This window comes from Crotalus tigris, unplaced genomic scaffold, assembly GCF_016545835.1.
Source record: "Crotalus tigris isolate CLP2741 ecotype Arizona unplaced genomic scaffold, ASM1654583v1 scf7180000017952.28453644438:3035480, whole genome shotgun sequence".
NCBI lineage: Eukaryota > Metazoa > Chordata > Lepidosauria > Squamata > Viperidae > Crotalus > Crotalus tigris.
In genome coordinates this window covers 890216-962304 of record NW_024096741.1, presented here as the reverse complement: position 1 = coordinate 962304, position 72089 = coordinate 890216, and the positions used below count along the sequence as shown (strand labels likewise).

At 35.2% G+C, this 72089-nt stretch overlaps 1 protein-coding gene across 1 annotated transcript; it reads left to right on the top strand.

Moving 5' to 3' along the window:
- The first annotated feature begins 17850 nt into the window (after window positions 1-17850).
- On the top strand, window positions 17851-57203 carry TRPA1 (transient receptor potential cation channel subfamily A member 1). Its single transcript, XM_039345439.1, has 28 exons — window positions 17851-17964; window positions 22335-22497; window positions 24260-24422; window positions 26817-26992; window positions 28746-28853; window positions 30019-30127; window positions 31394-31539; window positions 32107-32243; window positions 33151-33199; window positions 33831-33930; window positions 34032-34132; window positions 35287-35456; window positions 35539-35703; window positions 36905-37019; window positions 39128-39294; window positions 41011-41104; window positions 41818-41877; window positions 42652-42750; window positions 43475-43545; window positions 43880-44021; window positions 46932-47021; window positions 47432-47601; window positions 48420-48549; window positions 49596-49778; window positions 50876-50944; window positions 53543-53653; window positions 54757-54854; window positions 56156-57203. The coding sequence occupies exons 1-28, from the start codon at window positions 17927-17929 to the stop codon at window positions 56343-56345; spliced, it is 3414 nt and encodes a 1137-aa protein (XP_039201373.1). The 5' UTR covers window positions 17851-17926; the 3' UTR covers window positions 56346-57203.
- The last annotated feature ends 14886 nt before the right edge of the window (window positions 57204-72089 follow it).

Genomic DNA, 72089 nt, shown 5'->3' with positions numbered 1-72089 from the left:
TGAGGCCTTGGGAATCCAAGTTACAGGGCTACACAATTTGCAAACGTTAGGCCTAGCAGAGGTCTGCAAAAAGTTTGCAGATGTATTCAGTCCACAGCTGGGATCTTACAAGGGGCCTCCAGTTTCTTTGAAACTTGATCCTACTGTCACTCCTATTAGGGTGAAAGCAAGGAGAGTACCCTTTGCTCTTAAGGGGAAAATTGATGCTGAACTAGACAAATTGATCCAGCAAGGTATTTTAGAACCTGTTGATTCAAGCCCTTGGGAAACCCCCATAGTCACGCCACTCAAGGCTAATGGGGATATTCGCATCTGTGCAGACTACAAATGCACATTAAACAAGGCATTGCAACAGCATGCATATCCTGTACCTGTAGTCAGCCATATTTTGGCTTCCCTCAAAGGGGGGCGTGTTTTTGAAAAGTTAGATCTACCTGTTGATGAAGCTGCTGCTGAAGCACAAACTATTGTAACCCATAGAGGGACATTCAAAGTCAAGAGACTACAATTTGGAGTAAATGTAGCTCCTGGAATATTCCAAAGTGTTATGGAAAACACGCTAAGAGGTATCCCTGGGGTTTGCCCCTATATTGATGATGTCCTTATTGCTGGAGAATCCACTCAGAATTTAGTTGAGAAATTACGGGCTGTTTTACTTCGCTTTAGAAAAACAGGCCTAAAACTTAAAAAAGATAAATGCAAGATAGGAGTTACTTCTACAGATTTCCTGGGATTCAGAATAGATGCTAGGGGTATTCACCCTGCTGATTCTAAATTAAAAGCCATACAGCAGGCTCCTAGGCCTAAGTCTAAAGCTGAATTACAAGCTTTCCTAGGTCTCTTGAATTTTTACAACGCTTTCCTACCTAACAAGGCTAATGTAGCAGAATCACTTCACAGGCTTTTAGATAAGCAGGCAGTTTGGCAATGGTCTCAAGTACATGAAAACAGCTTCAATGAGGTCAAGGCCTTGCTTACATCAAATAATGTGCTTGCACATTTCAATGAAAACCTACCTGCCTGCATCGCTTGTGATGCTTCCCCTTATGGGTGGGGGCTGTACTTAGCCACTTAAGGGCTGATGGAACTCAGGTTCCTGTTGCATATTACTCCAGAACTTTATCCTCTGCTGAGCAAAATTATGCTCAGATAGACAGAGAAGCCTTGGCCATTGTTGCTGGAATTAAAAAATTCCATGATTTTTTTATATGGCAGACATTTCACATTCTATACTGACCATAAGCCTTTGTTGGGGTTGTTTACCACTAACAAGCAAACTCCCCATATTATCTCTCCCAGAATGCTGAGATGGTCTATTTTTTGTCAGCCTATGATTTTTCACTGATTCACAAACTGGGCAAGGAAATGGGCCATGCTGATGGCCTAAATAGATTACCTCTGCAGCTGGTAGAAGCTGACCCTGCTCCTGCCATCAATATTCTCTCCATTCAGGCATTGCCTGAGTCTCCCCTAAATGCCAGGGATGTGGCTGCTGAATCAGCCACAGATCTAACGCTCACTCATGTGATGTCATGGGTTTTGTCTGGGTGGCCTGAGAGTTGTCCAGGTACTGAGTTTCAAAGCTTCTAGCTCAAGAAGCATGAGTTATCCACTTTTCAGGGTTGCCTGTTGTGGGGCAGCAGAGTTGTTATTCCTACCTCATTGAGACCTAGAGTCTTGGTCTCTCTCTATGAGGGTCATCCTGGCATTGTCAGGATGAAAGTGCTTGCGCGCAGCCATTTATGGTGGCCAGGATTAGATAAGGACATAGAGGCCCAAGTGCATGGTTGACACTTGTGCCAGCGTTCATGCCCAGAAATGCCTCAGGCCCCTGTGCATAGATGGGAAGAGACACAGTCACCTTGGTCTATGGTGCATGTGGACTACGCTGGGCCCTTTCAGGGACAATTCTTCTTGGTCCTTGTTGACAGCCATTCAAAGTGGCTTGAGGTTGTTCCTGTCTCTTCCACTACTGCTGCCAAGACCATTGAAGTACTGAGAGGGATTTTTGCTGCACATGGCCTTCCAGATGTTCTGGTTTCAGACAATGGTCCTCAATTCACTTCTTCCAAGTTTCAGGCTTTCTTGCAGGCCAATATGATTCGTCATACGACGTTAACACCATTCCATCCTTCCACCAACGGTATGGCTGAATGGATGGTTCGCATCACCAAGGATGCTCTCAAGAAACTGACTCATGGTGACTGGCATCACAGGTTGGCAGATTTTCTTCTTGCTTACCGCACCACACCTTCCACTTCCACTGGGAAGAGCCCAGCAGAACTTCGCTGGGGGCGCAGACTGATCACCAAACTTGACAGGCTGCATCCGGACAGGGTGGCTCCTCGGGTCTCCCTACCAAGGGCACCAAGGTGTCTGCAAGTGGGTGCCCGGTATGGACCTGGAACTATGGGCCCTGTCACTTGTGGCTCCCGGCTGTAGTCTGCAAGGTCACCGGTCCCTTGTCCTACGAGGTTTCCCTCGATCAGCTGCGTACGAGACTGGACTCTCCCTCTGCAACCCCTGGGTTTTCTCCAGGGAGGAGGGAGGGGGACCATTGTGTGCAAATGGAAGGGTGTTGGCAGCAATCAGGGGCAAGTGGAGAGGCGGAGAAAGCCTCTCCCAAGGTTCCGCAAGTGTCCCAAACAGGAACTCAGGGGAACAAGGAACAATACAGGCACCAGTACTTACTCCAGCCAGGGAGTCACCCAGGGGGCATACTCATTATTCACAACCCCAATACAGCACTCCAAGCAGGGAGACTAACCGGGAGCATCCAAACAACCCAACTAACACAAGAGAACTGGCACCCAAACAAACAAGCTGGCCCAATGCTGCAATTGCTCCCAAAAGGAAGTCTGCATACAGGGAGGTAGGCAGAGAGGAAAATCCTGATTCTGGTACCTCCAGCATGGACTGGGGGGCAAAAGAGTATTGGGGCACTGCAGAGACCCTAGACAACCCAGTTACAGGGCTTGGGAGTGAAGGAATGCGTTCCCTTGATAGGTCCATTGTGGACTTGGAGAATACCACAGATTCGCCAAATTCTGGAGGGAACATAGAAAGGCCTGATAGCCTACAATTAGGCAGATCAACCAGGTATAGCCTGGAGCAAAGCCCTGGTCTGATGAGCCCGGTGGGCAAGCCAGCAGACCAGGCAACAAAACCCAGGTCAAGGGGCACCACCAGGGCTTAAAAGAGGGGGCAACTCCACTACAATAACTACACAGGATGGTCAAGGGTGTTCTCAAAATCTGAGGAGGTCACAGAGGGTTAAAAGACCTCCCAAACACCTGGAAGATTTTGTGACATTGCTGTCAAAGCAAGGGAGGTGAAGAGGGTGCCTGCTGTTGGGGAACTTGGAAGTGAAGGTATTGGACACTTAATTCCAAAATAATAGCATGGTACCATGCTATAAGGGAGCTAGTAAGTAGCTGCAACAGTTGTGCGGTTCCATAAGGATAGCACACCACATTCATGTTGAGGTCACGTATACCTATCTATATAGGTTAATTAAGTTTCATCTGGGGGGAAGGGGTGTTGTGTCCTGAGCCTGCAAAAGCAGGCTCGGGATGTTGCAATGGTCCCGGGCTGTTGGAAGCTGCCCAGGACCAGATTGAGTGGCGCCAGCCTGTACGCATGCACAAGGCGCGAAAGCGCGCCATTCTTTGTTACCTTTTTGCCCAGAGATTCTACTTAAAAGGCAGAGAGGCCTGTGAGCCTCTGAGTTGTGTCAGAGAGAGCTGAAGAGAATAAAAGCTGTTAGAACCATCAGAATGTGTGCTCTTCTTTCGCCGTTGACTCGAGGACTCAACAGAACTGAACCCAGAAGCAAAATGGCAATCAATAGAGTCAAGCTACATATAACAAAATGTGTCCTAGTTCCCACCAGTAGCTTGTTCATTTTGAACCATTTACAACTATTGGAAATTTTTTAAAGGCAGCTCCAAATATAGAGTATTGCATGATCTTGAAGTATTTACACAAAAACTCTTACAAGATGTGCTTTTGTAGTGGAGACCTTACCAAAGCTAAAACACACTCTTCTCATTAGTGCTGCTTGCTTATGTAGCAATAACAATCTTGCTACATGATCAAAACAATATTTGACAAAGAATACAAGACTGTCAAAATTTGTTTCTATATATTCCCATCAAGTCATTCACCTTCCAGTGAATCTTGTGATTTGTAGTTTTTCAGAGAGCAGGCAGATAGGAATTTAGCATTTTTCTCACGTTTCTAGGTTCAAATAAAAATTAAAGATATAGGCATACATGTTTACATATTGAAGACTTTATAACTTAAATTCTCAGATGACCTCACCCACTGAATTCATGGAAACCTTAAATGATGTCAGGATGGATTCCTGCAGAATTTTGTAGGTAAATGGTGAAAAGAAAGCAAGATCTAGTTCCTTTGTCTTTGTCAAGAAAACATGGAACTAAAATATGGTAGTAGTTGTAGCATGATGGTATTCTTAAGGTTACCTTAAAACTGAAAGAAGCTACTGTATTTCAGGAATTTTACTTCTGTCACTTTATTGGTGGGCTTTGCAATAAGGTGTTCATTTATCAAAGAATTTCAGAGGAAACAAAAGCAATATAGAAGCAAGGATTAAGAGTACCAAGTGAATTTATTCAAAATCTTGGTGTATTGTTTAAACCAAGCTTTAAAATATGCTTGATATGTAAAGCTCAGTGTTACAAATGTTTGCAACACAAAGAAACCATGGATTACAGTTTTTATTGCATGTTTATTGCAGGTCTATTGATGCAAAAATACAGGTACATGAATCGAGCAACTCAGATTTTCAGGCTATGTCAAAATAATGATAAATATATTACAGATAGAAAAAATGGCTATAAAATAATGATTTGTACTTGTACAAGAATTTGTAATTCTTATCTCATTATCTTTGTCTAATAAAGTGCTATATAATTAGCAGAATAATTTTTAGATATAGATATAGGTACAACCATTTTCAAATTAATATGTAATGCAGGTCTAATTATCAGACTTGGATATGAGGGGGGAAATCTAAGCTTTGGAGGAATGCAATTCATTAGAATTTTTTATATATCATTACATAGTCATTAGACTATGATCCCCAAGTTATGTCTCTGAGTTTCTTTCTGTTTGCCTTTTGGCATTTGCATTTAATTTTGAAAGCTAAAAAGAATGTTTAAATATTATTCAGAGACACGCGTTAACAACTTTGGGAGGGTTACATATATGTTTTCAGAATTTATTGCAAAGTATGAATGGAAGTGATCAATAGATAAAACAGAAACATTAAAAAACATTTTTCTTAACCCTGCCTTAGCCCATTTTTGTGAGGTTGCTACATTTGGCAATTGTAAGGTATGTGTGAAGAGAGTGAACTGTATCCCAATCTTTTCCATTTTTTAAATCCCACCTTTTTTTTCATACACAGCTTAAGGCAATGAACATACCTGATACTCCCTCTTCCTCATATTTTCCTCATTACAACAATTCTGTAATGTGAATTGGGCTGAGACAGATTGACAGGCCCGAAGTCCCTCAGTCAGTTTTTTCCCTTTTCCTTTCTAAAATAAACCTTTCTTACTTAAATATGGCAATTGAAAATAAAACTGGTACTAAAACATCTGCCTTGTAAATACTAGGATTTTCTTTTCTGTCCTGATATTTATATATTATAAGGTGACCAACTTTTTTACAATGAAAAGGAGGACACAAATAAATTGAAAAAAAAATATCGTAAATAAAAGAAACACTTTATTCATTGCAACAATAATACAGACAACTTGCATGTGCAAAGTCTGCCAGCCGGGTGTTTTGGCGCGCTCAGCAGCAATTCCTATTGGCTTTCGAAAGCCAATAGCGGGAATAGCACAGCTCATGCAAAAGTTGAAAAAAAAAAACCCATCAAAAAAAGGTGCCGGAATGCCATTCTGAGCATTCTATGAGGGGAAAAAAAAAAAAGCCCTGCAGATTAGTTTTCAAATATCAAAAAGGAGGACATGAAGGAGGACACTTTTTGAGGGAGGACAGAACTTAAAAAAGGAAGACTGTCCTCCCTAAAGGAGGACGGTTGGTCACCTTATATATTAGCTACTACCACTATTACAATAAGGCTTATTCCAGGAGAATAGTGTCCTCAAGGCTATTTCTATCCTTTAAAAAACTTTGGGATGGCTCACAACTAAATTGCTACTGAATTGTAATCCTTGTTGTGGTAGAAAGAAAACAATTATTGATTACATTTGGAGAAATAATATAAAATGTCCAATTTATTTTAATTTTCTTTAAAATCAATTATTTTTTGATATTGGTCCTAGACTGAATGACAGTCAGTGATTTACAGTTGTTTCTATACAGGTAGTCCTCAACCTACAACAGTTCGTTTAGCGACTGTTCAAAGTTACAATGCCTCTGAAAAAGTGATTTATGACCATTTTTCACACTTATGATCATGCAGCATCCCCATAGTCATGTGATCAAAATTCAGAAGCTTGGCAACTGACTCATATTTATGACAGTTGCAGTGTCCTGGGGTCAAGCAATCCCTTTTGCAAACTTCTAACAATTGGGAAGCCAGATTCACTTAACAATCATGTTATTAACTTAACCACTGCAGTGATTCACTTAACAACTCTGGCAAGAAAAATCATAAAATGGGGCAAAACTCACTTAAAAATGTCTCACATAGCAACAGAAATTTTGGGCTCTGTTATGGTCATAAGTCCAGGACTATCTGTATACCATATATTGGCAAAAAGAATTCCCCAAGAAAAGTGAGCTTGTTAGTACTATTTTTTTTTTAAAAAAACAACAACATTCTGAGTTGTACATTTTAACACTGCTAATTCAAACAATGGCATCACTTTTCCTGACATTAAACACTACTTCTTGAAAATTAGTATGATTTTTTAAAAACAGAAGTAGCAATTTATAAAAGTAAATTTGGCCACATATAACATGGATTTTGGACAGCCAATCTGGTGTAGTGGTTAAAACACCAGGCTAGAAACTGGGAGATCATGGGTTCTAGTCCTTCCTTAGGCACAAAGCCAGCTGGATGAATTTGGCTCAGTCACTTTTTCTCAGCCCTAGGAAGGAGGTAAGAGCAAACCATTTCTGAAAAGCCTTGCCAAGAAAACTACAGGTAGTCCTCGACTTACAACAGTTCATTTAGTGACTGTTCAATTGCAATGGCACTAAAAAAGTGACATTTTTCACAGTTATGACTTTTGCAGCATCCCCATGATCATATGATCAAAATCCAGATTTCTGGCAACTGGTTCATACTTATGACTGTTGCTGTGTCCCAGGGTCATATGATTCCCTTTTGCAACCTTCTGACAAGCAAAGTCAGTAGGGAAGCCAGATTCACTTAATAACCATGTTACTAACTTACCAACTGCAGTGATTCACTTAACAACTGTGGCAAGTAAGGTCGTAAAATGAGGCCAAACTCACTTAACTGTCTTGCTTAACAACAGAAATGTTGGGCTCCATTGTGGTCATAAGTCAAGGACTACCTTTACAGGGTCTGGTCTAGTTAGACTCTGAGAACTGAACATAATTGCATGAAAGAAAAAAATCAAATGGACGTGTCCAGCCCGAATGAAGTTGTGGCAAGCAGGTTTAAGACAGATGGTTCACCATAACTTGACAGCATAGATGCTGACAGTAGCTTTTAATGTTAATTCTCACATCTTCTACAAGATAATTTAGAGGCCTTCAAGACCATAGCAAACCTGCCAACTGCACCATATTGTAAGGATAGGCATGGTTGAGAGAGGAAGTCATCCTGAAGGAATAATGTGCCCAGGAACATTCTGGATACTCTGAAGTTCACAATTCAGCTTTTCTCTGCTCTCTATTAAGTCCTAGCAGAACATGATTAGCATGAGAATGGAATGTGTTTATCACCTGTGCTGCAAAAGTTAGAACAGCAGTCACATTATTTTTCTAAAAAAAATCTGAGGTGGACAGCAGGTGTGGCGGTATACTCATACAAAAGCAGTTTTAGTGCTTTAAACTTAGGGGCTCCGTTTTTCCAAATTTATTGAGAATTGTGGGTCAGGATATGTGAAGTGGAAGGAACCTGGGAGGAAAAGGCAATCTGATGCTAAGACAGTGTTTCTCAATTCCAAATATAGCCCATAACTGGTTGTGGGATTCTGAAAGTTGAAATCCATACATTTTCAAGTTACTAAGGATGAGAAGCACTGTGATAAGGAATCTTTGGTGAGAAATCAAATCCCAGAACAGTCAGGAGAATGGGAAAAGTGCTTGGAGAAGTGGACTTTTAAGTGCTCATTAATGTAACCTGCTAAAATCTGTAATTTCCCATTTAAAAAGCATTTTTCAGAAGCAAAGGCATGAACAGTAAGATATGGTTTGCTTTATAATCTTCTAGCAATAAAAGCTTTAAAATTGCATGCCAATATTAAGAGCTAAAAGGAACTGGTGTCTCTATGGTTGCCATCAGGTGGAATAAATGTTTGAAAATGGAACTGTTCAGATGGTTTAGACCTAATTAGCAGTGACTTCCTTAACCTTTCTTCCCACTATATTAGGAAAGGATTGACTTCATTGGATGGAGAATGGAATCAGAGAAAAATCCCAATTGGCTATTAGGTGATGACTAAATAGACAGAAAATGTAGAATTTGAGCATGGACTTTTGTCTCTCTTTCCCAAAGTGCAAGACAGCTGAAAGGGAGAAATATAACCAGGGGATATTGACAGGGGATTTGATATTTAGTTTCTTCTAAAGTACTTCCTTCCCACCCCCAAACCTTCACATTTTATTATAAACATTTTATTATACACATTTTATTATAATCATTATAACGTAGACTTTCTATCATTCTTTTATCAGAAGAGAAGTGTAATTCTAGGAGAAATACTTAGGACTGCCTGAAAAAAATACTGGTTAACCTTGTGAAAAAAAACAAACTCAGAGTTTACAATCCATGTTAATAAAGTTTGAGTTAGTTATATTTAGCTTGTTTTTCTGAGAAAAAAAATGATAAACAGAATATAATAAATGTTCATGCCTAAGACACTATGTTACCAAAAGAAGAATTTGCTTCACACCAGCCATGGCTGTCAATCTTGATCCGCTAGATTCCCAACCCCTTATTCTGGACCAGGATTTTCTGTGGGGAAAATCTTGTCTTTTTCAATCCCCTTGGAAGACATTCTTTAACTGGAAATAGTTCATACAGCATGATTAATATCCATAGGTACTTTGCCTTCTATAATTCTCTGAAGTCGAAGCCAATATATGGGACTATTTGTCTATTTATTTATCTATTTATCTATCTATATATAATATAGCTGCCCATACCACTTTTGTAATTCTGGATGGCTTGCAAAGTTGATAATCCAAAAAGCAAAAAACACAACCAAAAATATCTGCAAAAGCCATTAAAACATAAACAATAAAAATGATTAAAACTTTAAAATCAAGCATTATCTCTAGAAAAGTACTATTCATTTTCCTATGTTCTAGAATTTAAATTCTAGACCTTTTCTAGAAAGCCTGCAGTAAAGAATTTAATGACCCTTTATTTTTTTCCACTCTTTTTAAAATAACTACAAATCAGGGAGAAACTATCATTCCTCACAACAGAAAAAAAATCATTTAATGACATGCCTGTTTTTCATTCTTGGCAAATCACATCATCTCATGCCATGTCATACATTACTATACACAATGTAAGAGAGTTGATCCGCTGTAGTAGATGGCTTCCTAGTCTGACATTTTCTATAGATAGTTTTATTGTTTATTTAAATGTTTGATCCATTTTCCATCAAAAGTAATTCCAATTTTGGGAACAAGCTCCTAGAATTCTTACTAATTATGAATTTTGAGATGTTTTAAAACATTTAAAAAATCATAGAATTAGAATTTGAATTAGAATTTTTTATTAGCAAAGTGTGATTGGGTACACAAGGAATTTGTCTCCAGTGCATAAGTTCTCAGTGTACATACAAGCAACAAGTGATAAATCATGACCATAATCATCATAAAATACATTCATCATAAATCATAAAATACAACTCTCAGTGGTAGTCATAGGATACTAAATAAGCAATCAATATAAATCATACTAGGATACTAAATAAAACAATATAAATTGTAAGATGCAAGCAACAAAGTTATAGTCATAAGAAGATAAGGAACTAGGTAATAGGAAACATGAGAAGGATAATAGTAAGGGTCCCTACCAGTTAGTTTGACAGTGTTGTGGGAATTAGTAAACATTTAATGTTTTAAAAATGTATTTTAAAAATTTATATTTCAGCTGTCCAATGCAGAATTCTAGTCTAAACACAAGAATATGGGAAATTACATAATATATGCTAGATGATGTAGCTAATATTTCCTTATTAAAAACATTGGTCACAATAGTACCTTGAAAAATATAGCCTTGAAGATTAACTTAAAATATTCCGAGGATTGTGCTAACTTCAGCGGGTTGCAAATATATCTTCCCAGGACAATATGAATGGCCATTATACAGACATTCTTGGATGATCAATTTCATTCTAATCTTAGGCTGAAATAATCCTGATTGCCTTTCTAAATACTCTAAATTGAGTATTCTGAATAGAGAATACTGTTTTTATTTTTCATAGTGCCTGGTAGTATAACTTTTGAAGATATACTTCCAATTTGAAGCATTTAAGTTTTCACTGAAAAGACAGATACTAGAAATATGAAAGGCATCCTTTTAAAATTTACCACTTTGTGATTTTTTTTTCATGCAACAAAAGTAAGCATTTTACTATTCATATCAGATCAACTGGTGCCTTTCTTTTTCTAATTGAATCCACTAGCACAGCACCTGCAAGTTTTATAAACATATTCATGTTAATAAAACAAAAATGTTTAAATACTATGTACAAAGGTTATGTCTATATAAAATGGCAAATCAAATCAAGATCCATCATTTGTGTACACATTCTGTTGATAACTCTTACAAAGAAGAGCAAACCATGCTGAAGCATAGTTACAGAAAAGGATGTATAAATACTTTTACTTTACCGAGAACTCAATAGTTACATATTCCATTTTGGTCTATAAATTATTAATATTAATGTTTAATATTAGTATATATTAATATTAATGTCTAATATTAGTATAATTTGAACATTCTTTGTTTCTTACTGTTTGAACATTTTTCCTGATACTCATCTGAAATCTACTTCCTTGTAATTTAATCTTATTATTTCTTGTCTTCTGGAACATCTCTGTACAATTCTGCCTCACCTTCTACATGACAGCTGTTCAATATAGGTTTCATATCTCCCTAAAGCCTTGCTTTTCCAGAGTAAATTTATCAATGTATTTAACCGTTCATTTTATTTTTTTTGTTTAAAAATATCATGTTGAGAATAAGACATCTCCATATAGTTTTGACTTCTCCAGACTAAATATATCAATGCGTTTAACTATTCCTTTTAATTCTTTTCCCTTAAATGCACATATTGAAGACAACTTCCCATAGTCTTGTCTTCTCCAAACTAAATAAATCACTGCATTTTAACCATTCCTTTTTTTATTATTTTTTAAAAGCTTGTATTACCTTGGTTCCTCTTTGGACATATCCCAATTTGTGAAGTTATTTAGAAGTATTTTCAAGAGAACAGGTCCTAGAACAGAATCTAGTGAAATGCCAGTCAGTTCTTCCCTCTAGCTTGATTAGATTCAGCCAACTCTATATTCCTCTAATTATAATGTAGTGCAAGCCACATTTAGTCTTCATCTTTACTTGAATCTTCTAGGAAACTTGCAAGATGCTTTCTTCAAGTCAAGGTATTCCATGTCCACTGCATTCTTGTGGTCAATTAATCTGGTCATGTATCTCTCTCCCCAAAAAATAAGGCTTTGGCATGTTTTATTCTAATAGGACCACAATGGATTCTAACAAGCAATACAATTTTTTCTATATTTTCCCAAACAATCTGTTCAATATTTATATATGCATCATCAACATGTTCTCTTGGGAATGATCAAATAATTAAAAAACCCAATAAAATACAAAATAATACAAAATAATAAAAATATAAAAAATAGAAAGCACCATATCTGGCTTGCAAAAATCCAGAGAGCCCCTTGGCTGCTTCTAATCATTAATTCCGATTTTTTTTTTCAGTCAAGATATGGCATACCTAAGCAAAACAGTATAACAAATATTTTAAAAATGTTTTCTATCAGTAGGGAAATGGGACCAGCTAGTACAGTGTTTCTCAGCCTTGACAATTTTAAGGCATGTGAACTTCAACTCCTAGAATTCCACAGCCAGCATTGCTGGCTGTGGAATTCTGGGAGTTGAAATCCACATACCTTAAAATTGTCAAGGTTGAGAAACACTGAGCTAGTAGCTCCTACTTCTGATCTTTTTTAATGAGTGTTTTAAAGAACGGTAAATAAGAAGCCACTAAAACAAATATCAGAGAGGCCAGGTTAAGTTCCTGGGAGGCTGATCTATAACTATGGTAGACCCTTTGGTAGATATTCATTTTTATTGTTCCCAGAATATCTCTTCTACTTGACATCCAATTTTATAGTCCTGAAACTAAAATGATTATTGAGTGAGGACAAAAAACTGCAGGATCCTGTCTTCTAGAGAAAATTTAAAAACTTATCATTCCACTATCTCTGTCATGTGGAGATCCCTTTCTCCTTTTTAAGGAATATTTTTATTTATTTAGAAAATTTATACTGACACCTACTCACACATGGAAACTCAAGGCGACTTACATGGATATGAAACACCATATAAAAAGAATAAAAAACAACAAGAAGAAAAATAATAAAATAATAACCCCCCACCCACCCAGTGACAACATTCAAACTAGCCAATTAATGGGCTCCATCCCGCTCTGGGTTCCCCAGGCCCACTGGCAAAACCAGGTCTTCAGCGCCTTCCGAAAGAGTGTTAGAGTGAGGGCCAGACTAATCTCTAGGGGAATGATGTTCCAAAGAGAGGAAGCCACCACAGAGAAGATCCTTCTTCTGGGTCCCGCCAGATGTATCTCCTTAGGGGACGGGACCCGCAACATTTCTTGCCTCCCTGCTCTAGTGAGTTGGGTAGATGTTACTGGCAAGAGACAGTCCCTCAGATAACCTGAAGTATCACTACAAGGTATTAATTTCATTATTTGCTTGTAATTGATATAAATGGTTCATTCTTACAGATCAAAGTTTGGGAATATGAATAATTGTTCCCAGCAGATCCAACCAGCCTGAATGTGGTAAAGAATGCTTGATTTTGACCAAATCATTTTCTCATGCAAACTTTGTTATTTCATCCTACATGGACAACTTACTCTGGCATGGAATAGGATAGGAAGGTAGCAAATTGCAATAAACATACTATGGCAATCCCACAATCTACCTAGAGAGACATTTACATAGCAATGAATATACATAAGATTGATTAGATGTCACTTAATTGTACTTTTATGTGCAATAGAATGGAATTACATTTGAGAGCTATAACAACTTCCTGTCATTAGAAACAGGAAAATCTGATGAAGCTTATGGTTAGTTTTGTAACAACACCACTTAACAATTTATATTTGAGTGAGCTTATGAGTTTTCCCAAATAGCTCATAAAAATAAGCAAACAAGGAGCTCTTCCAAGGAATCATGACTGAAGCAAAAGGGTTTTTTTTTTTTTTGGTGCTATTCTGCAGTTCTTAGATTCTTTATTTTCCATGTGACCTAAGCTAGTGATTATCTATTTACATACTTGTGGTTATTTGATATGTCAAGGTTGGTTAAGCTAGAAACAAACTGCAACTAGGATCCAGCCATGGTAAGACAGTATTCCATACACGGAAAATAAATTAATGGTCAGATTTGGAGCAGGTGCTCAAGAGGAAAATCTGTTGTGACAAGATGTATTGACAGAGAAGTGCATAATACATAAACACCATACTACTCTGTTTTGAATAAACAGAGGGAAATGGATGTGATTGTTAATATGTTGTAGAAACAATAGCAGCCATTCTATATTTTGCAGTCTCTCACCATTATCAATAAGCTTAGAAAAACTGGAATAGGTTACTGGTTGCTAATTTAGAGTAGGATACCTTAAGTAAGTATGGTCATAACTGATGCATCTGTCAATGCTGAAAGTAGGTTCCCCTGGTTTAGCCACACCTCCAGGAGACCCCTCCCCTCCACAAAACAACTTTTTCAAGAAGAAGCATGACCCTATCCAGCACAACATCCCAGAGCAGATATTACAAGATTACCCTGATGTCTATTGCTATCAAGCAATATTTGATAACATGAAATATAAATTTGTTTTACCAGTGCTTTTTTTCTTAAAAAAAAAAGGGCGCCGGAACTCATTCACATCATACAACCTGCCTTGCCTACCCTACAAGGTTCCATACAAAAAAGGTGCCGAACTCCGTTCTGGGCGTTCTATGAGGAAAAAAAGCCCTGTGTTTTACCCCATCCAGATCCTTGCAGCTTCCAGACAGATTCAAATTCAGGACATATCTAGCTTGGCCATTCACAGTAATATATAATTAGGTAAGCTATCATATTATGACAAAGGGAAGGTGTTAATGTCTTCCATTATCATGTCATATGCTTTAAAGGAAGAACCAGTTCAAGCATATGACCAGTTCTGCGAGTCAGGGCTGCAATTCACTATTTAAAGCCAATCTTCACCATGGAGACCATATACTCATGAAAAGTTACATCCTAGTCTTGGGATGCAGCTGGTGTAGAACCAGAAACCCAGCTAGTCAAATGAGGATAAGATATATCCTCGTAATCATCCAGCCACATCTCATAATACATACCAAGTTTGTGAATTCTTCCACTAACATGTTCTGAATTGATACAGTATTATTCTGCATTTATCAAAGGCACCTAATGATACAAAATGTATACTTGTATTCTGTTTATATTTGTATTCATTGCATATATATTATCCACAATATATTTTTATTCTATTCCATAAATATATCTTTCTATTATCAATTAATTATCTATTACTAAATAATAATAATTATTAACTAATTAATTATAAAAGAGGAGCAAAGGAAAAAAAAAGATGAAAGTGGAAGAATACAGGCTAAACTATCAATTGGTACCCCAAGAACTGATCAAAAAGAAATTGCCTGGGGGAAACATCTATGTATCATGGCTGCATGACAAGTACAAATAAACTTGAAAAAGAAACTGAAAACTTCAGAGAAGAAGAAAATGTGCAAGACTGGAACAGTGCGCAAACATTTATGATGAAAACCAACACAGATATTATGGTCCACTGAGTATAAAAGTTGGAAGCAGAACACTGGAAAGCTGTGATTCATCTAAAAGCTGTTTGAAATCCCGCAATGTCCTTTTTTCTTATCTGGTCAGTAGATGAAAAATATTTTCTCTCTTTTCTCCCTTTTGCAGGGTATATAGTTTGTGTGTGGCGGGTGAGGAAAGTTTGTACAGAAGAATACATTCCAATAAAGCAGCTGAAACACCCTTTTCTTACCCTAAGGACAGAACAGAATTGTCCTTTTCCATTCTTCTTACTCTATTTTCCCTCATCTAATTACCAGTCCCTCATCGTCTTCAACAAAATCCTCTCAAAACAACCTCTACGCGGGTGTGAGCTCTACTATATTTGATTACATTAAACACTCACTTTCAGCCTCTAATTCTCTAGCACTTTCTTCAGCTCTTCCATTCTAATATTTACCTTTCTCTCACTAATAATCTAACCACCCAAAGTAAATACTTACTCTACTATTCAGCAACTTAATCCTTGACCTAACTAAGCTATAACTAAGTCTACATGCCAATTTTAAAAATAGTATGAACAAATGTTATTAATTTCTTTATATATTTTTGTCTTGCGGTATTCTGAACATTCTGTTCAAATCAAATGATATTTTTTCTCTTACTTATTTTTAGCTTGCTCCAAATCATATCTGATCCATTTTAATACTTTTTAAATTAGCATTTCCATTTTTTCTGAGTCTCTTTTGCAGCTTTTAAGTTTTAATATCAGTCATAAGTTTGATCTTTATATTATAGGGCTGCTAAAAATCCATTAGATGACTTTCTAATTTCTCATGTGAAATTTGGTGGGTTTTTTTTTTTTTCAAATGCAGGACATTTTGAATACTAACAGAACTGTGCTCTAGCTTATAACAGGTATGCCTGCCTGCTTTTTTTTTTTAAAGCAGCTGTTTCTAGAGAATCCTTTACTTTCAGTTCTTTTTATCTGCACCATTATGCAAGAAATTCAATGCTTTTACTGCATTTGCTCCTTCTCCCTACTGTCTTTCACCCGGTCTTTCACCTTTTCTCTAGTAACTTACTATTTTATAGTCCATTCTGTTGATTACTTTAATTGGTATACACATACAGTATACTGACATAAACACACATATACATATGTGCATGTGTGAATGTGTAATAACAATTATTAGTATAAGCTAATATTAGTAAAGTATTAATATTGGCTAATGTTAGTAAATAATTAGCATTAGTCTTTGCATTTGTACCTGCACGCCTCCAATGCAGACATTGAAAAAAGTGAAATCTTAATGAGAACTAATTTCTATTTTATTTACTCCATATGCAAAAAGGAAAAGGTTTTAATTCAGTGGTAAATATTTTGCCAATGATCCAAGTTTTAGTCCCAAGCAACCATATGTAAGAGAAGAGGAAAGTCTTGTTTTAAACCACAAAGAATCATTGGCAATCAGAATTATATTAGGTTAGAAGCTGCCTAAAATATCCCCATGATGATAGGCAGTAAATACATTTAACAAATAATAATAATAAAAAACAGATCTTTTGTTCTAAACCACAACTGTTTTGTTGTTAAAAAAAATGAGATAAGGAAATATTGTGTGTTCAACCTTGAGCTCCTGAATAAAACAAGAATATGAATCTAACAAATATAAGAATACTGTATTTTATTTTGTTTCTAGGCCTAATTAATTAGTAACACTTACATTAATTACCATCATGAATCAGGATTAATCAGGGAAACACATAGTAAGGTATTTGTAAAGGCCAATTTTCCACTTGAAACTTCTGTTATAACTACTGTACATGATTCAAAAAGTAAAAGCTATAGTTGACTATATCATGCAAAGTATTCTTTTTCCATCCTCTAAACTACGCAATGTTTCCCGTTTCTGTTTTAAGTCTCCTGGTGTATGTAAATAAAGCATCTTTCAGAAAAAAAAAACCCCAGAAGGATCAACAAATAAACAAGGAACAAACAATTGTTAATTGTTTACAAAACAATTTCTTTGTCAGCAAAAGTTCCTTAAAAAGGGATTCTGTGATATGTGCTTTTATTTGAGGTTAAATTAATAAAATACTTCATGCACATTTTTTCTTGATAATTCTACTTATGTGGATTTAAACACAATTTTCATTAATTCAAGAAAAGGAAACAATTTACTTTCAGGATAAACAAGAAACAATACCTAAGATTTCTGATAAATTGTAATATAGTTTGATAAACTAAGAAGCATTTTGATTATATTCTTTTTTCACTTTTTTTCGAAAAAAATATAAGAACACATCTTATGTTCCAGACCTTATTTCTGTATGCTGCTATTTAGACTATCCATTAAAAGCAATTAGTTCATTAAAAAATCAGTAAGTGATCTTCCATGGTTCCCTAACAAAGTTGAAGCTTTATTATATTGGAAGGTTTATAGAAAGCTAGTTCATCATAAAAATGGGTTGGCTTGTCAAGGATTCAATCAAAACAAGGTCTTAGCACTTTATTCATTGGCCAAGTATCTCCCCCATAAATGACCTTCCCAGGAAGAGAGATTATTTAGTAGGGGCAGAGCTCAACCATTCTACTTTCTGAACCATCTGAAAGGAACAACAGATAGCAAGACAGAAAGCAGGATTCAGTTGGTCATGAATGACCAGGAGCTGTATCTTTGAAAACTTCTTCAGAAGGTAAGATAACACATTCCTTTCTGTAATCTAGTGGGCTATTCTTAATTTGTTTACAGAAAAACATTTTTCTTTTTGCCACAGAAAAATCCTTATATTTTAGACATACATTTGATATAATTGTTTTCTTCAGAAAGTCAGTAAACCTGAACAAATGTAATCACTTTTGTCAATTGCTTTAATTCCTAAATTTAATGTTTTCTTCCACATCATTTCGCCTTGTTTGTATCTTTGTTTTCCTTATTGTTCTCTTTCATCCATGTGATTATATTAACCTTCTTTAGCATTTTATCACAAACCTGCCATGTTTTTATCTCTTTTTGTTTTAAAGTCCCAGTTATATTTGGTCTATCAATTCACTCAGTATTCTTTAGAACTAATTACCTTCTGCTATTCAATTTATAATTAACTTTCTACATCATTTTGAAAATCTTCCATTTTTCTCTTCAAGAAATGCTATATATTCAGCTGAAAAAAATATAAATAGAACTTTGGAACCATTGCAAATAAACAAGTACTCCCAAGATATTACTGATAGAGAACTTCTCAAATTAATTTATTTAGACATTTCAGAGAACAACTATTGGAACACAATAAAAAGAAATTATGACTAATCAAATATCAGAATATTATAATGTACAAACAGGCCACATATGTTTTCTATTACATAACAATTACTTCTATTAGCTTTCCATTAAGGTGTCATATTTAGCCTAATTAAGTATGTTGATATGGCTGTAATCCTATATGTAGTTTACTGGAATTAATTCCCACTAATTCAATGGGATTTAGTTTTAAATAAATATGCTTTAGATCGCACTATCAGAATCTTAATTTTTGAAAGGATTCTTCTTTTTCAATATATTGTATTTATTAAACAGTCATATTTTCATCAAACGTTTGCTGTGTTACCTTCAATGAATCTAATTTAGCCTAATGGGATCATTGTTTTACCACTATCAAGCTCATTTTGCAAGAACACATATAAAAGCATTTTCAGTCCACTCTGGTGAAAACTATTCTACTTTTTAATCTGCCTATTAGATTTGTTATCTTATATAAATACATTAAAAAGATATGTGAAGTTTGGTCATTAAACTTCAGATTCTCCTTGGTATTCCTTAAGAATAATTCCTTTCAAAATGTCCTTCCAAAATTTCTTAAAGAGTGTTTTAAGGTTGCAGCCTCCCAAAGCATTAAAAAACTGCAGTCTAAAAGAACCTAGTTAAAACTCTACAAATATACTAATGTTTGTTATTCAGGGAAACTGGGATCTTAAGGTTCCAACAGTGTTCAATTGAACTAAATCACAAAATAATTAGAAGTAACACATGCAAATATGCACAAATATACACATATAATAGCAAAAGTTATTATTTGTAACTATAATTACAATTATAATTTTAACAAATATTTTTATTTTAACAAATAAAAAATTAACCAGATGGTGAATCTTAAATCATAACTTTCATTTAAAATTCTTCAACCCCGTAGACTCTTGCTTTAGAAATTTTGTCTCTATTGTTGAAGGAAAGTTTTCATCACGGTTCAGTCCAAGCCGGGGATAAACAAAATGGTGACTGTTTTAGAAAGAAGGTTGCAGTTTATTGAAGAGGACAGCCAGACAGAAAGATGGCTCTGGAAGAAGAGAGAGAGAGAGAGAGAATCACTATTTCTTATTTTCCCTTTAAGTACATTTATTTAGCCAAATTGATTCCCAGCAAAGGCCTGAGCAAAGTCCATTTTTTAAATAGTTTCTCTACCTATCTCTTTTTCATACCTGCCTGAACGGGTAGCTGATTCCCCTCCCAGGTCTCAAGCAAGCTTTACTGGGGAGCATATCTCAAACCTTGAACTAGAACACCCCATGATTCCCTTATTCCTGATGCAGGGGTTCACTTTGGTTCTATCAGGTCTGGCGCACTGAAGCCTCCTAGTGAGACTTCCACCTCCCACCACAGTTTTGGGTCAAAAAGGGACAATGGAGCACTCTGGATCCCTCACAGAGTTCATGATGCTCCTTTAGGGATCTACCACCATGGTTTCAGACTAAAAAGGGGTCTGTCAAGGACACTTCTGCTCCCCCAGCAGAAGGTATGGGACACTCTCTTATTGGCTTTACCTTCACTTTTCACCATCCCTGTTTGCAGAATTCAAATGTCTGGGAGGACCTCTGCTTGCTTTCCAGAGGTAAGGGACACTCCTATCCTGGGTCTTAATTTCCTAACTTTGCTTTGCTTTGTTTACAGGGCTTTACCAGCTGATTGCCCAAATCCAATACTCTCATTCACTCATTCCATTCCATTTTCACACAGCCTTTCCCTTTTCCCTAACAAAAGGTCTTGTCCTCTGGCCAAACCCCCATGCTTTCCAGGGTCTGCCACTTGAACAGATCCTTTCTGCGGAAAGGTCAGAGGGAGCAAAATCCAACTGTGATTGGATTTTCTTACTCGCACATAGAGACATACACACATTTCCTTTGTTCCCCTGGGCTTTAAAGTTAAAATTTAGAGGTACTCATCTTCACCTTCTTTCCAAAGCAGCCCTTGAGCTCAAACTCAAAACTCCCTTTACTACCCTGGCTCCACATGGGCAGGGCCTGGGAAACCCATCCACAGACCCAAGGGGTCTGCTGCTGACAAGATGGGGCTTACCAGTCTCAGTCCATTGGAGAGGTTAGCTTGGAGTCCCATCTGGGTGCCAAATTGTTGAAGGAAAAGTTCTCATCATGGTTCAGTCCAAGCTGGGGATAAACAACATGGTGACTGCTTTAGAAGGAAGGTTGCAGTTTATTGAAGAGGAGAGCCAGACAGAAAAATGGCTCTGGAAGAAAAGAGAGAGTGAGCACATGTAGGGAGTAGGTTTGTATACCCTCTGGAGCCCTTTGTTTGGAGTTGTTCCTGTGGCATGAACTTTGACCTGAGACTGAGTGTGCCTTTCTGGTATTCTGATGGTGGTGGGTTAATCCTATTATGTTCTAAGGGTCATATCCTGCTTCCCTGGGGCTGGGGCAGATTACTCTTAGATTTTTGGTGTTGATTCTAGGGATCTTTCTTCCTAATCTCAGTTTCTTGACTCCAGTCTTTCTGCCAAGATTATCATCTGCATTTTGCAAACTTGTTTTCTGTTTGGGGCACAGAGACTTGGGGGTTGGTTGGTTTTTGCCTTTAAAATCCTTTAGGGAAATATGTTCTGCCTTTTAAATATTTCCAGAAATATTTCTTTCTCGGGCGGGGGGGCTGACTTCCCACACTATTTATGCCTTCAATTCAGTCTTAACTTTGTGTAACTTTGTGTATAGGTCCACATAGCCTTCTTACCAGCTTTTTCAGAAGTGGCTTGCTGTTTCATTCCTAGGGCTAAGAGAAAGTAGATGGCCCAAAGTTACCAGCTGGATTTTTAACTAAGGCAGGGTGAAAGGAATCCATATTGTCCCAGTTTCTAGGTTTAACCACTAGACCAAACTGGCTTTCTATTTTGGAGTAAACAGTAGATTCAGTGAGTCAGACCTCTGAGCAGAGATGAGTAGGACTGGGCACTGGGCTAGAAAATAGGAGTCCATGAGTTCTAGTCCTGCCTTAGCCATGAAAGCCAGCTGAATGACTTTGGGCCAGTCACTCTCTCTCAGCCCAACTCACTTCACAGGGTTATTGTGGTGGGCAAAATAAGAGGAGGAAGGTGTATTGGGTATTAGTGTTAGGCAGCACAAAGAAACAACAGCCTACAACTTAACAGCCAGCCATCAAAACCCCAATCAATCAATTAAAAAACCCACACACACAACTAGGCACAACATAAATACTAGACATTCTGGTAGAAAGAAGTTCCCCAAGGATGGTTTCCAGCAGGATTCTGAAAATCTTTGGTCCCAGTGACTGACCTACACTGGATCCTGCAATATTACATATGTTCGCCCCCTTGAGTTATTTATAAAAATAACAAAGGTGGGATACCAACAACCAAATCATGTAAATGAAAGATATATTAAATGTGAACCTATACAGATATATTCATGCTATCTCAAATTAAACATGGAAAGAATGAGACTATTGTGTTCCATCCTAATCGTTCCATCTATTTCTCTTTCTATCCCATCTATTTTGGTTTTCAGAACTGCCAGCTGTGAGACTCCTCAGTGAGGAAGAAGTGAAGAATCCAACCTTATTTTCATCATAGCCCCACTGACGCCCGCCACTTAAGGAAGAATCCAACTTTCTCCCACGCGCGGTCCGCTCTTTTCGGCTTTCCTGCCTGCCTCTCGCTCCCCCCGTGGGCGTGTCGCGCCAAGCGAGCAGTCGGCGGGAGGGGGTTCACTTCGGAAGACGAGCTTAGAGTGTTTCACAACTTCCTTCCTTTCATGTCCTGGTTCTTAGGTTGCTTCCTGAAGTCCCGCCAGCCACGACCACGCTAGCCATGCAGCGCTCGATCTTGAAGTTGTTTCAGAGCCGCGTCCAGAAGCAGCAGTCCGTTGATTCTAGCGATGGGGTAGTGAGCGAAGGCGACGCTTGTTCGGTGGCCTCGCAGGATATCTTTAAGGTAAGGTGCCTGCGGGCAATACCCATACAGCTGCCTCTGGGAACCGGTGGAAAACGAGAGGGAAAGACGGGCGATCTTGAGTGGCTTGTTCAGACCAAAACAAAGAGAGCGCTAGGGGCAGGGATGCCGACCGCGCCGGGAAATGGGAAGAGATAGGACCAACACCTCTGCAGAAGAGGTGAAAAAGACAGCAAGCCAGAGCCCATCTTGCGCTGGACTCCTGACCGATTCTTAGGATCATGGAGAAAATTGAGGGGTCGTTTAGCTGTGTACTCTTTCGTCCTGATTCTCTCCGTCCGCTCTGTATTTTAGAACCGGCTTCTTCAGTTGTCTTCAGATTTTTTTAAAAAAAATTCTATAGTTTGGTGGACAATTGGGGACTGATACCCAACCCATCTGGAAAGCTCTAGTTGGACCATCTGGTCCTTATTCAGGTAAAAGAAGAATGTTGTATTTTGTGATCTAAATGGGCCCAGGTACTTTGATTCTGTGTTAGATACAGGAAAGCAAATTTCAGGCTTCCAAGATCAGTTTTCTGTTTTGGAGGCCAGTGTTGAGCTCTTCCACCTAAAGCCAAAAGTAATGGCTTAGAATAGGGAGTAAAACTTTCACTGAGCTGCAAAATTTACAAATGATTTGTCACAGATAATACTGCATCTATTGAATTCAACACAACATTTTGAAACTGGCAAGAAGTGCTGGAAGATGACTCAGTGATTGCATGAGCTATACATTAGTGAAACACTGAAAATTAAACAATTAGCAGATATGTATTTTCTTACCATTTTTACTAAGGTATAAATCAATGGATTAGAAAACTAGTGCAATTCACTCAAAAATCCTTCAATGCTTGTTTTAAATTAAAATCAATTCTTGGCTGAAACGTTCCAATTTGTATTCAATCTAATTGTAATCTTCCATTGGGCTTCCAGTGTTCTTGGCTAACCGTTTTCATTGTTGAGTTACATAGGACAAGCTGAGCATACTTAATTTTTGTCCCAAGTCTTCTCAGAATACTATTAATATTAAATATTAATAGTCAATTAAATAATTAATAGTCAATAGTAAATTACTTATTAAAATATTCTAGAGAATTCTGATAAGCATCCTAAGTGTCCATTCCAACTTTATGGATAAGTAGATGTGTCTGTATTTATGTTGAATTTTCAACTACATATATAACATTGTAGGGAGAGTGGATTATAATTTGAATTATACATTCTGACCAAAAAAAAGCTAAAGCACTGAAAGATTATTTTTTTTCCAAAATGTAATCTAAAATGAACTTCACTTATCTTCACTTACCTTCACTTTTTGCCATTTATACTGGTAACAGCTGGAATTTTTGTTTTCTTAATATAATACATTGTAATGTCCTATACCTCATGCTAAAATATAGCTTTTTCCGCAATCTAATTGTTATATTACTTAGTATTTCTTCAAATATGCATGAGTGTAGAAATTTAATACTTTCTGGGAGAGATGCTACCTAGGTGGAGTAGGCCTCACTCAGCAGAACTATTTTCATGTTCCCAGGACCCTTTTAGACCTAAATAAAATAAACTGTACTAATTAGATTAAAAGTCATCTTAAATAACTGCAGCTCTGCTATTAGTATAGTAGATGAACCTTTGTAGTGATGAATGAATATTTAACTAATAATTCATTGCCAACATCTTATATAATAAAGAGCTACTTAGAAACATTGATATAATTTGGAATTTCTGTGGAACTATACTAAAATTGCTTAAACCTCAATTAGGTGGTCTCTGATGGAAATACTTCCAGACTTCGAAGTTTAATTAAGAAGAATCGTAGAAGACTTAAGAAACTGGATAGGCTGAATGCTACGCCATTGCACCATGCTGCAGGAAATGGTCAACTTGAGTTAATGCAAATGATCATGGATGGTTCTTCACCTGAAGGTACCAAAATGCAGTTGTGGTTAAGGCTGAATGCAAATTCAGTAACTCAGAAGGACAGTGAAGCGTATATTTGTCATGTATCATGCTAAGTGCTGTGACCTAATCAAACATGATCATTATTAATAACATACTGTTGGGTTACATCATTCTGCTGCATTCAAAAAATGGCTGTTTATGCATGTATCTCTCTATGTGCACCTGCAAACTCATATTTATTTGAAACGTTTTGTGATTAAAGAAACTAATTATAAGGAAATTGCTTCATCTAAACACAGACAGGTACTGTATGTTTTTCTCCAAGCATTCTTCCCTTGCAGATGTTCTAAACCACAGGTGTCAAACTCACAATGTCACATGACGTATCTTGACATATCATGACTTTTTGCCATTGCTGACAATGGGATGGGAGCAGTTTCGCTATGATGCATCCGGCCTGCAGGCCGGCAGTTTGACCCCTTTTCTAAACTTATCAGAAACATAGGCAAGGGAAGAGTGATTGATGCATAGCTGTCTATGTTCAGATGAAGCAACTTTCTTCTAATTAGTTTCTTTAATTACAAACTTTTCAAAGTTTGCATGTGCACATAGATGGTTACTACTAAAATGGGAAACAGTGATTTGCACCAATCATAGTTTGATCCATGTAAAATATCCCAATTGGGAAGAACAGAAGCTTTAAAAAGGAAAAGGAAAACCATACAAGTTATCTCAATCTTCTGAAAAGTTCCCATCTGACAGGGTCTGGAAATCAACAAGTCCAAACAATGCAATCTGTTGAATAATCATCATGCTTTGTATATGTTATTGCTACAGATGGTGCAATGTTTCTTCATTAACATACTTTTAGCCATTGCTTTTGCTATTGCTCCAAATTTAAGGAACTGGGTAAATTGTTTCTATAACCAAAGCTATGTATTTAGTGGAAGTCCAGTTGTTAGCATATTGTGGAGGTCTTTCATTTTAAATGTTTGCATATTTTGCAGCACTCAGGAAATAGCTTTTTAAATTCTGATTATCTAATTGATATTGGAAGCGGACTATTAGAGAGGGATTGTAGCAGAAAGATAACATTTCCTTAACAGAATAGAGGAGTGTATGGAATTTAAACTTTGTGATACATGCAGTTTTGCAAAAGAAGCAAACAAGAAAAGAAAAATAGTTGACATCTGGCTGAAGCACCTCACAGAGTATTGCTCCTGGTGTTTGATGTGACATAGCAATAGCTTTTGGATGGAAAATTAGAATATATTCACAAATACATATACAGGTAGTTCTTGACTTACAACTATTTGTTTAGCAACCATTCAAAGTTACAATGATGCTAAAAGTGATTTATGACTGGTCATCACATGTATGACTGTCACAGCATCTCTGTAGTCATGTGCTCACAATTTGTGTACTTGGTAATGGCACTTATTTATAGCAGTTGCAGTATCCTGGGATCATGCGTGATCACCATTTGTGACCTTCCCAGCCAGTTCCTGATAAGCAAAGTCAATGAGAAAATTTGGATTCACTTAATGACAGTGTGATTTGTTTAATGACCATGGCAAAAAAGATTGTAAAAGCAGGGATGGTCACATAATGAATCACATAACCACCGCATCACTTAGTGATGGAAGTTCTAGTCCCACTTGAGGGCGTAGATTGAGAATTACTCTATTTACAACTCAAATTCATGTAGAATGAAATGCACCTACTGGTCTTTTGAGAACATATTACAAGCATGCACATACATTTGATGGTTTAAATGCAGAATCTTGAGAATACATACAGAATAAGGTTTCTGCTCTAAAGCTAGTCTAAAGAAAAGAAGAAATAGGGGAAACATGATAGCAGTGTTCCAGCATCTGGAACAAGGCAGAAGGGGCCAGGTTATTCACCAGAGCACCAGAGGGCAGGACAAGAAACAATGGTTGGAAACTGATCAAAGAGAGAAGCAACCTGGAATTAAGGAGAAACTTCCTGACAGTGAGGACAATCAACCAGTGGAACAGCTTGCCTCCAGGAATCGTGGGCGCTCCATCACTGGAGATTTTTAAGAAGAGACTAGACATTCACCTGTCTGAGATGGTATAGGTTCTCCTGCTTGAGCAGAAGTCTGGACTAGAAGACCTCCATAGTCCCTTCTATTCTATTCTATTCTATTCTATTCTATTCTATTCTATTCTATTCTATTCTATTCTATTCTACTCTACTCTACTCTACTCTACTCTACTCTACTCTACTCTACTCTACTCTACTCTGTTCTGTTCTGTTCTGTTCTGTTCTATTCATTAAATTTATATTTCCATTTACATTTCATTACAGTAGTTTTACATGAAATACAATATCATTTTATGTGAAATAAAAGTGTGAAGTGACATTTACTTGATTTTCCTGTCTTTGGCATAGCTCTAAATGTAGCAGACGTGTCTGGAAATACACCACTGCACTGGGCTACAAAAAAACATCAGACCGAAAGTATTAAATTACTTCTCAGCAGAGGAGCCAACCCAAACATCCTTAATGTCAATATGATTGCTCCACTTCACTGGGCTCTGCATTATCTTCTTGACGATTTAGTTACGGTAAAGCTACATTTTCAAATTTATATGCATATAAGTTAGTGAAGTTAAAAAAACTAAGATCATGTCATGGACATTTATAGGAATTAATGTGAATAAATGGGGATTGATATACTGCATCTTGATTTTTGGAGATGCTGAACTATACCATAGATGAGAAATGTGCATCTATTATCTCTACTCCTAAGTGGAAGCTAAGCTAATCTTTCAAATTCTTATATTCTCTTTTTGATACTTTGGGTCCAGTTGATTCCTGATGAGTGCCTGTTTTTTTCTTGGCAGTGGTTTGCCTCCTTTCTAGGTCTGCGAGAGAGTAATTGGCCCAAGGTCACCCAGCCAATTTCATGCCTAAAATGGGACTAGAACTCACAGTCTCCTGGTTTCTAGTCTGATACCTTAACCATTACACCAAACTAACTCTATCAGGAAGTTATATTAAAGATAGTAAGTGTTCTGATGCAATGAAGCTGAAGTGATGGAAAGTATAGAGCAGGGATCCCCAACTCCTGTAGCCTTTGGGAACTGGGAAGAGGAAGCGGCGGGAAAATGTGCAAAGCTTCATTTGCGCATGCACAAGATCTAGGTTGCACAAAACTATTCCCTCCCCCTGCTGCCGCTGCCAGTCCGTGGAACCAGAAAGATTGGGAACCAGTGGTGTAGGGCTCAGGATTAAGAAACATAGTGATCTAGAAAAATTGGAAGCTAAGATTTCTCACATATGAAGACAAGATTTCTGCCTAAATAGAGTTTTCTGATTAGAAAAGATAATATCGTTTAGTACTGTATATAGTTGAAAACTAGTTTGAGTGTGTGGTTTGAAGCCCCGGCCTGGAAACAGAGAGATTATATCTTCATTCTGCCTTAGGCACAAATTGTCTAGTTATTTTCTCTTATCCTTAGGAATAAGAAAATGGAAAACCATTACCAAAAGTGTTATAAGAAAAATTGCAGAGAGAGTCTTATTTGCAGTTATTAATCTATATATATAGATAGTCCTCAATTTACAACTATAATTGTTCCAAACTGAGAAGAATTTAGTTAAATAGGCAATACAGGAATCCTCAACTTACAATCATAACTGAGCCTGGAATTATAATCATAAGTCATTGTGGTCATTAAGCGGGTTACCATATGACTGGACCTGATTTTATGACTTTTTATGGCAGTCATTAAGTAGACATGGTGATCATTGGTAGGGAGGGTGGGAGGGAGGAAGTGTGGGTGGGATAAAGGCAGGCAGGCAGGCAAGCAGGAAGATGCTTCCACAAACCTTCAGGCCCTAACTCTAATATGATGATATCGAACTTTCTTAATTGTGCCATAACAGAAGATTCAGTCTTAATTGAAGCCATTGTTATAGAGCAGATTACATACAGAACAAAGATACATCTTAACATCACTAAATTGTGATAGTATCATGAGAGTTTTTAGACCTACTATTTATTTGAACTTCTAGACTTAAAAAATGTAACATTGGAATATTGCTATAATACAGTACAACAGGGAGCATTGAAAATGCGGTGTAAAATATATCAAAACAGGTTTTCATTAACTGTACTAATTGCAAACTAATATATTATTGCGTAGCTCTAAATCACAAATCTGGTCAGAAACATGAAGTGATCTAAAATTAGAGAACAAGAGTGAGTCTGTCAGTTATAATTACATGAGTCCTTGTTACAGTTACAATATATCCTGGTCCAAGAATATAACAGTGAGTTGACAGAAAACATTTACATTTTATTTGATTATTTAGATTTTCCTTGAATGCAGCAATACGAATATAAATCTGGAAGGAGAAGGTGGGAATACACCCATACTATTAGCATGTTATAAAGATAATCCTACCGCACTGAAAATTCTGGTATGTATAACAAATGTATATATTTTTGTCAGTGTGCTTGAGTTGTCCCTTGTCTGCTACTTACACTATCTTTTTATAAATTCATGTTCCTGAGGGTTGTGATGTTGTAATTGATTTGCCACCATAATTGAGCTCACAATTTCATGATGGTTGTAAAGTATGGCCAGATCAGTTTTAGCAATAGTTAAATAGCTATTTAAATAGCAATAGCACTTAACTTATATACTGCTTCACAGTGCTTTGCAGCCTTCTTTAAGGAGTTTACAGAATCAGCATATTGCCCCAAACAACAACCTTGGAAGGATCGAGCTGATCAGGATCAAATTGCTGGCAGTCAGCAGCGTGCAATACTACATTCTAACTGCACCACCATGGCTCTTGTTTTACAATCTCGTTTTACAATCTTTTTTCTGGCAGTTGTTAAACAAACACAGCTGTTGTTAAGGTTTCCAGAAAAATATAATAAATTGCACTCACATGACCATGGGGAGGGGGGAGGCATTGGAACTTCAAATCCATTGAATGAGTTTGTTAGAACTTGAAATGGTCACTAACTTACTGGTTATAAGTCAAGAATTATCTGTAATGTGAACTGTGTTGCTTGGTATGTAAGTATAATATAGCTGTTAGAGGATTATTGTATTTTCTGTGGTATATTTTTTATTATTGCAATTATTGTTTTAACCTGATTTGGATATGCCACTCAGATGCAGATAATGATTGGAGCAGCATATAAGGCCAGTAAATAAATTGATCTGAATTGAGTCTTCTAAACAGCTGGAATTGAATCAAGTGGCATCTTATTGTAAAGAGTTACACATTTGTCTTGTTTCTTGGGTTCCTGCATATTTTGATAATCTTATCCATGCCTTAAGGGAAGAGATTGACTGTATGGAAACCAGTAATCCCTCTATCATTCCAGGGAACTTTAGGATAATCTTTCTCTATTGATGAAGATATACTTCGGCTGAGTGAGAAGTACAACTTTCTGATTTGTGGACCTCAGTTACACAATTGGGAGAGATCGCCAGCTAAAATGCATTTGTATAAATTAGCCAGTGTTTAAGATTTTCATTTCTTATAACCTATTATGGTAGTGTATGCAATGAGTGTGTGTGAAAGTGTTTAAGAGTTGTCATTTCATAATTGGTTCTCCTTCTTGCAGATTGAAAAAGGCGGTGACATTTGTAAAGTGAACAATATGGGCTGTATGCCAGTCCATGCAGCTGCCTTTTCTGGTTCGAAATTATGTTTGGAGATGATTATAAAGCGAGGTAAATACATTTAGGAAACCATCCATTAATATTGATTACAATTGAAGTAGCACTCAGACATGACACCTTAAAATATTATAGGACTGTAGGGTTTAAGTGGCTGTAAAGTTAGTGAGTGTAATAGCCATTAATATGAACAGGGCAACAGATGCTAGGATGTGTTATTCTGCAAGGCTTCTGAGGCTGGAGGAGAAATAGGGCAGTGATCCAAGGGCTGGTACAAAAGGGGAAATGCTGGAAATTTGTTATTATTGGTAAAGTACTTTGCTTTTAAAAAGTGTTAAAATGTTATCAGAGTTATAATTCCATTACTACTCAAAGTAATGAAAAAGAATTCCAATGATTTTTTAGCTCTTAGAAAAAAAGGAGCTTGGAACAGGATTGCAGGTAGTCCTTGACTTACGACCACAACTGAGCCCAAAATTTATGTTGCTAAGTAAGACATTTCTTAAGTGATTTTTGCCCATTTTTATGATTTTTCTTGCCATAGTTGTTAAGTGAATCATTGCAGTTGTTAAATTAATAACCTGGTTGTTAGGTGAATCTGACTTCCACATTGACTTTGCTTGTGAGAAGGTCACAAAGGGTAATCACATGATGCTGGGACATTGTAACCCTCATAAACATGAACCAATTGCCAAGCATCAAAATTTTGATCATGTGACCATGGGGATGCTGCCATGATTGTAAGTGAAAAAGTCATAAGTCACTTTTTTCAGTGCTGTTATAACTTTGAACGTCACTAAACAAACTGTTGTAAGTTGAGAATTACCTGTACTAGAGCTGGACTGCAAAGAAGTAGATGACACTAGATGGCAGCAGAAATATATGCAGAAAAATTTAATACTTTGCTATGACTTCAGTGGGTTATATGGAATTTTACAGCCCATTTTTACAGTTCTAGGCTGGAGTGGACAGCTGCTGTCTGCTCCTGTATTAAAATGTATACGGTATCCTTTAGTACAAATGATTTTATAAACAGACAAAGGGAGGAAGAAATAACATTAGAGGTTTTCAGATGACACAGCACTCAACTCCTTCAGTATTCCTTACTTTAGAATGCTTACAGTTTTGATAATCTTTGTAAGCTGAATAAAATCTTATAAAATGAACAGAAGTTGTCAAATATTTGAATAAACTTATTTTTAAATGTTAAAATGTTATATTTATTATTAAACATTTAATAGGAATCAGTAAGGCAGTAAATAATACCCTTTATTCTTCTTCTCTTAGAAAACTATATCATAGATTATTTTTTTTTTTAAGGTGAACAACTTGGGTATTCACCTAAAAATCATATTAATTTTATTAATAATGAGAAAAGTAGTCCTCTTCATCTAGCTGTCCAAAGCAGAGACGTGGAAATGATTAAAATGTGCATTGAATATGGAGCACAGATTGACCTGAAACAGGTAAAATCTAATAAAACAAATGTTTATTTTACTACATCGATTGTGGGGGGGGGAAACCAAGCATTTTTAAAATTCCTGTTGAAAGAATTAGAAGTTGCACATCATTCATGCATTGCAATATTTATTGTATGTTTAGTTATTCCAATTTTATTGCCATAATTTAATACAGTACCTCTTGGTAGCTTCTTCAATAGAAAACATTATACTTACATTTCCTTTTTCATACACAGAAATAGTTTTTCTCTTATTTCTACTCTTTGCTCTCTGTTTCATGTAAAAAACAGATATTTAATTACAGCTCTAGGTATCCTGCATCTTTATCCATGATGACTGGAGCTTTTTGAATTATAATTCAGCAAGATATGAAGAGCAATATTTTCTCCATTTATTTTGCAAAAAAGAAATGTTGCCTATGAATTGAATTTGAGTGGAATCAAAAAGGAAGAGTCTAGATTATGTCTGTAATGCTGAATTCTATACAGTTAATAAGACTGTATATCAGAAAATATCAAAAATATTTGGTTTAGGGATTATAAATTTTCTTTTGGTTTATATCTCCACTTATAGAGTGACAACTGCACAGCTCTTCATATTGCTGCTATCCAAGGAGCTACTGAGATTATCGAGTTACTGATGTCAGCTTATTCAGGGGAGGAGTGTCTCATTAACGCATCAGATGAAAATAAGGAAACATTGCTCCATAGGTAAGGGTTTTCCTTAGGTTCCTTATATTGTTTATGATATGGTATTTTCTTACCAATTTTTCCAAACATTATGGAGTTATTTGCACTAGTTTCAGTAGCCTAGTTTCCCCGGGCTCATCATTAAGGCCTTTGACAAGAGAGAGTAAGACCTCTTACTTCATTGCCATTGCCATCTTTTCTCTTTTATTGATTTTACTGTATTTTCTTTTTTTTTTATTGTTATGAACTGCCCAGACTTTTTGAGAATCAGGCAGGATGTATAATGTATAAAATAGTAGAAGAAAAAAAATCTATAGAAAATCTCAAAACTCAAAGACCTGCAAATAGTAGAATGGCTATGGCAAAAGAAAACAAAGTTAGTACCAATAATAATAAGCACCTTGGCAGCAATTTCAAAACATCTGGAGGACCACTTGAAATCATCTGCATTAACAAAATCACCCTCAGTCAATTGCTAAAAGCAGTTTTACTTGGAACAGCTTACATTCTGCAATTATACTTTTAATGCCATCAAATAACATCCACCTGTCACAGATCCTTGGGAAGTACTGCTGGATGAATAAAGATATAAATCCAGTCTAAACATCTGGCTGACTGTGCAACCAGTCATAATAATAATTAGGCATCCTTAGAACACCGGTATTACTATTAAGTCACTTGGACTAAACAGCTCATGAATTTCAGTTATGGTAATCCTGGAAAGCCCCTTTGTGACACTGAACAACAATAAGGGAACAACATTAGAGTTGGAAGTTCATATATTGTATACTTGGAAGAGCTTTTAGTCTATCATGATTAGAGACTACAATTGATAAAAACTAGTACATCAGAGACAAAATATAACTTTTCATTTCACTATTATGTGCTCCTTGTAATATTTTGGTTTGCTATTCATTTTTTCTGCTAGGGCTGCATTGTTTGATCACGATGAAATGACAGATTATCTCATTTCAAAGGTAAACATTTAGCTATAATTGAATTTTTAATTAAACAGCAATAAAGATTGACATTAAACTTACTGGAAGTTTGTATGGTATCATGCAGTAAGACATGATTAAAAAAATAGTTTCCTGTTTAACTGATATAGTAAATTTATAGAGGAACACAAATATTAGGAACATAATGTGTAAATTCAATGGTGCTAATACTGGTACCCATTTATAGCATCAATGTAGGTTAAATGCTGCCAGTGTATCAGTTCTAAGAAACCGTACTATATTGCCACAGCATCCAACTTAAATAGTTTGACTCATGCAGCAACAACAGAAGTCAGTAAAAATATCTTTCTGAATAAATATTATGTCATTCTTTGTTAACCTGTCACATGTTACAATTTAAAAGTCCAATTTATTTAAATAGAGAAATAAACTATGGTGTTCAAAACAAGCAACTTTTCATACAAACACACACACACACACACACACACACACACAAATACATAATATACAAATAAATTTATTTATAATACTGTTTATAATATATATAAAGCTGGTGTGTATATATACATATATGATTGAATGTGTATTATATTTCCCTAAGTTGTCATTAATATCTATTACTGTACTTTTGATGGACTTTTTATTACAGGGAGCAAATATTGATAGTGTTGACATTGAGGGCCGAACACCATTAATACTTGCCACTTCTCGTGCATCATGGAAAATTGTGAACCTGTTAATTTCAAAAGGTACAAAATGAATAAAACACACTTTATGAGCAAGATCAATGTTAGTTAATTAAAATTGCTTGTCGGTAGTTTTGAAATAAAAATCTGTTTTTTCAAATTAGGAGCAAATATACAATTAAAAGATCACCTTGGTCGTAGTTTTTTACATCTAACTGTCCTACATCCTGGAGGGTTGCAGCATCTGAATGAAGAATTTTTGAAGGTAACAAAATTTGTGAAACTTTTAATAAATAATTGTCTAATAATTTTTAAGACCTAATACAGGCAGTCCTTGACTTACAACAGTTCATTTAGTGGCTGTTCAAAGTTACAACGGCACCGAAAAAAGTGACTTTGACCATTTTTTACATTTACGACTGTTGCAGCATCCCCATGGTCATGTGATTTGTATTTGGATGTTTGACAACTGGTTCATATTTATGACAATTGCAGTATATTGGGTCATGTAATCAACTTTTGTGACTTTCTAACAAGCAAAGTCAATGGGGAAGCCAGATTTACTTAACAACCATGTTACTAATTTAACAATTCCCTTGATTCACTTAACAAATCAGCAAGAAAAGTCGTAAAATGGGACAAAGCTTACTTAACAAATTTCTCTGGCCTCAATTGTGGTTGTAAGTTAAGGACTACCTGTATTTTTATTTTCTTCATGATATTTAGCATACATATTTAAGTTCAGTTTGGTCTAGTGATTAAGGCACCAGGCTAGAAAGCAGAAGACCATGAGATCAAGTTCTGCCTTAACTATGAAAGCCAATTGGTTGATTTTGGGCCAGTCACTCTCTGTCAGCCCAACCCACCTCACAGGGGAAAATAGGAGGAAGAAACTATGTTGGATATGTCTGTAGCCCTGAGTTAGTTGTAAAAATAATAGGCAAGCTACAAATAAATAACACATAGGATGAAACATTACTGCTGGTATTGCAAATTATATATAAAAACTATACTTCAATTGGAGACATTTTTGTGGTTTTTAGTTTTTTGTTCTAATCTACTTTTATTCAACTGAATATCACTTTTTAACACCTCTCGGCAGAGAAATCAAAGTATTTCCTAGAGCTGTACCATTAAAGTTCCAAAGTTCAATAGGAAAGCATATTCCAAATTCAAGGCAGCAAACAATATCAAAATTCCTTATGGTAAATCACATTAAATTATATTCATCCATTCTAAAAGTGAACTTAGAGTTATAACAAACTAAAGCATTGAAAACATGTTATAAATACAACATCAGTCTATTGTATCCTGGAACATTATTTTGTAATCTTTAATAACATATCAGGACATGAGTTCAAAATAACTTTCCAACGTTTCTAGAATTCTATTAAAATGTACCGCTTTTATATCTGACAGATGAAACATATTAGAGATCTTCTAACTGATGAGGATCATGAAGGATGCACTCCTTTACATTATGCATGCAAACAAGGCATGCCCCTTACAGTGAATATCCTCCTTGACATGAATGTTTCAGTATATGCTAAAAGCAGAGACAAGAAATCTCCATTACATTTTGCAGCTAGGTAAGACTGAAAATCTTTCCTCATTGACCATTTTCTATTCTAGATTTTATCCTTAATAATGGGACATTTATCTTTTATATAGCCATGGACGATTGAACACCTGTCTTCGACTTCTGGAGTCTATGGACGATACCAGACTGTTGAATGAAGGAGACAGGAAAGGGATGACACCTTTACATCTGGCTGCTCAATATGGACATGAGAAAGTAACCCAGCTTCTCCTAAAGAAAGGTGCCCTCTTTAATAGGTAGGTAAATTGCAAGATTCTGTCATTATAGCCTATTTCAATAAAGTATAGGTCTGGTCTTTCTGTGGATTTGATTTCCTGGTCTTTACACTTAAGTAAGACTGACATACATTCATCATACATTCTGGCCCCCAACTATATATGTTTGATATATGTATGTTTATAATGATCTGAATTATTAAGGAACAAATTATTCAGGAAATACAGTCATGTGGAAAAGAAAGTACATCCTCTTTGAGTTACAGTCATGTGGAAAAGAAAGTATATCCTCTTTGAGTTCCATGGTTTTATGTATCAGGATATAAAAGGGCAATTCGGAAATAAACCTCTGTTTGGTTATCAATGACAAACACTCGCAGATACAGAAGTTTTATTATACACATTAGAAAACCATAACATTATATTACTTTTTGACATAATCACTATTCAAATTGAGGCACTTGTCATAACATTTTACAAGGTCTGAAATTCCTTAGTAATAGTCACTCATTGTCAAATCTGGGCTATAGGAAGGGTGATCAAAAACATCCCAACGGAACTGCTTCAAAAGTTCTTGGGTGCATCTAGCGGTGTGCAGGCGAGCATTATCGTGAACCAATACCACACTGGAAGTGGTGCCATAAAAAATCCCATCAAATGTGAAGATGCCAAAGGAGTACTGCTAGTGAAATTCATGGAGCATGGTTTGACCATCAATTCAGAAGGCTACTGTGAAATGTTATGAAAACTCAGATGAGCCATCCATAACAAGGGTAGGGGCATGCTGACATCCAGTGTGGTGTTGGTTCACAATAATGCTCACCCGCACATTGCTAGATGTACCCAAGAACTTTTGAAGCAGTTCCATTGGGATGTTTTTGATTACTCCCCCCCCCCATAGCCCAGATTTGGTGACGAGCGACCTACTAAGGAATTCAAACCTTGAAAGATATTATGGCAAGTGCCTCAATTTAAATGGTGATTATGTTGAAAATAAAAGTTCTAGATCTGTGAGTGTCTGTCATTGGTAACCAAATGGAAGTTTATTTCTGAATTGCCCTCGTAGTAAAAATCATCTGTCCCTTAGAAGTTCTTAAAATTAAGTTGTTGTTGGTACCTTGTATATAGTATATCTCACTACACACGCACACACACATCCCCATGGGCTAACATTCAATTGTTATAACAAAGTAAGAATATTTTATTCTGTTTTTTTCATAAGTGATTATAAAGGCTGGACACCTTTGCATCATGCTGCTTTGGGTGGATATAGTCGCACAATGGAAATTATTTTGAATACCAATATGAAAGCCACCGATAAAGTAAATGACAAAGGGGTAAGTTTATTTCCAATTTTTAGTTATAATAGTAGTATTAAACTTTAATTTTAGGTACTATGTAGTTCAGTAAGCTCTTACATAATATTGGAACTCGAATGTGTTACAATTGTTATTATCACATAACTTGTAGGGTGCATGTGGCCATTAAAAAAACAGGAGCACTTCTCTCACTTGCCTTTATTCTGGGTAGCTGAGCCCAAATATTGTAGTTGCTTTTCATTCTTTTGGCAAGAATGACTATGTCACTATTTTCAGTTATTTCTATTAGGACCTTTTCCAGAGAGCTAGGTGTTACATAATATGTCCGGAAAAAAATAATATATTAAATTAATGTAAATCACCTATATCAGAAAAAGCAGCCTTTCCAAAATTGAGATGTTATATTTATATAAATTAAATTTATATTTATTAAATTTAATCTTTGATATCAGGGGTAATAGTACTTTTACTATAGCTAAGAAATATGGTTTTCTTAGTTATCCAGTATAAACTATATTCCTGTAAAATAGTCAGATTCCAGGATTTTGCAGTAGAATTCAAAATAACATTGACATCTTTAACATAAAAGCATTTACCCAAACATTTACTTATATGTTACCATGTTCTTCCCAAAAGAAACCAAAACTGGATATGACAAAATCATATGAATTAACATATCCTTATTTTTTCTACATTACTTACAGAGAAAGTAATTCTTTTTGAATAAAGTACATTCTTTGAGGAATCCGATCCAAGTATTGCAGACTTATATTACCATTGTTGAATATCAGACAAACAAAATTCTAAATCTGGTTGTTGTTGGAAGTCCTTAAAATAACAATTACAAACCACTGTAATTCTGGAAGGTCTTAACACATGTTTTAAAGTGGATTTTTTTTATAATGTTAAACAAAGTTAAATATTTAGAAGACTCAGTGTCAAATTTTAATCTATGTCTCACTGCGCCCCAAATATATCTAGCTGTTGTAAACCAGGGAGCGAAAAACCTTTATTTACTATATGTTGATTAGAATAATTGCAAAGATTTTAATAAAGATACATAATAACTTTCCAGTGTAGAGGTAGAATATTCAGCTAAATTCTAATTCCTCATAAATATAGATGATGGAATAGCACTGGTACTTAGACTTACATACCACTCCACTGTGCTTAACAGCACTTTCTAAGTGGTATACAAATATCAATTTGTATACCACTTAGAATTTCGGTCCTCATTTTACCAACCTTGGAAGGATAGAATTTCGGTCCTCATTTTACCAACAATTTTGGTCCTCATTTTACCAACCTTGGAAGAATAGAAGGATGAGTCAACCAGTCAGGATGCATCTCCTGGCTGTAAGCAGAGTTAGCCTGCAATACTACATTCTAACCACTGTATCACTGTTCTATTACATTTTTGGAAATATGATAAATTAAAACCTTGTTGTTCAAAAGATATCTTCAACTTAGCCAGTGAGATTTTTGATGACCTGTCTTTCTAGTTCCATTTTCATCAAAAACTATAAATATGCATGAAATACCTATTTGGAATTAATTTTGGGTTACCCTTCAAATACGTATCAACCAAATAATATTAATTTTGATAACATTTGGCAACATCCTGTCAATGTAATGGGATTTTTGTCCATCTATTAATAAAATTTGACATCAGTTTCCAAATATTAATTAATAATATTTTTTGTATATAGTTAACTTTTTGTAAAGTACAACAATGAATTTCCTATTTATCATAAATAAAATATTTGAATAATTATTCATTTCTTAGAAGTAATGCTATTTAGTATGGACAGAAATGAAGCTATAGATCATATCAACAATTCTGAGTTTAATTTAAAAAAATGGGTTTCAAAATGAATCTCTGATTCCCTGCATTGTGGGCATTCTGGAAGGATTGTTGCACAACCAAGCAGTAGAATAAATGAACATCCTTGCATCTTGATGTTTACAGTTTAAAATCTGTCAGAAGAAAACATAGAAGCAGAGACAGTAAGTACTAGAGAAAAAATTACAGCAGTTTCAGCTCCATGTGCTGTTTGTTTGATAGACTAATGATATTATTTTAATAAATTGTTCTTGGGGTGAAATTGTTCTTGGGGTGGGAAAAGGACACAGCTCTTCATCTTGCTGCCAGAGAAGGCCACACAAGAGCAGTGAAATTACTTCTTGATGCCAATGCCAAAATTCTCCTGAACGAAAGTGAAGCTTCTTTCCTTCATGAAGCCATACACAATGAACGAAAAGATGTTGTAAAGATTGTAATTTTACATAAAAGGTAAGCCTTCCTACATCTGTTTAGGAGTTCTCTCCCTCTCTCTTCTAAAGTACTAGTTGCTCTTCCCAGTCCTGTGTAATAAATGACTAGCATTCTGTGAAATCCCACTTCTAATTCCCATTATGAAATGAGAGGGTGGTCAAGAAGACCAACCAAAACTTTTATTTACTACTGTACATCTACTACTGCAAGTCAGATGTCCTGATGTTATATTTCTTTGTTTTTTTCCTGACCCAATGCAGAACTTTATATTTATCTCTGCTAAATTCTATTCATTGCAGTGAAAGCTAAGTTAAACATGAGCAAGCAGTTTCATGCAGCTGCTAAAAAGACAAATGTTACCTTCTCTGCATTAATCATCTGAAAAATCGAGTCCAGATCATGCATAGTCATTTTCCATTCCACTCTGCCGTGGTTGAACATCACTTGCAGTACTTAGACTGGTTCTGAGCACTATAGCTGAAAAGGATATTAAATAAGTTCAGATGAGAACTACTAAAATGATAAGGGACCTGGAAACTATGAAAAATGGTTGAAAAATATTTAGCCTCCAAAAGAGACAACTGAAGGAATTATTTGTTTATTTGTTTACTTCAGTTTTTAACATATTCTTGGTATGATTACAGGTAATCAAATTAATAAAATAATAATTACAAAAATTATGTTAACATCAGAAATTATAATAAAAATTAAGCTATATTAGTGCTGCTGACTCAAGTCAATTTCTGATGATCTTCTAGAAAAGCAACTTTTCTAGTTGCAGAAGGCCATGCAAGGGAACAAGCTCTTCCACAAAAGGCATCTCCCTACTGAAAAGGCCTACTATATGCTCCTCCCTACCACATCCTCCCTGCCCCAAGATAAGTGAGGAATCTTAAAAGGCACTGTTATAATCTGGATGGAAATGCTTGTAGAATTCAAATCCTACATTGTGTTTTGTAGTTTAATAAAGCATAAACATAATAAGCATTTCTTGTAAGAAAATGAGTTTTAGGCTATATTTCAATATAGTCCTCCCATTGGTATATAAATCAATTTAAAGAATGCACATCAGTTCACCTCCGGTTCAGACAGACAACTCAAGAGTATTAATTTCCCTTTTTGAATCAGCTCAATATACCTGTATAGGTTTTTTCATCCTTCCTGTTACATTGATAATATAGAGTATACTCACAAAATGCTAGATTTAGGAGTAGGAAGCCAATGTTTGGCTAATTTAAGACATTTTTCCCACATAACATATAATAGCAATAGTATGTCATGGTTACATAACTATATAAAGCTGTGACATACCACTTGACTTCAAGAATTGCTAAGACCTTGCTATTATACAACATGCTAAACATTGCCTAACCTACTCATTTTTACTTTGTTATGACAGTGTTTGTAGTTGAGCTGCATGTCAACATTTTTGCAGTAATCCTTTTAAAAACATGAATGTTGTGATCAGGTAATGGCACAATTGTCTGGTTTGGAAGCTAAGCAGAGTAGGGCTTGTTTAGTATTTGGATGGGAGAGCCGCTTCTGTTGCAAAGAAAACTGCATGGAATCACCCTGAATGGAGCTTGCAAGCCGCTTCTATACTGTTGCAAAGAAAACTGCATGGAATCACCCTGAATGAATACTTTATCCTTATCGAAAATACAGCAATGCATTTTTTTCTCTGATCACTACAAATAGTTATTCTGAACCCTTTCAACTTATTTTCTTTTTCAGATGGGAAGAATCTATATCAACATTTTCTCACTTTTCTTCTATAAACAAATGTGCAATACTAGAGATGGTTGAATATCTTCCCGACTGTTTAAAAGTAAGGTTATATTTAGCTAGTAATGTAACTTGTAGTTAAGGCCAGAACTGGAAAGTTACCTCATTTCCCCCCAAATTAAGGCAGTGAGAAGCTATTTCCATATTGTTGTGAAAAACAACATGGAATTCTGTCCATGAAATCCTAGTAGTTTTTATTTAAAAACATTGAGTTGTATATGAGTTCAACCCTTGAATTTACAAAAAAGTTGTTTTTAATTTTTCCAATTTGTGATCTCATTATATTCCCAGTTTGGGGACATCTGAAGCTATAATCCAGTTTGGGGTAGTCTGGAACTATAATCCCAAAGGGGCATAAAGTTGGAAAAGACTGAGATAATAGTATTGTGTGAAATTAGCATATATTTCAGCATATCTCTCTTCATGGTTATTTTGACCCAACCTGTAGATATTCCTTATGCCATGTATAAGCTTTAATGTGGCCTGTTTTCTTCTTATGTTATTGTTTCTATCAGTGACTACTAATGTCATGGTTAAACTTTGAAAAACTAAACATGTCATCTTTGCCACATGTCTCTGAACCTAAAACAAAAACAAATCCTTAATGTGCTTTTGAATATGAAAAATTAAAAACCGCTTCAGTTTAGATTTACTTTTCATCATTCAATTTTATTCAGAATTAATTTTCTACATTGTATAATGTAATTGCATAATTTTGTTAGTAAAAAACAGAAATGTTTCTCTGTTTTTGCTTAGTTGGTTTTAGACAATTGCATTGTTAAATCACCTGAAGACAAAGGATCTAAAGACTTCTTTGTAAGTAAAATCCAAAGCAGTTTTATCTACTAAAGAGTTTTAGAATTAATAAAGCATTTTGAGGTACTAATGGCCATATGATTCTTAGGCAAGAAACATATAGTCAGTTGTTATATATTAAGTTAAATGTTTTCACTACTATTTAATTGGAATTCACTGAAAAAATTGCATGTTACATTAAACTATAGCTTATTATAAATTAAATCTACAGAATGTACATCCATGCTCTTTTATGCTCTCCTTTTGTATATATATATGTATATATGCATATGTGTGTGTGTGTATAAAAAGAAGCAATTATATTAAATTTAATTAACTAATCTTGATTTAATTAAAAATAATTGTTTAATTTTGAAGAATAGCGTATAGGATTGTTATATGACCATGGTTAAAATGACATACAATTGTCACCAAAATGTAAGTTAAGTTCAGTACTAAAATCCAAAATGGAATATATACTGTCAATAGTAAATATTACATCAAAATTTTATAAAATACCCAAATATTTTAAATTCTTTAATTTCCCTGAATTGGAGAAATTATAATATCAAAGTTTGTGTATGAATAATTATGCTTATGCCTGTATCCTGAATATATTTATTGAAATAACAGGAGCATAGTAAGTAAGTAAGCTTACAAACCATAATCATTGGCAATCATGCCCAGACTATTTTTTTCTGAGATTTTAGAAGAGATTTAAGTTAAAACTTTTAAAAGTATGATGTATTACAAGTTTGTTCCAAAATTAAGCTGTGTTGGTTCATATTTACATAGGTTGAATATAACTTCACATATCTTCAATGTCCATTGCAATTTAAGAAGAAAGTTAAAGAGAATGAGGGAGTAGTTTATGAGCCGCTTCTTGCTTTAAATGTAAGTTATGCTTATGTGAAACCATACCTAATACTGTAGAGCAGAAGTCCCCAACCTTTCTGATTTGGCGACCTGGCAGGGGGGGAGTGGAGATAGTTCCCTGCGAGTGGAAGGGGACGGGAACTTTGTGTGCGATTTAAGACAGACATCGCTCGTGTGAGGGGAGCTTTGTGCTCAAGGGCAAGTGTCCACCACTCACATAACGGGAGCTTCGTATCCAAGCACAAGCAGCTGCCGCTCACACATGGGGAACTTTGCCTGTGCTCATGTGCTCACCCCTGCTTGCATGGCCCAGTTCCGAATAGGCTAAGGCACAGTAGTGGGGACCCCTGCTGTAGCAACTGAAACTGTAATCTAGGACTATTTAAAATATTCTGTAAGGATTCACTGTAATGTCCTTACATTTGCAGTTCATTAGGATTGACTTGAGATTCTCTTTTTCTTTCACCCCACTCCAAATAATCACATATTTTCAAGTTATCCATTTTGATTAACGAAACTGTTAAAATCATATTTAACTGGTGGCAGAATGCATGCCTTACAGTACATCTATTTGCTGATGTAGAATAGCTTTCATCTTTGTACCAATAAATGTATAAGTACACATTTTAAGAATATGATCATGTTCTTAAATTAATAATAATGTCAAATGATATTATTGTTTAATATAAATAAGAGGTTGGATGTAAAATGAAAAACCTGTATTTTTCCCATCTTACCCCAGGGCATGGTACGTCACAATCGTGTTGAACTGCTTAGTCATCCTGTTTGTACACAATATTTACTTATGAAATGGTAAGTAGCCATTTTAAAAGATATTTTCTTTCACATTTTGTTCTAATTCAGGTTCTTTGAAATCTGACCTCTTAAATCGCTTTATTTATTTATGTTGGGGAGATAGATGACTTACAAATTTAATAAATAAATACATTTATGATTTATGGAAAGAACACATAAGACTAATGATATCCCTAGTAATTATAGCTATTGCAAATATAATTATTAGAAAAATGTTCCAATTTAGATTTTTTTCTCAGAGGCTCTTCTTGTTTACATTTCTTCCTGCTGAAGTGAAAAATGCTATCATTTATATTATGAAAGTCATACTGAATACAATTTTACTTTATAGGATGGCCTATGGTTTACGAGCACATATTTTGAATCTGGCTGTGTATTCCCTTGGCTTAATACCTCTTACGCTCCTGGTCACCAATTTAGAGCCAGATATTTCTTTCGATGAACCGCTTCAATATGGACCTTTTGATAATAAGGTACAGCTTTAATTCATTACATTGCTTTGTAGTTGAATGTATCAATAAATCAATGAACTTGAACCTATGATCAAGAAACACATATAAATGAATTTGCTTTCATTTATTTTTGTGATCTTCCAAGAATCATCATTGTTAGAATTCTGGGATAGAAAAGATCTTAATTTGATCTAGAAAAACAGTTCCTAAGTTCTTACAGTATTACTAAATAGAACTGTAAAGCAGTATTTCAAGTCTGTATAAACATAAATATTTTAAAGTGCATTCTGATGCACCTATTGATTGGTTTTATTGAGGAAACCACCTCTTTTCAGATAGATATTTCAGGACTTTTATGTGGAAGAGGTGAAAGAAACAATGCTTAAAAAAAAAAAAAAAGGTGCCGGAACCCACACACGTCATACAACCCGCCTTGCCTACCCTACAAGGTTCCATCCCAAAAAGGTACTCTGGAACTCTGTTCTGGGTGTTATATGAGGAAAAAAGCCCTGGAAAGAAAATATGTTTCCTTTCAATATTTGCATTTACTTACAGTATACAGCTTAGGAATCTATGGGGGCCTCTAGAACCACTAGAACTCTGCAAAAATATTTAAGTATGACTTTTCCTGAGGCTATCTTGGTCTTGGTTGGATCCTAAATCAGGGATATGCTGCCATAGTTGTCCTTTGAGTGAGGTGAACAGACATATTTCCAAAAAAGTAAATGAGATTAGGAAAGAAATTAGGGAGGGATCAAGACTAAATAAGTGTCATTAAATTTAAATTTGATTAATTGAGTTAATATTGCTAACCATTAAGATCTGTCCTTTTATAATTAAAAAGGATAATTTGACAATGTTTGGAGTGGTACTTCGGATTGCACAAACCAATATTTTTGTGGGCCTAGGCACACAAATTGCGTAACCTTGTGTAAGCTCACAGATTGAACCTCTGTTCCTAGTTATATCTCCAGTGTTAGTAGACATTCAGGAAACAAGGTTTTATGGGAAGGGAGGAAAGTTCAGAAAACATGTGATAACTGAGACAATGCTTATTCAACATTTTTCCATATAAAGCAGTGGTGGCGAACCATGGCACGGGTGCCAGAGGCGGCACTCAGAGCCCTCTCTGTGGGCACGTGCACCATTGCCCCAGTCCTAGGCCTTTAGCTGGGTTTTATAAAACCTTTTTGCTTTAGGCCTCTGCCGCTGTGTGCAAAAAAAAAAAAAAGGTTCAATCAATCAGTCAATTTCAACATCTCGCGGGAAAAAAAAGTGGGTTTTGGGTTGCAGTTTGGACACTCGGTCTCTAAAAGGCTCGCTATCACTGATATAAAGGGGTCCTTGGTACTCTCTGAACTTGGTTGTTTCCCACAGATATTTCATTACCAAGCTAGATAACATCATTGGTGGTAGTAAGGAGTGGGGTTTGCTCTAATTTTATATTCTAAAGCAGGGGTCTTCAAAGTTGGCCCTTTTATGACTTGTGGACTTCAACTCCCAGAATTCCTCAGCCAGCGTGCTTGGCTGAGGAATTCTGGGAGTTGAAGTCCACAAGTCATAAAAGGGCCAAGTTTGAAGACCCCTGTTCTAGAGGCTTATCCTGTCAGTGTTGGTCACCAAGACCATACCCACCAACCTAAACCCCATTCCCCACTACCATTGATGATGTTACCTTGTTTGGTAATAAAATGTCTGCAAGAAAACAACCAAGTTCCATGACCACCGTGGATCTTTCATTTCAACCCTGAGCTACAAATGTTCTTCTCTATTGTTCCACATTGTTTGCTACAGTTGTTCCCAGCAATTTTAGAGTGAATAATGCTTGTGTATTATGGATAAAACAAAAACAACCATTTGGGAGATGTAACAGAAATGGAGGAACTTATATTGAATGTGATGTTGTCCCTTACAGCATATTTACTGTGCTGTGTAAGTACTGTAGCTGAGTTCATGTAACAAGCATAACAAGGTTGGTAAAGACCTGGCTCTGCATTTATACAATATGTTAAGGATGTTGGTTATTGTCTTCCATAGCTTGCATGGATGATAGTCATAGAGTTAATTCACTAAGCTGAAGAAAGTAAGAAAGAATCCTTGTGGAGTTAGAAATACTCATAGGGCAGTGGTGGCAAATCTATGGCACGGTGCCAGAAGCGGCACTCAGAGCCGTCTCTGTGGGCACATATGCCGTTGTTCCAGGCTTGCTTCCCCCCATGAGCCCCTCCTTTCCAGCAGCTCTCTGAAGGACAGTCACCCCCGAGCGTGGCCCACATGGAGCAGCGCAGCCAAGGACATGGCAGCCAGGCAGCATAGACAAGGGTGTGGCTGCCATAGTGCTACTGGGCTGCCTGGGCGATCTGTGGCGGGCCCTGGAGGCAGTGAGTGGTCCTGTGGGCAGGCGGGGCAGGATATGGGGGGCAGAGCGGGGGCGTAAGGGGGTGGAGCGGGGCGGGGCCAGGTTTTGGGCACTCGATCTCTAAAAGGTTTGCCATCACTGTCATAACAGGTATAATTTATTTGTTCTGTACTTGGAGCTGGATCCCAGGAATCCTTCTGCCCTCAGAATTCTATCTTCTCTCTCCCTAAGGATACTGGGTGATACTGAGGAGTTTTAGTTTCAGTCTTGCAGTACAGTATCATAGTTTTGGATTGGAAATTTGAGCATTATCAACCTACTTCTATTTTTCTAAGGAATACTTCCATGTTTCTGTATTTCTGTAGTTCTGCAATATTTGTTAATAGTATAGGATAATCTTCTACCATCTGGCACCAGACTTCAATTTTCAAGTTTATATATTATGTCTGATTACTAATAGCGCAAGATATTGGGCAATTTTCCCACCAATATAATACATTAAAAGCAAAATGAAAAAAAAATGTTTTCCATTTACCCATTAATACCAATTCCTATTTTTTTTCTCATTTCAGAAATCATACTTCATTAAAGTTTGTATGTCTTTAGTTTTTATCATGAGTTTATTTGGTATCTGCAAAGAAATAATACAGCTATTCCAACAGGTATTGGTTAATGTTGTGAATTTTATTTATTTAATATTATGTGAAGTATTTTATGTGCAGTTAACATAAAATGTTTTTATGAAGAAAAACATTATTTAATAGGATCTCTTTTTTTTCTGTGGATGTGTTCCTTTGAGTCAATTTTTGACTTCTAGCACCTGCCTGGACTAGTTGCTGCAGTTTACTTGATAAGGTTTTTTGAAAGTGGTTTGTCATTGCCTCCTTCTTAGGGTTGAGAGAGAGTGACTGGCCCACAATGGCTTTGAGCATAAGACATGATTAGAGCCATAACCATTACACCAAACTGACTCTCCAGAATTGATCTATTAGAATTAATTAGAAATAATAATATGCTATCTGATTTGCTTCATTTTCAACAATATTAATGTTTAACTTTTTTTATATCTTAGAAATTAAACTATTTGATGGATTATTCTAACCTTCTTGACTGGGCAATTTATACTACAAGTCTCATTTTTGTGTCATCTTTACTTGTGACGTTACCAGTTCATTTACAGTGGCACTGTGGTGCAATTGCTATACTCTTGGCTTGGACAAACTTCTTGTTCTATTTACAAAGGCAAGTTAGAATCTTCAAGAAAGTAGTTATAAATTATTCTATATTAGGTTTTGAGCCATTGTAGAATGATTTAAATTCATAGGTTTTTATAAATATAGAAATGAGTGTATCTTGTTTTTAGAAAATGGTAATTTATATTGTAAGACGAAGACAGGGAAGACTTCTAGATATTCACCTCAAGGACTTAACACAGTCCAGCTATTTTTTCTGCAATGACAACCCAATGCATATTAAACTCAAGCAGGACAAGGTTGTTAAAGCATGCTTCTATTCATGTTCTACAGGAACTACCATTTTTCTCAACTAATAATGAAATAATAGCCAGTATAATTAGAGCCCATTGTTAGCTATTATCTTTCCCATTGCTATATGGCAGCAGGAGTTTTACAAAAAAAAAATACTGTGCTTTAATTGTTCTGAATCTTTTAATATTCAATCAAAGTACTTTAGTTTCTCATATTAAAACAAAAGGAGAAAACTTCATATTTTTTCAGTTAGAAAATGATATTTAAAGCATACATAAGTAGATACAGTAGCTAATACATATTTTAATACAAGACAAGCACATTGTTTTCTCAGCCTATGAGGACTAGATTCTATTCTCATAAATGACAAAAGAGAATGGAGACTGAATCAGAACTAATGAAAAAGTATGTTACTAAAATGAGAATCTTTTTACAAGCATTTCTTGGTTGGAGAATTGTAAATAGCAGTGATCTTTATAAACAGAGGACTTCTCAAATGTGTCATGTGATTAAGAGATTAAGAAAATTATATATACCCCTTTTTAAATTAAATATTGTGTTTTCTCTTCTCAGATTTGAAAATTATGGAATATATATTGTGATGTTCTGGGAAATTTTGAAGACTCTGATACGGATCATTGTTGTTTTCTTTTTTTTGATGTTAGCTTTTGGGCTCAGCTTCCATGTTCTTCTTGGTTCACAGGTTTGAAATGTCATATTAAATACTTTAAAAAATATTTTAAAACAAAAAATTATGCTATTAAAATATTGGTATTAAAATATTATATTTAATTCCACAAATTAAGATTACTGTGCCTAAACATTTATTATCTATAAATTTAAGAGGTTTTTTTTTTTAGTAATGAGAGGAAGTTGTAATTTAAAAACTGGAGATGAAATGCAAACTTTGTTGTAGAAACTGTCTATATGAAACTGTCTATTTAATGGGATTGTATTACTTAAGCCAAGTTAAATGTGACAGAAGAAGACAACAGTACCTTGGAGTGATCTTCTTTAGGTCTTGGGGGATACACCAAAATGTAAAGTGGTGGATAGAAAAGGCATGGATTTGATTGATTGTATGCCATCAAGCATACATTAACATTAACAAAAACAATGTTTCATTAACTTAATATGATAGTACTGTTTTGTGAAGTTCAGACATGAATTTAGACAACATGAAGGTGTTTTTAATAACTTTAATGCCTAAATGTACCAGTGTCTATCATCTGATTAAAAAAATTCTTTTAACTAAAATTAATCAGAAATAAATCATCATTCTTTAGTATCATATTAATTTTCTTAATAAATTTGGTGTTTCTGGTGTGATTAAAAAATTAAGTGGTAGGTGACTACACTTTCTGTTGGAAAAGAGCTCCCTCAACATGCATAGGTAACCTAATACACAGAAAAGAGAGATTAAATAACTATTTTTTTTCGGGTATCCAAACTCAAAATCCTACTGTTTAAAAATCAGAACATACTTGCTTCCAACCAGTGATAAATGCTTGCAGATTTAAAAAATTAGATCCATGAATTTTCTTTAGATTGCTTAATGTGAGCACTGAAGGCATTTAAAAATCTATTGCAATCTCTGTTAGGTCTATTAAATATAAAATTAAAGATATATTTAAAAGAATGCAAATAGTAACATTTGAGATAATAGAATACCTGTGAAAAACCAGAAATTATGTGTGAGTCTGAAAACAGAACCTTATAAATTACTATTTTTCTTCTTTTTCCTTTTAGGAAACATATGGCACTCCATATCTTTCAGTAATGCAAACATTTTCCATGATGCTAGGAGATGTCAACTACCGTGAAGCTTTCCTTGAACCAATGCTTGTTGATAAACTCCCTTTTCCATTCCTGAGTTTTTTAATTCTCATTCTCTTTTCTCTGCTTATCCCAATTCTTCTTATGAACTTGCTGGTAAGAATTAACTATATTAAGGTCAGGTGTTAACAGCATAACTTGGAACTTGCATAAATTTATTTTATTTTATTTATTTTTTGTCTTTGGAATATATATTACCGGTACTAGAGATATGGAGGGAGCAGTTATTAGGAGCAAATAATAGGCATCAGCAACATTTGCCTTTTGGCTTGCTGAGGGCAGAACTATTATGGTCTTGTATTTTTCCTAATATGGGAAGAATCTTCCTTTTAGCCCATTGCAGTCTATTTGACTAACAAACATTAGCCACTGTCTGCATTTCTTAGGAGATTAATCAAAGGAATGTTAAAGAGATTGTACATAGGAATTTCTGCAGGCAAATCAGACAGCTCTACCTGTACTTCCTTTAACGTATTATTTATGATGCTTATAGTGAGTGCATATATTACAACAAAACTGCATGACTGCCATCCAGAAATGGCTCAAGTGGTATTATGAGAATGTTTATTATCCTTCTTGAAATAACTCCCATTATCTCTTACAAACTCAATGCAAGGGTACTAGAAAAAGCTACTTTATAATAGTTTCCATATAGGATTATTGTAGCATTTTGGAACTGTCTTTGAAAATCTGGGTGACTCAAAATATTGCATCTAGGATGATTATAATTGGAATTGATATCTATTTGCATTTTATTTCAAATTTGTTCAATTTAGTCTATTGGGGATAAAGTGAATTAGACAAATGAAAAGCTTTTAATGGCTACTGATGAAGGAATCCAAGGCTCTCCTTATTCGAGCTGGACTATCAACTCAGATTATCACTATGAGATCCATTTCTGATAGCTGATGAACTTTGAAATTAAAAGAGAAATATTAAGTCAGTATCTAAGCCTGCAGCTTTTTCTCATAACGGATGGGTAGACATCCATTATTTTAGTTATTGTACAAAACTCTGTCTGGATTTGTATGCAAACAAATATTTTGATTTATTGAATATGTGTTAGGTTCCTGTTATGATAGTAGGACTTTTTAGTTTTAATTTTAGTAAAGCTACAATTTAACAGAAAGGGATTGAAATATTTGGAAAGCATAAAAAAAACACCTTTGCTGATTCTGATTTCTGTGTTGTAGATTGGTTTGGCTGTTGGTGACATTGCAGAGGTGCAGAAGTTTGCTGCAATGAAAAGAATAGCAATGCAGGTTTGTGAAGTGCATGATAGATTTTATATTGATTATATATAGGAATTAATATTCCCCCTGTTGCTGAGAAAGTAAATTGAAAAAATTATTGGTAAATTGCCCAAATTATTCTTCTTACAAGTTATGTGAAACCCTAGTACAGGGGTCTGCAACCTTGACAACTTTAAGACTTGTGGACTTCAGCTCCCAGAATTCCTCAGCCAGCATAGGGAACTGAAGTCCACAAGTCTTAAAGTTGTCAAGGTTGCAGACCCCTGTACTAATAATATAAATATAAAGAAAATAAGGAACCTTTAATGTATTAAAATCCAACAATGAATATCATAATATGTACATACATATACATCACACTATGCCCTTTGTTAGTATGTACCATTATGCAAAGCATAGATGTGACATAAAAATAGTGTTCCAAAGAAATTAAAGGTGCATGATAAGAAAATAAGAACTGCAACAATGTCTCCCTATTTTTTTAACTCTGAAAATCATTCTTACTCTCATCATGTCCACATATTGCTTCAGACATTGCCTTCTGTGATATAAATATTTTCATTGTATCCGTTTCTAAGGACCTTATCATCCAACCATTTGGTCTTTACCTTATCACATTCTGAAAAATCCCAGTCCAACTAAATTCAATTTTTATATTTTCCTTACAAATTTAATTCACATTAATTCCATGTATTGAAGTGGTAAAACCATGCTTATATTTGCAGTTTTACTTCTCTTGACAAATGTGTTATTTGCAACAGACCACATACTACAAGTACTACTACTTTTCTGCCAGCATTTGGCCATCTTAAAATTTATCCATCCACTTTCACTTTTAGCAAACATCCTACCAAGTTACATGGATTCTTCTGTTTGTTTTAATCTTTTACCACTTAGCTATATCGTGCAACTTATTCTATTTTTCCTGTCAAATACAATTAACTTGGTATTTGATTCATTAATTTTCATATGAATTTGTCTGGTTGTTTCAGTCTAGCTAATATTCATTGCAAATGATGTTCTCACCCAATAGGCATAATTGGCATATATTCACATCCTTAAGCATCATGTCATTGCCGTAAGCCTTTATACTTTTATCATAAACTTATTAAACAAATAAGAAACATTATAAATCTTTCATTTGCTTCCTGTTTGATGTTGAACCATTCACTAAGCTCTCAATATACTCCCACACATATGTTACCTCCATTATATATTCTTAAGCCGTTGAGTAATCATCGACCTCATATTTGTATTAAAATGTTATATTGTAACCTATAATTTTTTCATAGATTTAGATTCATAGAAAATAAACTTTCTCATTTTGTATATTTCTCAATGATTAGTACAAATGCAATCTGCAGTCAATGATAAGTACAAATGCAGATGCCCTGCCTAGCATGAAGCGACTTATATTTCCAGAATTTTGTTCAGTGCCACCACTATATTCTTTCACCAGAATTCTTCCTAACATCTTCCCAGGCATAACTAATCCTAAACTTTTTGTCTACACTGTTGCTGTTTTATATAGGGAAACAATAATAGCATTTTTCCAGTTTGAACCCAGATTAAGCCTGTCATACATCCATTCCAGAAGAAACACATACTTAAACACTTCTTCAGACATGCCATCTATACTTGCAGCTTTGTCATTTCTCAATGTTCTCACCTCATTTATAATTTCAATTTCTATAAAATTGTTTCAGTCTATGACATATACATTTCAGTCTTTAACACATCACTGATATTTCTAAAACACTTTTTCTAGTATTGCCTCTCCTCATTTTTTCTACATCAATAACTCTATTCAGGCTCCTTAACATTTGTTTCTCTTATATCCCAATTTACAGTCCTTTATGCTGCAGTTCTTGCCAGATTGCCCATAGATATTTCAAAGATAATGACATCTACCACTTCTCTTGGTTAATTGAAGTTTTCATGTAAAGTGTGTTATTAAGATTAGTTGTCCCTTTGCCACATGCAATATTCCCAGCTAATGATAAGAACCAAATTAATTAGTTTGAGTATACTTTGATCAGGATTGCACAAGGACAACTAAAGTCCAATTTTGTCTTAAGTACATTCATGCTTTTCTATGCAATCTAAATATTATGTTGCTATCCAACACACTTTTGCTGACATGCTACCTATCTAGAGATATAATATGTACCTTTTACTAATATACTCTAACAATGCCTGCTATGGTGCCAGCTAATCTTTGAAATACTTAATCCAAATATGGATTAAGCATGGATTTCCCAGGATTGAAAATTTTGTTAGCATTTCTAATTATTTTAAAGCTTTATAATATATGAAACATTATCCTTAAGCCATAAGCTTTTAATATGCTGTTATGAGAAATGATCTGACCAGAGATTAATTTATCAATTTTTCTATTCATCTTTTTGTGAGGAGAGATGGAAAACCTTAACTTATTTTCTATCCAAAAAGGATACTCAACATTACCTATGCTTAAAGTTATAGCAATTTTTCTACATTGCATGCAGAATTAATATAGGGAGTGAATGGACAGTCCAGTTGTAATGGCACAATTTTTTAGTTTTATGCTTATAGCAAATTTATTAAAGATGTATTTATTTTTTTTAGATTAATCTTCATACAAACCTGGAAAAAAAACTGCCATATTGGTTTCTCAATAGAGTTGATCAACAATCCATGGTTATATATCCTAATAGATCTAGATTTGGTGGTGTTATGGTAAGTTAAAAACAAGAATGACTGGCTTTTATGATTTTCATATGCCTTCCCAGCCTCAAAACAGGAGGATAAGAATAGACAGGGCCAGACTAATACAATTCTTTTTCAGTTTTTCAATTTTGTAATGATTGCAAAGAGCTAAACTGTCAATAAAACTCAAAGCAAAGAGAAATTGGCTCTCATGATCTACAGTCTGTTACTTCTTATTGTTGCTTTGGCAGTGAACGCAAGGAGGAAAGATGCTGGTCTCTTTCCTTTGCTCTTTGCATTTCTTTAGTCTCTTACTAGAGCATTAGAAGAGCTAAAAAGCAGAAAGGTCTGACAGGCAGGTAAGCCAAAAGGAGAGAAGTTTGAAGTTCACTTGGAAGATCACCAAAAGAATCAGAGAACAATAACTTCACTGCAAAGTTGATAATATAAATATGGACACAGCAGACTCATAAATGGTTTTGGAATAACAGAATAAGAGAGTGGGAGGGAACTTGGAGGTCTTCTAGTCCAACTCCATGCTCAAGCAGGAAACCCTATACTATTTTAGACCATGGTATCTCTTTTTAAAAACCTCCAGTGTTGGAGCACTCACAGCTTCTGGACATAATTTGTTTCATTCATTAATTTTTCTAACTGTCAGAAAATTTCTCCTTAGTTTTATGTTGGTTCTCTCTAGTGGTGGGATTCAAATCCCTGAACAACTGGTTCTCTGTGTGGATGCAGGCCTGGGCCTCTGAAGCCTAGAATGGACTTGTGGAAGTGGCATCCTCACACTTCTGTTGGACCATTCTAGGCCTGGGAGGCCTCCTCCAGGTCTCCCAGGCCTAGAACAGACTTCCAGAAGTGGTGTGCATTCAGCCGGTTCTCCGAACTCAACAAAATTTAGCTACTGGTTCTGCCGAACTGGTGTGAACCGGCTGAATCCCATCACTGGTTCTCTCCTTAATTAGTTTCCATCCATTGCTTCTTGTCCTGCCTTCAGGAGCTTTGGAGAATAAAGAATAAATAAAATATTCTACTTGAGACACTTTATAAACGTCAAAGAAGTTTGATTTCTTAAGTTTGTTAGAAGAATTTTACCATTTCTATCAATTCTTTTTTTTTTAAAATAGAGCATGTTCCAGTATTGCTTTGGATGGGATAATCTAGCATCTGATGCAAAGAATGCTGATGCAGCAATAGAACTAGAACTATTGAAACAGAAGTACAGGTATTTGTTAATTCTGTGGTAATTCTATTAGTGGGGAAATTATAACCAGTGCTTTTTTTGGAAAAAAAAAAAAAAAGGTGCCGGAACTCACACATGTCATATAACCCGCCTTGCCTACCCTACAAGTTTCCATCCCAAAAAGGTGCCAGAACTCCGTTCTGGGCATTCTGTGAGAAAAAAAAGCCCTGATTATAACTTTGCAGGCTAAGGACAGTATTTTACTTTCAAAAGTATTATTAAAAAAATGATAGAAATGAATGTGGACCTTATTTTTAATGTAGGCGCAAGCATTTTTCAATAATTTTTGTACTATATTTCTGAGAATCCTGGGGGTAGTAAAAAAGTCTGACATGCATCTTGGACTATGTTCTTCACTACAATCAAGTCAATCTTAGAACATACAAAATTTCTCAATCTTTTTAATTTTCAAAATAATATTTATATATATTTATATATTATGAAATATATAAATTGAACCGCCTTTTTTATTCATTTATTGAGAAGGTAGTGATCAAATGACAAACTGGGTTTATTACAAACAGCATGGATTCAAATCTGACTTAAAAGAAAAAAGAACTTGACCTAACGTAAGGAAAACATTCCCTATAGCATGTGTAGGGTTAACTTTTAGTAAATACCAACTTCAATGCAGTACCCAAGAAAAATGGAGCTGATAAGCTGTTCTCCATTATTACAATATTAGTCTGCATTGGTTGAAGAACATAAATCTTTATCATTCCATCAAAATATTCCAAAATATGAAGAAAATGTAGAAAAAGGGAAGCTCTGTTCTCCATGGGAATAGGCCGTGTTTGTGGTCATAACCCTTGAATTAAAAAAGCTTGTTTCAAATCAAATACTTTTAAAACAATTTATGTATGTTGTTACTTTGAATTGGTGTAAATCTTTTTTTAATGAAAGGTAAAATGTTCTGCAAAAGGAAAAGAAATCTTATTCTCAAAATAATTTAAAGTGCATCATCTTCAGAATAGATTAAGTATCTTAACAATCTTTTCATATTTAATATAGTGAATATTTAATATATCATATGTAATATAATATATATTAAAATGTGCACCTTCTTTTAGGTTTTCTGACTGATGTCAGTGGAGTTAAGACAAAAAAATTAAATATATTTTAATTTCATTTCATTTTAATTTAAATATTAGTAAACAAATTTTAGAGTGTTTTTTGGAGTGTGAAGTTGTCCATGCAGCTCTGAGGCCCTCATTGTCAATCCTGGTGTAGCTTGTATAACTTAATCACTTGTCCTATAACAAATGTATTTTTTTGGTCTTCAGGCTTAAAGACACTGCAAATATGGTAGAAAAACAGCACGATCTCCTTAAACAAATTGCAAAAAAAATGGAAGTAATATCTGTGGTAGAGGATGAAGATCTAAATGATTCGCTTCAGAGCCAATTTAGGAAAGAGCACTTTGAAAATACGAACAGTAAATGGGACACAGTGTTCAAAGCAGTGAAATCATAATGTACCTGATTACAATTATCCTCATATTTTGATAAAATAGCTTCTTAGTAGGAAATGAAGTTACCAGTGTGGTATTTTAAGTTGGGGCAGAAGTTACCATTGTGGGACAGTAGTATGTCAATGTGGTTTGCGGAATTGATTAGCATGTCCCTTCAATTCCAGTCAAGCTGGCTAATAAGCAAATACTGGGCTATATAATGCTGGATATTCCCTTCCTGTTGGCTCAGTGTAGATGATTGCTTATTGTCAGGTTGCAATAGTGGCTAGCCAGGACTAGCTGAATCAAAACTTATTTCAGCATAACTATCATAAGTTTCTGTATTCTATATTTAAAAGTCTTTTTTCCAGCTGCATGGTATAATGTTAATTTAATTATTACCATATACTAAAATGTTTCCAATAGAGAAAAATATAAAAGACAATAATTTAGTTTCTTAAATATTAACGCATAGCATAATTAATGCTGTAGCAGCTTTGCTGATGAATTCAAATCAAACTAACCCAAATTTATCTCTCTGGAATGTCAAAGAGATTAATATGATAGTTGGCTTCTCAGAGTGTTCAGTCAGATCAATCTCATCACATTAAACTGGTTTTCCTGAAAGTATGGTAATAGGGAATATTGAAGATTGACAGTTCAGCCCTGAGCTACAGATATTCTCTTCTATTGATTCAAAAAAAAAATTGGTTACAGATCTATAGCCGTCAACTTGTGCCCATTTTTGGGAGATATTTCTAATAATGTTTGGAACATTATATTTACTCACACACTAATCGGCTATCCACTCACATAAACTAGGGAGTGACCCTAACATTTTGAGAACATGTATTTTCTTAACAGGGATGTTATTATTTACTATTAATGCTAGTACTATTTATTATTATTATTATTATTATTATTATTATTATTATTATTATTACTATTACTATTACTATTATTATTAATATATTGTAAAAAGTGATGGCTATTACTGGTCTATGACAATAATAAAGTTATTTGTAATTGTTCTTCTATTGATTCAACCCTTCCAAAGAATGTGCTTGCTTTGAAATAGGTCTTTGTTCATGCCAATAAACTTTAAAAGCACCTCTTTTAGCAATAGCAATAGCATTTAGACTTATATACTGCCCTGTAGTGCTTTATAGCACTCTCTGAGTGATTTACAAATGACAGCATCTTGCCCCCAACAATCTGGGTCCTTATATTACCGACTGCAGAAGGATGGAAGGATAAGTCAACTTTGAGATAGTCAGGATCTGGTGTGTGGGCAAGTTAGCCTGCAATACTGCTTTCTAACCACTGTGTCACAATGGCCCAATGCTTTTAAACGCTTTGCACGTGAAATCATTGCTTTTACATCATATGGCAAATTAATTGAGTAAATGATATAAAAGGATTTAGGTCTCTTTACCCAGTGGTACATTCATTATGCCTTATAGAAACATAGAAACATAGAAATACAGTCAGTGTCATATACTAGTTAAAATGACAACTAACTGCAGATCTACTCAGATGTAAATTCCATAAAGTTCAATGGACATGTTAAGATAATACAATCTAAATATATGATGAGCAATGTTATCTAGTAATAAAATATTAGAATAAAAATATTAAACTATTGTATTGAATAAGTTCTAACTAATGCTTCTTTTAGTTTTAACCCAAGGCTGGCTTTGTTGATTATATATTGTTCAACAGATAAAATAATGTTACAATTTATGTAAATGTGAAACACAATAAAGATATTGTAATAATCTTCCTGCTTCAATAAAACTCCTAATTAATAAAACTGCTTATTTCTATAGCATTCATTTGTCTTTTTTTCTAAAACAAGAGAAATAATACATTTTATGCATTTATGTATGACTTCTTCTAGTAATGACTGTGATTTTTAAAATCTGAAGAGCATTATTTTAGCCATTCAGTTAATTCTGCTTTCTTTAAAGGTGTCAGGAAATTGCTATTCCACTTTAGGAATCCACAGAGGATTTACTCATTTGAAAATATCAATTCCTCCTTTTTCTGCAGGACTTAATACACAAGAATTCTACTCTCCTTTCTGAATCTGCCTAATGTTCCCCAATTGCCACTCTTGTATGGCACTTGCCACATATGTTGAAACTAGAGTTTCTAGAATTGCCAGCTATAATCATCAAAGTCACACTTTCATTTACAAAGAATTTTGTTTTACTTGCAGATGTTTTTAGTTTTCAAGCTGAGTCACCTTCCCCATCTGGGGCTCTCCAGATGTACTGGGACCAAAATTCCCAGAACACCTATACAGGGCAGATTGATCTGATTAGGTTTATATGCAGGCTGATGCAAAGAAATGGCAACTTTTTGTAATGTATATGCCATTATTTTCAATATTATTGCATTGCATAGAGCAGAGTTGCTAGGGTTTAACAGCAAACCATCACACGTAGATATGGAATATACCACATAACCATAAATTTATTGCATCTGATGAAAATATTTTCTGGAGATGAAGATACAGTATTTCCTTTTTTCTCTTTAAGCCTAGTAATTTTGTGTCAATTCTTTTTAAATGACTTGTATCAATTTTTTTTAATGTATTTTGAGGCTATGATTATGTAGCAAATAAATATTGGCAGTGTAGGTAGTCTATCGTAACACTAGATGGCAGTGAATGCTAGTATTTCCTATGAAACGTTTAGTTGGCTGTTAAAGAATTTGGTAGAAACGACTGATTTTAGTTTTATAGAATATGTTCTAAAGTAAATGTGTTAAGACTCTTTAAGACTGGTTTGGGACAGATTATCCTGGAGAATATGTAGTCACTAAGAGCTGACAGCAGTTGCTGGGACATAATTACTGAATTTAAGAAAAATAGTAGGAATGACCCCTTATTTGGTGATGATTTTGTTTAACAGTCTTTTCTTGTCTTTTTATTTAGCAAATCATTTTTAATGACATTTTCGTGCTTTTGTGTTGTGCTCAGTAAGTAGCTTTTTACATCTGGAGACTGGGAAAATGAATCTGCAGCCTTCCTCACTTCCAGATGCATAGCTAAAGTTAATTTCTGAGCTAGAGTGGATTTGCCTAGCAGAAACAACTATTCGCCAAGTAGCGTTAATGATTTTCAAAGTTTCAAGTAGTTTTATTTTATTTATTGTGAGATAGATATACAAAAAATTCACAATCAGGGAAAAACACAACTGTCTTCTACAGATAAGGGTAAACACTAAAATAACCATTGAGCACCGTCTGACTTCTTAATGATAATATGATTAAAGGAATACGCCAGCAACATTGTTTTGGCTAGTAGGAAAATACTTATTAAAGTAGACTTGTATTCTAAGGTTATAAACCTAAATCTAAACTTAGAGATATTATGTAACTGGGTATTAATCTCCTTATTTGTTTGCTTCTGTTATATCCTGCTTGTTGTTCAGGAGCTGCATTCATAGCTGTCCTTTCCCTTTTTATTTTTTCCCACAACAATAACTGTGCAGTACGTTGGGGTGAGAGAGTATGATTGGGCCAAGACCAGCCAGTGTGACAGACAGACAGACAAACAAACAGATAGACAGATCAAAAGTACCAGAGCTTCCAAAATTGCTGAATAATGCAGAGGCAACACTAAATAAATGTAATTAATTAATTAAGAGCAAGGTCAGCAAATCTTAGGAGTAAACAACCTATGTAGACTGTGGGTGGCTCCCTAGCACCTATTTTGCAGCCCTTTCAGCCCCCCTTCTCAATATTATGCCACCAACATTAAGTGGGAAATAAGCAATTTTCAGTGGCAGTGTTTATAATTTACATTATAATGCAGGCTGAGTGACTATCAGTATACTTGCTAGGTTGATGGGATGTGGAAAACAATATATTGGTTTGCAAGGTAGACATCTTAACTTTTCTAGAGTAGTGTGAGCATGTTTGGATAAAACTTGTGCTTGTGATATGTGGGTCAAAATGTACCAAATTGATCAATACGGAGCTTAATATTAGTAGGGAATGAACGTTGCATGGATATCACTAATGGTGGTAACTGGCTTGTTCCTTTGCTATATTACAAATATAATTATCTGGCTGGCTCAATTAGTCAAAGTCTTGTTGGATGGCAAAAGTAAGAAATATTTGGTGCCAGCCATAGAGTATGTGTTATTGTGTCCCAGAATAGAAGACCACAACAAATGAAAGAAATAAAAGAAATAAAAGTAAGAGAAACTAAGAGAAACAGGGGGGATGTAACAGATCTGAATTAAAGTTCTCATCTTATCAAATACTGGAAAGAAGATATAGGTGCACTGTAATTCTGAAAGAGAAAAAAATATATCTCAGAAAGTACAAATTATTGTCACTAAAACTATGTCTGTGTTTTAAAATAGAATTTATAGGTTGATAATTCAGGAATTTGTGGGAGAATATGCAAAATTCTGGATGAAGACAATTTGGGGAGAGAGAATTCTGTTAGATGAAAGGAATTAATAATGAAGGAATGAGTTGATAGTAGAAAAACTGATAAGGCCATTTGGAGACCTAAGAATAAATATCAATGGTGGCTGGAAAATATAGACTGCCTAAAATACTTGGTTTAAACCACAGATATTTACTGGAACACATGGCAACTGAATGAATATCAATATAAAACATAATTGTTTATAAGGAAAGATTGAGAAAATTAGTGAAGAAATATAATAAAAAATTGGAATGTGGAATACACAATTATTTGGAGTGTGTGTGTAAAATTAAAATGTTAAAAGACATTTTAAAATAGCTACCATTTTTAATGTAGGACATAAACTAAATAGCAATTTAATTATATAACATTACTATTGTGTAAGGCTATATGTTAAAAAAGCACTGTTATATTAAAAGGACTATATAATGAAGCAAGCAAGGAAAATATGTATTAAACTTCTCAGGAAAAAAAGAAAAAGACATTAAAACCTCAATTAAAAAAAGCAAAATAAAAAAAAACAGACTGCTGAATAAAACAAAAATACCACTTCATCTAACACTGCTGAAATGATATCTTTTTATAAATATATTTTATATATTTTTAATGATTATTCTTTCTTGAAAAATGCATTAAATGTAGACCATACAGAAACATGTTGTCTGTTCATTCAGTACAATGAAATTCAAAAGCTGATGTTCACAAATTTAATTATTCATTTAGATTTTAGAATACAAACATTCTTGTATAAGTACATAATCACAATTTTTTGCAATATGTTGTTCATAAATTAAAAGGCCAAGTTCTTCATAAATTGAAAGATACCAGATTTTTGGCATGCATATATTATATATATATATATTCCAAGAATCTGGTTCACCACACTGATAATAACTAACCAATAATAATTACTAATGGACACACCCATAACACACATGCCAAAGTTTTTTCAAATTTATTACTTCTCCAAAATAGAAAGGATGAGAACCAACCTTTTAAAAACATTTTTTGAGGAGTCCCAAAGACCCTAAAGAGGGATTTTCTGAACTAGATGACTTTTTAAGTCTCAAGACTGACTCTCGGGAGAAAAATGTACATGGAAGATAAGGGGGAAAAAGTGAAACAACTTAGAGTAAACCACAATGACTGCAAAAAGGTACAGAGAACAAGATAGACCAATTTTACCTCAATAAGAGTAAAAAGTGCACATAAGGAAAGAGGATATGGAAGCTCCTGGGAACTGAATGAAATGAATAAACTTACATTAAAATCTATAGTTAAGTTAATAGGAATTAAGAAAAACTACAATTGGTAGAATTAAGAAGGAAAGGACTTAATGACAGACAGAAAAAGAATGAATCCTGCAAAAAATGAGGATGAGAAAAAAATACTGCATATTGTAGACAAGTATTGTCAAAAAAGAGGACAAAACTCAAGGTTAAAAAAATGTATAGTTAATTTTTATTCAGAAATAAATCTCCTTGAGTTTATTTGTTTTATATCTTACCTTTATTTTGTACAACTCAAAGTGGCATTATTTTTTCCCCTCAACATCAACCCTGTGATAAAGGTTGGGATGAGGGTCATAGGATGGCCCAAAGTTGCCTGGCTAGATCAATGGGTCTTGTCAAACTATAGCTTCTACATATCATCAGTATTTTTTTACCTCAGCAACTTTAAGATGTGTGGACTTCAGCTGGGGAATTCTGGCTCCAAACATTTTAAAGTTGCTAAGATTGGTAAATAGTGATCTAAATATAGAGAAAGCAGAGGTCTCAAATTCAATCATAATGAGGACCACACAATTCATACAATGATACAAAACATTTTTCTAAAATGACATTTTTTTTAGTTTGTCCAAAATGAGAATTATCACAGTATGCTGTGAAACATAAATTTATGAAATAAAAATATTTTGCTGGAGTTTAACACTGCCACTGATCAAGTAGCATTTTGTATTTCCCAAAGCACTGTTATATCATGTGTCTGCTATGGAATAATAATATGAAAACACTGGAAATTAATCATCTGACATTTGTCAGGGTTTATCTCCTCAGAAAAAGCAACTATGCATGAAAATATTTTTCAATTTTAATGATATTGAGTTTTCAAAGAAAAAAAATCATATTTTATCTTTAATCTTTTATAATTCACACTGAATTAGCTCAATTTTAGATCATTTGTATCCAAAAGTGAGATACAAATTAATTAAATATATTCCATCACAAAGGATGGAATATGACATGTAGGTGTAATTAACAGGGAGTTTTGGATTTTGAATCAAGTTTTTGATTTGCAAAAGATTGGAAACAAATCTCTCCAGCCATTCTTCATACCTGAAGGCTGGAATGTGCTATTCTACATCAATGTTGGTTGATTGTAATCATGGAATTTATGAATGAAAAATATATTAATATAATATTAGATTTTTTTCATAAAAATAGGAAATCTACCCCTTCCTAAAACTAAGTTGATCTGAAACATCCAATCCATGATAAAAGGTGTAAGAATTATTTTGTGCAATAATTTTATTTTTGTTTTTAATTTTAATTTATTTTTTATTTTTATTGATTTAAGAATAAAATCGCTCTGTTGATTTTATTCTTCAAATTAAAAGAAAGTATGAATTTTTAAATAGTTCTGTAGAATTATTTGTGGTTTCTTTTAATAGAAATAATGATATGTTTGAAAGAAACAAAGACAGAGGCCACTTCATTGGCCTTTTCTACTGCTTTGTTGTTGTTGTTAATTGCGAAGTCGTGTCCGACCCATCGCGACCCCATGGACAACGTTCCTCCAGGTCTTCCTGTCCTCTACCATCTTCTGGAGTCCATTAAAATTCACACCTACTGCTTCAGTGACTCCATCCAGCCATCTCATTCTCTGTCGTCCCCTTCTTCTATTGCCCTCAATCTTTCCCAGCATTAGGCTCTTCTCCAGTGAATCCTTCCTTCTCATTAGGTGGCCAAAGTACTTGAGTTTCAACTTCAGGATCTGGCCTTCTAAAGAGCAGTCGGGGTTGATCTCTTCTAGGACTGACCGGTTTGAACGCCTTGCAGTCCAAGGGACTCGCAGGAGTCTTCTCCAGCACCATAGTTCAAAGGCCTCAATTCTTTTGCGCTCAGCCTTTCTTATGATCCAACTTTCACAGCCATACATTGCAACTGGGAAAACCATGGCCTGGACTATACGCACTTTTGTTGGCAGGGTGATGTCTCTGCTTTTTAGAATGCTGCCTAGATTTGCCATAGCTTTCCTCCCCAGGAGCAAGCGTCTTTTAATTTCTTGGCTGCAGTCCCCATCTGAGGTGATCTTGGAGCCCAGAAAAATAAAATCTGTCACTACCTCCATTTCTTCCCCATCTATTTGCCAGGAATTGAGAGGTCCGGATGCCATGATTTTGGTTTTCTTAATGTTGAGTTTTAAGCCAACTTTTGCACTCTCCTTCTTCACCCGCATCAAGAGGCTCTTTAGTTCCTCTTCACTTTCTGCCATCAGAGTGGTAGGCAGGGCGACAGTATACAGCCTTGCCGGACTCCTTTTCCAATTTTGAACCAATCAGTGGTTCCGTGTTCGGTTCTCACTGTTGCTTCTTGACCCACATATAGGTTTCTCAAGAGACAAATGAGATGGTCTGGTACTCCCATCTCTTTAAGAACTTGCCACAATTTGTTGTGATCCACACAATCAAAGGCTTTTGCATAGTCAATGAAGCAGAAGTAGATGTTTTTCTGGAACTCCCTAGCTTTCTCCATGATCCAGCGTATGTTGGCAATTTGATCTCTAGTTCCTCTGCCTCTTCGAAATCCTGCCTGTACTTCTGGTAGTTCTCGATCCACATACTGCTGGAGTCTAGCTTGTAGGATTTTAAGCATAACTTTACTAGCATGTGAAATGAGTGCAATGGTGCGATAGTTTGAACATTCTTTGGCATTGCCTTTCTTTGGAATTGGAATGTAAACTGACCTTTTCCAATCCTGTGGCCACTGTTGAGTTTTCCAAATTTGCTGGCAAATTGAGTGTAGCACTTTTACTGCATCGTCTTTTAAGATTTTGAATAGCTCAGCTGGAATACTGTCACCTCCACTAGCTTTGTTGTTGCTCAGATTTTCTAAGGCCCATTTCACTTCACATTCTAGGATGTCTGGTTCGAGGTCAATGACCATCTCATTGTGGTTATCTGGGATGTTAAGCTCATTCTTGTATAGTTCTTCTGTGTAGTTTTGCCATCTCTTCTTAATCTCTTCTGCCTCTGTTAGGTCTCTGCCATTTTGGTCCTTTATCATGCCCATCTTTGCATGAAACGTTCCCTTCATATCTCCAATTTTCTTGAAGAGATCTCTGGTCCTCCCTATTCTGTTGTTTTCTTCTATTTCTTTGCACTGTTCATTTAAGAAGGCATTCTTATCTCTTCTAGTTACTCTCTGGAATTCTGCATTCAGTTGGTGTATCTTTCTCTTTCTCCTTTGCCTTTCGCTTCCCTTCTTTCCTCAGCTATTTGCAAAGCTTCCTCAGACAGCCATTTTGCTTTCTTGCATTTCTTTTTCTTTGGGGTGGTTTTAGTTGCTACCTCTTGTACAATGTTGCGAACTTCCATCCATAGTTCTTCAGACATTCTGTCTATCAGATCCAGTTCCTTAAATCTATTTGTCACCTCTACTGTATATTCATCAGGAATATGATTTAGGTCATACCTGAGTGGCCTAGTGCTTTTCCCAACTTTTTTCAATTTAAGCCTAAATTTTGCAACAAGAAGCTCATGATCTGAGCCACAGTCAGCTCCTGGTCTTGTTTTTACTGACTGTATAGAGCTTCTCCATCTTTGGCTGCAGAGCACATAGTCAATCTGATTTCTATGTTGACCGTCTGGTGATGTCCATGTGTAGAGCCGTCTCTTGGGTTGTTGGAAAAGAGTGTTTGTTATGACCATCGTATTCTCTTGACAAAATTCTATTAGCCTGTGCCCTGCTTCATTTTGTACTCCAAGGCCAAACTTGCCTGTTATTCCGGTTATCTTTTGGCTTCCTACCTTAGCATTCCAATCCCCCATGATGATAAGGACATCATTTTTTGGTGTTAATTCTATAAGGTGCTGTAGGGCTTCATAGAACCGGTCAATTTCATCCTCTTCAGCACCAGTGGTTGGGGCATAGATTTGGACTACTGTGATATTGAATGGTTTGCCTTGGATTCGAATTGAGATCATTCTGTCATTTTGAGGATTGTATCCCAGTATTGCTTTTCCTATTCTTTTATTGACTATGAAGGCTACTCCATTTATTCTGAGGGATTCTTGCCCACAGTAGTATACCTGATGGTCATCTGAGTTAAATTCACCCATTCCTGTCCATTTTAGTTCGCTGATTCCTAAGATGTCGATGTTCAGTCTTGTCATCTCTTTTTTGACTACGTCTAGCTTGCCTTGATTCATGGATCTTACATTCCAGGTTCCTATGGAGAAAAAATCTTTACAGCATCGGACTTTCCTTTCACCACCAGATATATCCACAGCTGAGCGTCCTTTCGGCTTTGGCCCAGTCGCTTCATTCTTTCTGGCGCTACTAGTACTAGCCCTCTGCTCTTCCCCAGTAGCATATTGGACACCTTCCGACCTGAGGGGCTCATCTTCCAGCGTCATATCTTTTTTCCTTTTAGTACTGTCCATGGGGTTTTCATGGCAAAGATACTGGAGTGGTTTGCCATTTCCTTCTCCAGTGGATCACATTTTGTCAGAACTCTCTGCTATAACCTGTCCGTCTTGGGTGGCCCTGCACGGCATAGCTTATAGCTTCATTGAGTTACGCAGCCCCTTCACCACGACAAGGCAGTAATCCATAAAGGGGGTAATCCATAAAGGGTTCTACTGCTTAGACTCATATATTCATGACACATATCAAATAGACCAACCACTTAGAAAATTCTGTCTTTTAGTCCCATTGACTAACAGTCAAAAGTGATATGGGATTTCTATACCTGGATCTTCCAAGTGAGTTCTACTCCTAAGCCAAGTGAAGACATTGTGGTTGCTTTCTCCTTATTTCCAGGTTGAATCTCCCTCTGACCAGCTTCCACCTGTTGCTTCTTGCCTTGTCCTCAGGGATGGAGAATAAATCCACCCCCTCTTCCCTGTGGAAGCCTTTGGAAGGCTATTATCAGGTCTTCCCTAAGCATTCTCTTCATTAGGCTAAACATATCAAGTTCCCTTAGCCTTTCATAATACAATTCAGTTAGACCTCTTATCATCTTTGTTGCTTTTCTTGGCATCTTCCTAGGGCTTCAGCATCATTTTTGTAACATGGTGACCAGAATTGGACAGAGTATACCAAAAGTGGTCTCACTATTGCAGTATAGAGTAAATGTAAAAGTTTTCTTTTTATTTTAGAAGATTTTTGTCATTAGCATCTATATTTCAATCATGTGTCAAGGAATACATTAGGGTTTCTCAGACTGGGAAGTAGTGCCTAGTAGGGGGAAAATACAGAGATGGACTGAGATTGAAGATAAAACAAAAATAAAAGTTGTCAACAATCTCTTGTCAATAAAATCTACTTATATTTTTTCCTTGCAAAGAGATTTGACAGATTTTCAAAAGCATCCTGTGAAAGAGATGGACAAATAAGTACCATTTTTTACAAACTAGGCAGTCGATTTCTGGGAATTTGAAGGGAAGTACTGTTGCTCAACATTATTGTTCAGTGCTTAGATGATCTAATCAGGCTTGTTCTGTGTCATTCCAGACTGGTTCTATGGTTCCTGTTGGTGTTTTGTGCAAGTTTTGGCCTGCAATCTGGGTACCTGCTGGATGCAGCTCAGGAACATTTAGCTAGGAATGGGGATGGGGGAATACTACAAAAAGGGGCAGCTGTATGAATCTTGTTCCTATCCCATATAGAAAGAATGATTCATAGAAGCACGTACTCATGTGGTTCAGATTCTTAAGTGCTTTCCTGAATCTGGGCCATAGATAATGAAATCAGTCTTTGGAAGGGAAAATCGGGTGGAGTAGATGATGAGGTGCAGGTGTCTAATCACTTGGTGCCTGAGCTGGAAATAAGCAAGGAGGCTGCTTACTTTGATCTCTAAAAGGATGAGCAAAAATATTGCTAATAAGTATCAGGAAGGTATGAGAGAGAATTGTCCAACCATGCAGACTCCAAATCACCTCACAGGATTGCTATTACAGGAAAAATGGTATGACGAAAGTGCATTAGATATGTTTGCTGCCTTGAGTTATTTATAAAAATAATAGAGGCAAGATAGAAATAAAAATAAATAGGCACTGTGAAATGATTTCATTCTTCCAGAGTTGTAAAATCATCATCCAACTACATTTCAGATGAAATAAATAAGATCATAACGTGAACATTGGGTTTTGCTTCTCTATTTTTTTCCAATTTTCTGTTCTGTTATGTTAAACTGGGTTATAAAAATAAGCAGATTGACTTCATGTGGATTGAAATCTTGATCTAACACACAATTGCAGTACAATCCTGTGTGGTTTATTCAAAAATAACTCCTACTAAACTCAATCAGCCTTACTTCCAGAAGCCTTTTTGCCAATTGCTGTTCCTCTTGCTTGAACAAATCCAGACCAGTTCATAAAATATGTAGTTAATGATGCAATAAAATTGTAATGCAGATATACTATTTTGGTGCCCTCCCAAGCCATTTCATTTAATAAGTATATTGTGAGAGACCATTATGAACAAAACAGAAAAAAAAATCTGTCATTGTGTGTAGCTTGAATCTTGGATAATTTAATTGAAGAACTGGATCTCTAATTCTATCTGTACCATAAAAACACTCTTAACTCACCTCAAAATCTTAAATCAAACAACCACAAAATATAACTGCAGGATAAACATTTGATATTCATTAAAACTTATCCAGGAATTGCAATCCTCTCCTATTAGAAAATTGTATTAGAGATAGTGTAGGAGATGATCAAGTTTAGCATGAAGGAAGGGTTAAACATGACATCAGTCTTGATTCTCTTTGCGCCCACAAGAGATCTAAGTTCAGCCCATCTTGAATTCTCCTTGACTCTTATCTACCACCAATTTGTCTTGATCGTTAGTATTTCAGATTCTTGTAGAGAACTTAAGCTTCCAATAAACCTATATATTCATTTGGACTGCCTAGACCCATGCTTTTCTGTGCTTGACAAATAGTTCCTTCTTACATGTGGGTTTATTTATTTTGAAAAAATAATGCTTATTGTATAGAATTGAAATGGAAAATATGCCATTGTGGCCAGCAAGTGCTTCCTTTTTTAGACTCCATCAACAGCTTCTGAAATTTGAAGGGTTTATGGGTTTTTGTTTAGTGGAACATAAACATCTTTCATTTAGTACAATCTCCCCAAACTCAAAACAATCTTTACCAAAATGTAGAAACACTAAGTATTCCAACTTGCTCCCTAAAAATGCAGGTTTTCATGATTTGGTGATGTTATTACATGACCACACTATCCAGATTGTCCTCAATTTTCAAGTACTACCCCAATTTTTTTAAAAAAATCTAACTACATAAGGTTATACATCCCAGCCCTGTGCTGGATATCAATAAAAAAGTAAGCACTTTCAAATCCATTAAGTATATATAAGTATGTAAGCCTCAATGCTGAATGATCAACCATCCTTTCTACTGCTGCCATATTTCTGCAGATATTCCATAAATTCTTATAACCTGTAGTTTGGAAATAATTGGAATGCTGATTTAATTTTACCTTCTCATACTAAATATTCTTGTATGTAGGAAATGTATATAGGACAATGACATTTTTGTTGTACAGTAGTTCAATATATATTGAACAATCATTTGTTCTTGTTTTTTTTGTTCTTCAGATAAGTTACTGTCTATCCATTGACATCCTTTAGCATGTCAATCCAAGGTTGGCTCCTTTGAGGTTTGGAGAATCTTTGGAAGAGCTTCTTTAATTTTCTATGATTGTTTCCATCTTTGATGTCTTTACAGATGTTGTAATAATCCTTGTTTCTTTTAAAAGCCCTCTAAAATTCTTTGTTAAGTTCCTTCCTGAGATCTTTCTCTTTTTTGGTTTTACCATCTCTTTTATTTTTTATTCTTCAATTTCCAGTGTTTGTTCTGACATCCATATTGGTTTCATCTGTTTCTTGGGTTTTGACAATGTTTTCACATTCATCCTTAACAATTTCTTTGATTTCATTCCATAGTTTTATAGATCTTTGTCAGTGAAGTTCAGGACTTCAAAGCAATTTTTGAAAATGGTGGGTATATGTCAAAATAATATCTTAGACACCTGTTGGCTTTCTTCTTTCTCCATAGCATGGTTGACAGTTTGCATATGAACAGTTTGCTATAACATCCATAGTCAGCCCCTAGCTATAGTTTGCTGTTATAACTAAGCTTTTCCACCTCCTTCTAACCAATAATATATTAGATTTCTGCAAATTCTATCTGATGATGTTTACATAGCATTGTTTTAGTTTATGGAAAGTTATTAACAATGGAGAAACTACTGAATTTGTAAAAATTGGTAATGGGTTTGAACACCAAGTGTCAACATCTTAGCAGAGGCAGAGCCTTTCATAAAAACAGTAAGCCAGCCAAACTCACTGTCTAATCATATTAGGAAATGTTCAGTTTAACCATATTAGAAACTTTAAAAACAGAAAACCTAATTTGGAATCTGGTAGGTTTTATGTTTTTCAGATTAAAAAAAAATAAACAGAGCCCTAAGAATCTAAAATAATATACAATTGGCAAAGAAAAAAAGGAGTGTGTTATTGGTTATTTTTGCTGTAAGATTTGAAAAATAAATAATAATTAAATAATATAGTGATAGGAAATGACTGAACTGGAACTAAACCCATGTAAGGAATTGAGGCTTACAGGCAGAAAAGAGTTAAAATGGCTATAACTTTTTCTTATTTTAAAGTGATTTTTTTAAAAAAATGGACTGATACATTAATAACTAATAACTTGAAAGGGCTACAGATTTTAATAGATAAATTTTAAAAGATGATAAGAAAAAACTTTTTTTTTCACCTGACATTTTGAAGGCATGGAAGACAACAAACTTGAGTTTGGCAAAATAAAAAGACAAAAGACAAATCAAGAAAAGAACTTGGCCCTGGCACAGCTGTGACAAGAAATCCTGATTCTTTACGGGATTTACAAAGTAGGGTGGTGAAAGCTTTGAAGGCTCCATTTAAATGCCAAAGAGTGATGAAAGATCAAGTCCAGTAATCTATAGGAATGATTTAAAGGTCAAGATTCTGCAGAGCAAAAAGGATGTCAGCTCTCCAGGTCAACCCAGATGGAAAAGATGACAGATGAACTTATTCTACTTTATAGTAAGGGTATATTACCAGACCTTTGCAAGAAATACAAACTTTCTGTCTTACTTTTTCTTGTTTCTTCTAGTTGAGCTTGCATTGATCACTTTGCTGTTCTGAAAGCCAGGAGGATTGGTATTGGTGATTGGCAAGTTTGACCTGCCTGGCAAAGACCCTCTCATCCCTGGCAGGACTTGATTGTTTCAGGGTTGTAGCTTGCTGTCAATATTCTTATATCACTTAGAAGCAGGAACACAGAATAAGAAACAATGCCACAAAGTTAAGCAAACAACAGAGAAAAAAGCTGGCACAGAGAAAATGGCATTTATAACTTGGCCACCCACTTTTATTTTTTGAGGACTAAAATTTTGAGTTATTCGTTGTCAAGAAAATTAAACCAACTCCTATTGTGAAGAATTTAAAAGTCAGATCATGTGCAGCTTCTGCAATTATTTCCTGCGTTAAACTTGCCCTTATGATTGGGAATTTTTTTCTTAACATTCAGTGATATCTGCTTTCTTGCTATGTCTACAGTTCTATTATTTCATTCTTTGAAATGATAAAGAATGAACCTTGATCTTCTCTGATCCAAGAGGCTGGAAATTTTAAACTTCCTATTACAATGGGGCTGGGGATACTCATATGAGTAGTAGCTTTACTCTTCTCTCACTTATTAAGAAAAACATCCCTGGACTCAGTGTTTCCTTATTCTTAACTCTTTTGTCCTTTACTTCCTGACTGATGAGACAAAACAATGTGAGGCCACCTGGAGGAATATTTCTTGATCACCAATCAAATGGATCTCTCTTATTTAAGAAACAGATAAGAATTTCATTTTCACAGGTAGATTGGGAAACTTGATAAAGGGCATTTGTTTTATAATAGTCCACCCACCATCTTCAGGATTAGCTAGCCCCGTACAAGAACTGAAATCTTAAAATCAGAATGCTCTCAATCGGTATTTTTCAATCTCAGCAACTTTAAGATGAATGGATTTC

Coding starts and splice junctions, on each gene's coding strand:
- TRPA1 (XM_039345439.1), top strand. CDS start 17,927: ATGACCAGGAGCTGTATCTTTGAAAACTTCTTCAGAAG. Junction 24,423..26,816: donor GGATGGTTCTTCACCTGAAG/GTACCAAAATGC, acceptor TCTTTGGCATAG/CTCTAAATGTAGCAGACGTG. Junction 35,704..36,904: donor AAAGGTGCCCTCTTTAATAG/GTAGGTAAATTG, acceptor TTTTTTCATAAG/TGATTATAAAGGCTGGACAC.